At 39.9% G+C, this 69,147-nt stretch overlaps 3 protein-coding genes across 4 annotated transcripts; 2 read left to right on the top strand and 1 right to left on the bottom strand.

Annotated features, from left to right (window-relative positions):
- Positions 1–16,115: 16,115 nt before the first annotated feature.
- Positions 16,116–38,204, bottom strand: med23 (mediator complex subunit 23). Of its 2 annotated transcripts, XM_035908711.2 has the most exons (31): positions 38,022–38,204; positions 37,736–37,767; positions 36,695–36,782; positions 36,488–36,612; positions 36,176–36,287; positions 35,829–35,927; positions 35,632–35,733; positions 35,462–35,531; positions 35,152–35,264; positions 34,974–35,069; positions 34,105–34,122; positions 29,758–29,964; positions 28,669–28,812; positions 28,355–28,500; positions 27,942–28,187; positions 27,719–27,861; positions 26,904–27,078; positions 26,303–26,466; positions 26,035–26,159; positions 25,707–25,912; positions 25,145–25,325; positions 24,860–25,030; positions 22,898–23,114; positions 22,548–22,657; positions 22,334–22,460; positions 21,809–21,974; positions 21,585–21,657; positions 21,284–21,498; positions 21,085–21,205; positions 20,851–20,982; positions 16,116–17,297 (listed from the first exon to the last, which is right to left on the bottom strand). In XM_035908711.2, the coding sequence occupies exons 1-31, from the start codon at positions 38,070–38,072 to the stop codon at positions 17,070–17,072; spliced, it is 4,203 nt and encodes a 1,400-aa protein (XP_035764604.2). In that variant the 5' UTR covers positions 38,073–38,204; the 3' UTR covers positions 16,116–17,069. The 2 variants fall into 2 exon arrangements, with proteins under 2 accessions (XP_035764604.2, XP_087708088.1); XM_087851962.1 differs by lacking the exon at positions 34,105–34,122.
- Positions 38,205–39,267: 1,063 nt separating this feature from the next.
- Positions 39,268–43,356, top strand: il20ra (interleukin 20 receptor, alpha). Its single transcript, XM_035908726.2, has 7 exons — positions 39,268–39,382; positions 40,050–40,176; positions 40,379–40,587; positions 40,668–40,843; positions 41,222–41,366; positions 41,635–41,771; positions 42,059–43,356. The coding sequence occupies exons 1-7, from the start codon at positions 39,334–39,336 to the stop codon at positions 42,887–42,889; spliced, it is 1,674 nt and encodes a 557-aa protein (XP_035764619.2). The 5' UTR covers positions 39,268–39,333; the 3' UTR covers positions 42,890–43,356.
- A 5,106-nt stretch (positions 43,357–48,462) lies between these two features.
- Positions 48,463–66,971, top strand: ehd3 (EH-domain containing 3). The gene is made up of 8 exons (XM_006793081.3): positions 48,463–49,683; positions 54,854–55,030; positions 55,553–55,650; positions 60,593–60,734; positions 60,869–60,968; positions 61,644–61,814; positions 63,184–63,348; positions 64,564–66,971. Exons 1-8 carry the CDS (start codon positions 49,457–49,459, stop codon positions 65,089–65,091), a joined length of 1,608 nt encoding a protein of 535 aa, XP_006793144.1. The 5' UTR covers positions 48,463–49,456; the 3' UTR covers positions 65,092–66,971.
- The last annotated feature ends 2,176 nt before the right edge of the window (positions 66,972–69,147 follow it).

Here is a 69,147-nt window from a genome sequence, read left to right as displayed (position 1 = left end):
AAATGTCTGTAAGAGTTCTGTAAAACGGGGTCACCAGGGTGTTATCGGCGGAAACCCTCCGAGCTCTTTTACTTCACAGCTTCCCTCATAATGTGCGAATTTGCTGAATCACACAGAGTAATGCAGCACAACCGATTCCATGATTCAGTCGTCGGCCGACCTGTATGCGATATAGTACAGTGATGGCTGCACACTCGGTGTGATTCACCAGCACTCACAAAGCCAAGTGTGACTGTGAGGCTGAGGGTGGATGGAGGGCACGTTTCTATCACCATCCAGTGTGACTCAAATAATCAGTGTAGCAATCTTAAAGTTCCACTCTTGAAATCTTGTCTTCGGCTGTCACCCATTTACGGCCCTCTCAGAGTTTCACATCAGGGTGAATGTGAAAGCTTGTTCTTCTGCGGTCCCATCAAATAGGAGAGTAAAGGGCACTACTCTTCCTGACTTTCTGGGTTGTCAGTGCTAACGTTTCATAGTGTGACTTCACTGCTGCAAAATGTCAAGATGTCAGCTCATCACAAGGTCAATGATAGCATCTACTGCAAAGTGTTAGAAGTAGGGCTTCATACCTGCTGTGGCTCATCACAAACAGAAATCATTCATAGAACTTGCTCCTGCATATTCATGAACCCTGTGACCACCTGGGTTGTTCCTTCAGTTCATTTAACCTTGAAGAGCATAGCAAGAGTTTCTTCTGGCTTTCTGCACAATGTGAGCTCCAGCATGCACTTGTTCCATCTTTTCACAGTGTAAATAGAAAATAGGATTTAAAACCTTCCTTTTTAATCAAGCAAATAGTTAGGTTTGGATCATGTGACGCTCAGTCCTCCCTTAGTTATGCTGCAATAGGCCTAAGCTGCCAGGGGCTTCCAATCCGGTTGTTAAATGATGACGTATGAACCCTGCTTTTGGGTCCAAACTACTCTGCTTTTATTAAGGCTGTTATGTTTTTAAGATGTTTTAATGCTTTGTATCTTGTATTATTTAATCTGAACAAGCCCCCCATAAAAGGAGATGATCGCTGTCGATCTCGCTCAGTTTGTATTACCACACTTCGTCAGCAGCATGTTTTAAAGCTCAGTTCTTTTTTTTTAAAAAAACCTTATGATGTAACTACAGCCCAGCCCATGCAACAATATATTAATGACTAACCTTGATTGTGGATGGATTATCTCAGTTTGGTCCATTAACAGCATCTTGCCATGCGGTTGCTAATTTTTATTGAGTGGAAAAAAGTTAGCGTTCATCTTCCAGCTTCACTGTGCTAATGTGTTTATATCATACTAACCATAGCTGTGTAGCTAGCCACCACGTAGCACATCATTATATACCAGTTAGCCCAACTTCAGTAACCCTACAAACATTTCTGCTGTTTAGTTTTCTGTCTTCATTTATGTCACGAGTTATAGCAGAGCTGTACCTTTTAATTTTTCAGAAATCCCTCAATCAGAACATGGCATCTCATCTTTAGATGGAAACTAGCGAGCTAAATCCCTGCTAACCTCCATTTAACTTCATAAATTCTGTTTTCATGGATGCCTGCATGTTAAATGTAATTGTTACACCTGGTAGAGCCTCCACACTGATCATTTTATTGCAGATTGAAGAATTAAGACAGTTTTTAACTCTCAGTGATGCCGCAGAGTTCATTTGACATTGGGACCTGAAGCGACGTTTGGACGGCTAATGTGGTCAGACTTAACGACCAGATGATGCACTGAGTGTTTCTTCTTCACTCATCTTTTTTCAGTCACTATGGGTTTATACACATCCATGCATTTAATCATTAGCTCTTCTCTTCTAAAGTGTGTTTTAATCCTTTCTTTCTCTCATCACCCCCAACAGGCCATGGCAGATATCGACCCCTCCCTGAGCCTAGTTCTGGTTTCTTCCTGTTAAAAGGGAGTTTTTCCTTCCTGCTGTTGCCAAATGCTTGTTCAAATGGGGTTGTCTGATTGTTTAGGTTTTCTCTGTATTATTGCAGCGTCTTTATCTTAAAAAATATATAGAGCACCTTGAGGTGACTGCTGTTATTATTTGGCGCTATATAAATAAAATTGAATAGAGTAGAACTGGAATTGGATTAAATTAAAACAACTCTAAGGTAGATCTATCACTTTATCAAATCTTCTGCAGACTTAAACATGAAGATCACTTTACTGTTCATTGAGGATTACTGAGCTTTTCTCTGGCGTCTGAGGGAGTGTCATGAATTACAAATCACAGCTTTGGCATGAGACTTATGAGAAAGTATGAGTCACAAACTTGAGATACAGAGTTTAAAATATTTGTGGCTTTCACCAGGCAGATGTGGTCTAATAGGATTGTGCTGTGAGCACTCTGGGAAGTGCACGATCCAGCATTTCATTTTTTGGGAGTTTTTTTTTGTTGGACACTTTGATAATTAAGCCATTTTCAGATTGGGTTTGGTTGGGGTTCACAGTCCCGACCTATAAATGTTATTATTTTGAGCTTTTAAAAAAATAATTCAATAAAAAGAAATGTGGCCAGTGTCCATTAACTGTAATGTGCTGTTTCTGTGTTGTGTATACATGTTGTGTGCACACTCTCTGAAGCCCACAGGGTTGTTCTCTGCTTTTGCTCTGAAAGACAAAATATCCTTCTTCTTTTTTTCTTTCTATTTCAGTCTCGGGTCATGGCACCATCTGCCTTCCTGAACACATTCAGACAGCGTGTTTTTAAAACAAAGTGCATGTGCACTTTCAAGCCATCTTTCCATCATCATCTTGTGGATCCTGTTTAATTCTCCCCTCACTTCCTACCTCAATAAACAGCCTGGAAGTGCCAGATATACACACTCTGTGAAATACTGTAATAACAATGATAAAATCTGAACATAAAAAGCTGTGTCACTGAGGCTGTGGGCGGAAAGCGGGCAATTATCGCAGTATTAATTTTAAGAAAATGAGGTTCAGAGGGAGGAGGAGGAGGAGGAACAGAGAGCAATTATTTGTGGTGAAGAGCCTCAGCTGCAAGGTGACACAAACATGACTGGAATATGAGCATGCTAACCCTCCTGCACTTACCCACATATGGATCCACAGGATCTGTTAGAGACAGTGACACTGTATCTGTCAAACACCAGGACAAGTACAAATTGCAGGCCTGTCTTCGAACAGCAGCACATTTGTGTGCGATATGTTTGTAATACAACGATTAGAGCCTGACGGATGGTGGAAGTTCTGGATTATGTACTTACCGAACCCTCCAGCAGTTAGACACTAAGTGTGAAAGATCAGCTTTGGCTAAAGAAATACTGGCATGCATTTTCGTTACAGATATAATAGAACAAACCGATTTTCTTAAATTAATAAATATAAATACCTCATGGTATCCTGTGCTACTCTCGTTCTTTTGCTATTTAATCAATCTGCTATTTAATCTTCAATACAATGCATAAAACTATAAAATGCTTTCTTAGTGATGATTATTATTTTCTATGAGCCATTATGGGGTATTTTAAGTCTTTTTTAAATAATTAAAATTAAAAGGGTAAACAAGTGTGAATTGATTGCACATAAATGAAATATTTCAAACCTCTTTTGGTTTAATGCTGATGATTAGCGCTTACCTCAAGCACCTCAAATTATTAAAGATTTTCAAAAAGCAATCAAACATGAGTTCAAAATACAGAAACATGTTTAGTTATATATTCAACACATTGTTGGCGGTCCTTTTGAACGAATTACTGCTTCAGTACAGTGTGGTGTGGAGGCCCTGCTGTGTTATTGAAGCCAGAATTGCTTTGATAGCCTTCAGCTATTTTCTTCCTTTTAACAATACTCTATAGATTCTCCGTGGGATTCAGGTCATATGAGGTGGCTGGCCAGTCAAGCACAGTAATAACATGGTCAACAAATCATTTGGTAGTAATTTTGGCACTGTTCTCCTGGTAAAGGAAGTCAGCATCTCTATAAAGCTTTTCAGCAGATGGAAGCACGAAACGCTCTAAAATCTCCTGGTAGACGGATGCATTGACTTTGGACTTAATAAAACATGCCACCCCAAATCATCACAGACTGCAGAAACTTTACACTGGTTACAAAATATACTTTGATCTGAAAATAGGACTTGGTGCAGCTTGGTTCTCTTTCTCCTTAGCTCAGGTAAGACACCTCTGACACCGTCTGTGGTTCAGGAGTGGTTCGATATTGTGTGTGACAGGAATGTGACAGTTGTAGCCCCCAGAAACTACTCCCGGTGAAGCTTTAGAAGTTCTTGAATTTGCTTTTCTTGTCAATCCTCTCAAGGTTTTGGTCATTCCTGTTGTATTTTCATCTTTTTATACCAAACCAGCCAACTTTCCATTGATCTGCTTCGATACAGCTCTCTGTGCACAGCCAGCCTTTTAAGTAATGATTCTCTGTGGCTTACTCTCCATCTGGAGGGTGTTGATTGACAACTATCAAGCCAGCAGTCTTCCACATGATTGTGGCTGCATCTACTGAACTAGACTGAAAGATAAAACGTATCGCTACAAGGCAACAAAATGCAAATTCATTTTATTGTGGGTAATAAGTGGTTTTAGAAATAGCCCATCACTCTATATATGAATAGTAAATATCAATTAAAAATGTAAATATAAGTGAACTGAAAAAGATTTTACCTTGTTTTGATTCTCTAGCCCATTTTCTCTGTCTATATATAGAATTTCCTAAAGTACATAAGCAATGTTGGGCAATGCTAGAAGCTAAGCTAGAAGTGGCCAAGGGTAAGCAGAAACACTCATGGTTCTAGAGTCTGTCCAGGACTTAAGCAAAAATTCACAGGGGGCCCCACCACCCAAAGTTCAGCATCATTATATTATAAATAATAAATTGTGTAACTTTACCTTTTTTTGAAGAACCAAGAACAGCACAAGAAGAAGTAGCCTGCAGACCGGTTTGTACACTGCCTCCATCAACCACAGATGCTCTCTGCAGGTAGACATGCCGTCTGCAGACTGTCCCCGCGCTAACATGCTGAACCCCAATTTCCGCAAAAACACCCCGCCTACTTCGACAAAGTAAAACAGCAAATCTGACGAGCTGTTCCAACATGTTTCTTTGATTTACAACAGCTGTGTTTCCTTATATTAAGGGTAAGCTGTCTAAATGTGTAAATGTTAAACTCATTTGTGTTAGGACAGCTCAGGTTACGTATCATTCATTCATTAGATAGTTGTTTTATTTCACATTTTCATAATGTAAACTAAAAGGCTGATTTTTTTTATTTCTCATTTTGCAATAGTACAGTATTATTGTGATACTACAACATTGTGGAACAGGTATTTGTAACACTGTGAAACTGTTCACCCGCAAATGGCAGTTGAGATGAACTACTCTGTCAACCTACATGCTGCACAGCTTTGGAAACAATGGACTGTGCTTGTAAAACTGTAAAAACTCTTTCTACATTGCCTCAAAAGCCATTTTCTGTTCATTTGTGGTGATAAACACCTGCTGTCAGGTGGGTCAAATGCAAACACGTTTCCCAGATTGCAGTTGTGCTTTAAATTTTAGCAACAACACAAACAGTAATTCACCCGTTAGCCTCTGCGATGGTTTTTATATTCAGCTCAGTTGTGACTCACCTTCAGTCATGTTTTTCATATGTAGCCATATTTCATATCTGTGTTCTCAGCTCTGTTTGATTGATACTTTCTGGGTTTTCCCGTCACAGCACAGATGTGACTATAACTCATCACACGGGTGCGTGTAAACTTTAATCCCGAGGTCATCTTCTCAGATAATCGTGTCATTTCCTCTGTTTTTCCCTGACCAGGTTTCACTCAGGTTTAGCGATGACAGGTGTCACAGCTGGTGCGATGTTTTTCTTTTTTCTTTTCTTTTTTTCATCAAAGCATCTGAGCAGTGGGCTCATCATTCACCACAGATGGAGTGAATCAACACAAACACATGATGGCTATCTGCAGTACATCATACAGACACACGAGGATAAAAAAGCACACAACTGGGTCAGAGTGAACAAACAACATTCATTTTAATGAACTGAATTTTTTCATACAGCAGCAGGGAAAAGGCTTTTTGAGGCCTGTCATATGAATTTAGCGGTTAATAGAAAAAGGACTGTGCATACTGACAGGGTCAAAATGGCTGTGTGTTTTTCAATAAGCCTGAGAATAATTTTTAAAAAGATGTTAACGGTGGTAAGAGACACTTCAGACAATTGCATTTTATGTGTACCAAGACATGCCAGTGATGGTTATTTGCTTTCTGTGGATTAATTTTAAAAAATCTGTGATTTTAATTGGTTTCTGATTACATGCACATGACACTTTTAAAGCCGTTACATATATGGCCAGTCAGTTATTTATATTAATATTAGAGACAGATTTTATCTGATTTTATGCGCATCTACTGAAATGATTCTGTCTCTCTGATGAAATTAAGCCCAGTATTTACTCTTTTATAATCTCATATAGCGTACTGTAAGCATATGGTTGACATTTCTGGTTATGTCAGGGACACTCCGTTAAATTAAATTAAATTTCATTTTATTTATATACAGCATCAATTCACAACAACATACTTTTCACTGTAAAGTAAAGACTCTACAATAATATTGAGAAAGTTCCAACAATTAGATGACCCCCTCTGATTGAACACTTAATGACAGTGGCAAGAAAGAGCTGTTTTAACAGGAAGAAACTAGGCTTAGGGAAGGGTAACATCTTCCACTAATATGTGGAGGGGTGAGGGCAGACATAGACAGCGCAGAGCAAAGAGAGACCTAGGATAAAACATTAATCAGTCACTGATTCAGCCCGGCCTTTTTGGAAGTACACATTTGGGCAAATTAGATCAGTTATAGTCTTTTCTAAATAAATTAATCAAAATAAAGTTCCCATAAAGATATCTGTTAGAGTCTGGGTAATTAAATCTGACATAGGAACATACTAAAAGTCAACGATAAAAATTTCTACTTAATTTAATTTACTTGATTTTTTATTTTTAAGGCAGCAGTTTGTTGAAGCTAAACACAGACTTCTCATGGAATCAGATACAATCTACAAAAATAAAATAATACATTTGATTAAGTTGGTGTGTGACCATGTCTACAAAGTAAGTAAGTTTTATAGACGTTGTAATGTATAGGTGATGACAACCATGAAAGTCCGGGCTTCTAATAATAAAACATGTTGTGAAACAGATCATGTTGCATGAATCCAGTGGAAAAGTTCCTGCAGCCAGTGAAGGCAGCAGTATTTTATTGTGTCATTTGGACCTTACAGAGTTAAAAATGCGCGTGTGTGCACGTTTGGTCATTGCATCTTTGTGTGAGGTGATTAGAAAGAGGAAGGTGACAGAAAGGATTTATTGACGGTTCACTTTCACATAGAGTATCTGGCAGCCTTTTATGTCCCTCCGGCCTCAAGTAAAGATTGTTTTGACTCTGCGCTAATAACGACTCTAATTTACACCACAGAGAAATGTCACCAGCAAATTAATTTGTGAACACTGTGTGCTTGTTTGTGACTGACCAGGCATGACTGTGAGTGACCTGGCGTGAGGCGATGTGAGAATCAGCAGCAGATCTTACAAGACAAAGCAATATATGTGATATAACTCGTGGTTTTTGCTTATATTTTGAATTTTATTTGGTTTATTTCATGCAGGCATGACAAATTAGAGCAGAAATATTAATCTTTCCACTCTCCCTCAAAAGTCGCTGACTTACAAAAGCAGCTTTTATAAGCTCAGATGAGATCAAGACAGACAAATGTGCCCAAACCCACGAATAATCCAATCAGCTGACAAACTTCTGGAGCCACAGACGGCCAGAGTGTTTTTTCTTAAGTCTTGAACTTAAATTTCATATAAAAGATGAATGTAGTCTTTGTTATAACAATTAGTGCTGTCAGCGTTAATCTTGTTAAAATGACCTTAATGCCATAACCACATTAAATCTCCATTAGCAAGCTAACGCGATTGCCCCGTACCAGGGGCTGCATGGCGCTAACGCGTTAACGAGCAAACCGCGCTGACTCATTGGTGTCATGCAGCCCCACGCACTGCATGGCACTGCGGGCGATCCGCATTAAATCACTATTGGAGATTTGCCACGTTAATGCGGTGTGGCATTAACAGCATGGCGTTATTTTAACGAGATTAACAGTGACAGCACTACATCAGATAATGACATTAAAAGTGCTCCAGGAATACCATAAAAACAGCCGAGACATCCAATTCAGTTAAAAAAGCATCCTCAAATATGAGGAGGTAAAGCCTAATAAACTGCTAATGGCTACAGCTGCTTGTACTGGCTAAAATGTTAGTCGAGGAAATCACTCCACTAAATTCAAGCCCTAAAAATGTAAACATTCCAGTTAAAACATCTTCAGCTCAAAGACAAGTAAGAACAGAGACTGCGGCTGTTTTCTGTTCACTGTAAAGTTCAGCATTTTAGCATGAGAGTCTGAAGGTGCTAACTTGCTTTTGGATTGTGCCTCAAGTGGACATCTGAGGAAGTGCAGGTCAATGTTAGCTCAAAGGCTGCCACTTGGCCATAACCCTCAAAAGGCTTTTAAAAGGATTTTTTTTAATGACATTTTTAATGACATGTGGACAAAAGAGCCACACTTCTCTAAATGTTTGTTAGCCTTTTGTTAGCCTTTATTGTGAGACCACAGTGAGAAGAGAAGACAGTAAAGCTGGGAAAAAAACACCATGCAGTAAATGCCTTCAGGGCCCAGTCTTTCCAATTATCACAATTTCTTCAGCACAATGTTGCTGCTTCCTATTGTCCAAAAATGTTCAGTTTGTCCTTGGGAAGCTTTCACCTAGCAACAGTAGAAAACTGAGGAGGATGAAAGTGTTTGTCTGTTTCTTTAATCGGGAATGATGAAGATGAGAATACTGTTCACCTGCTTTACGCTTACACCGATTACCATCTGGTGTCCTCCGCAAATACACATGCTGCTGTGCAAGTGGGACTGCATCAAAGTGAATTTAAATGGTTTACAGTCACCGAAATTCGTCACTGGTACTTTTTTTTCCCAAAGTGAGCCCCCACTAAGTATTTAGCATTTGAAATACACTTTTTTTTCTGCTCAGCAGTGAGTGCCCAGAAATGTGAAGTGTGATGATTAAGGCACTGGTCATTGCGTCAGTTCAGTATAAAAATAAGCCTTAACAATGTTAGTGATTATCTGGTCTTCAATATTCATTCCTCAGATTTCTAACAGTTAAAAGGGCAGGGGTTTTTTTTTTCAGGGGCCATCTGTGCCTGTGCAAATGTTGGAAAACAGTACCTCTAATTATCTGGTGACACACTAGTGGCAATCAGCAATCAGCCGAGCAGTTTCAGCTTGCATATAGCTGGGAAGGTTTATGTCTCTGCTTTTTCTATATTCATTGTTTATCTGTTCAAGACCAATAAAATCGAACAGGTGAGGTTTTTTTTAAGGCAAACAAAACGTAATGGCCTCTAATAAGTATTTACTGTAAGTAATACAGCCCTGCAATTATAAAGTTATCTCGCTAAAGTCGAAACTGAGGCTCCACGCCTATTTTTCATAATCGCCCGCCCAAAAAATGACGTGATTTTTCATTTGAACCGGACGCTGCTCTCATTCTCCTCGCCCATATGTCATTGTCCTCCACGATAATCGTAATTACTGTGCGGTCAGGAATAATTGCTTCCTCTCTGGCATCATTACTTTCCCTACTGTGGGAACTCTAACCACACACTTTTCTTTTTCATTTTAAGATAAACAGCACATTGATTTCTACTCCGATCTGAGTCCTTCTCGTGCAACAGGTGTGATTTCTGACATTGTGCCAAAAAACAACAATCAACACCTTTCACTGCTGCTTCTGTCAGTCTACCACTCCTCTCTGTTCTTCTCACCCCTCGGCTCCCGTCTCCTCCTCTCCCCGAACTCTTTGCTCCTTGTCAGAAAAATACAATTTTCAGAGGAGATTCACGGCGACTGGGTTAAGAGATCATCACCCACTCGTGTGCGCCGTTCAGGTCAGAGAGGCAAGTAAGCGCCGAGCATACTCGCGTCCCCAGATACATCCGGTTACCATGGCAACTGTACGTGAGCGACTGGAGTGCTCTGCGTTTGTGTCTGCGCGTGTGTGTTTAGCTCAGAGCGTCCCATTAAAGAGTAATCGAACGCAAAGACTTGAGCGTTGACAATACAAGGTCGCGCGGACGGTTGTGTTTTCATGTTTCTGACTGAAGGGCAGGGAAACAAAAACAAGACTGTGATGAAACTTCTTTGTACAGGGAAATCTTTCATAACCCTTTAAGAGTCAAACCAAGTAGTTCAATGAGAAACAACAACCGAAACGTTTTAGCAAATGATGGCGCTAAAAAGGAAGGGGGAACTTCTTACAAGACAAAACTAGCTCCCATGCTTATTATAAATGTGACAAATATATCAACGTTTGGGAGGAGTGTGGACACATTTTGCAATTTGGTTCAGGAACAATAAGATACTTTGTGAAGTGTGTGGAGCAACTTTTAGCGGTAAAAACTTTTTAGTCAACTTAGTCAAACTGATTCCCAAAGTATGGGCAAAAGTATTGCAGGTGGGCTGCAGTAATAACAGAAATTCAACTTGAAATTAATTACATGTACAGTTACATATTTATATAAATGCATTTAATTAAGTGAATTAAAACTGGTAATAGCAGCTGGTTAGTTTGTGATAATACTCATCACTCTGACCTACCTTTGCTGCTCTTGTCTTGAAGTTTGTGTCCCAGCAGCTGGTCGGGGTCACACTTTGGCCTTAACACTTTGCATATAACTGGGTAGCATTAGCATTTTATAGCCGACAGCCTGCGTTGTGTATGTTTTTTGAATAAACATTTTAGGAAATCCATGACTTTCTCTTCTATTTTGATTAGACTGAAGAGTTAAGTTTGCACGGGCCTCATAGGATTAGTTTGATTGTTGGGGTTTCTCTCTAATACGGGCAACTGTTGTTGTGATTTTGCACTATATAAATAAACATTTAATGAACTGAAATTGAAATTTATTTAAAAAGATGCAGCACAATAATGTAGGCAGCAAATTTTGATGTTCACCTAGACCATTCACAATTTCACATAAACTAACATTAAATTAATAATCAGAATGTTGTGGTTGACATTTCACTGAAAGAAATGGATAAACTGTAGAAATGGAAAGGATAAATGATAAAACCACATTCATAAATGTCAAAATAGCTAGCTAAAGCATAGCTAGCACTAAGAAATAAAGAATTTAATTTATTTATTAAAAATTTTTTTTAAAAATGCCAAAATAAACTGTTTGTAAATTTGATAAATGTGTGGTTGAATGATTAGCTACAAAAAGGTTAGTTAAACACAGTGGAGAAATGGATGGAATTAATAGATAACAGGTGTTAAATGGAGGAGTAGCTAAAAGTAGATGATAAAGTGTTTCAATGGTAATTTAACAGTGAAGGCTAGGTGAAACAGTAACTGACCATAATTGAGAAATGGTAGACTAAAAGCAGTTCTGATCCAGTTTAAAAGGAACATTTAGAAATAAAAGATGTTTTTGAGGTAAGCGTTTGTGTCAGACCACGCTGTGAGTGTACGTTACATCCTTTAACACAGGATGTCTCTAACCAATGGGTGATGTGATGGTGGCTACATCCAGCATTATATACACTCTCTTACTATGTTCATTATTTTATTTTGGCATGCTGATCAGTGCTAAACACAAATATGTAGGCTGCAGCAAAGTCTATAGTATAATCGCTAGACAAATGTACATTTTTAGCTGATAATGACACAAAATAAATTCACCCATTGTTACAATTACCCCATGAGGGAACATGAATGTGTGTACTAAATATCAGGGCAATCAATACTACTGTGTCATGAGATGCAAACTGAGAGGGCCGCTAAGATCATTTGGCTTAATTTTCTGGAAAAACACTGATTCCATCGTAATTCACCCAGCAGTGAGATATAGGTGCCAAAAAGAGTCCTTAATTTGATTTTCATGTCATTTTATTTATTAATAACAATAATACTAAACTTCTAGCGTGAGAAGAGTCAGGAACGGTTAAAGGAATCAAACCGAGGTAATACGTGGATCCAGAATCGATACAGGATGACACATGAAGCTGTAGACTGGCCCAGCGCATAGGCGTTATATCCTGCCATGCTATATTTAAACCTTGGCTTCCCACGTAACACTACAAGAGCTGAGACACATATGTAATGACAGCTTTACTTGACTACACTGTGATATCACCCCGCCAACCCTCCCAAAGTACATCTACAGGCCTGTGTGTTGCCACATTGTGTTTAGGGCCAGAGTTTAATGGGTAAGCCACGGGCCCAGCAGCACATACGCTGACCTACATCTCAGCGAGGGCCTTATAGAGAGAGCACGGGATGACTCATACATACAGAAAGGAGAATGGGATTAAACACCCGGAGTGCATGGCACCAACGGTGATGTGATTAGGTCACAGCTGACCTGGTACACGCAAAACTTTCATAAAGAGGAACAATGACATCAAGCCGCATGTCTCCAAAAGCCAAATCCGTGTTGCTCAACACAAAGACATTCTTCTCTAAAGCCACAAGGAGGATGAATAAGACTTTGCGCTGTCACCACAATGGAAATCACAAGAGATGCTCAAGTCTCTAATGTAATTAACAAAGAGCTTGCACAATCTTCATGTAATTTAGTTACAGCTGACCTACTGACAATGTAATGTAATTGAGAGTGGATAATCAGGAGTGATTGATTATCGATCTGTGTAAACACTGGGTTTTTTTAATCAGAATTCAAATACTCTACGTGTGGGCAAAAGGACAGCCTTTAAAGTGAGCACGAAGGGCTCAGGGTGAGACTGCAGCCTGTGTCAAGACTTTCTAAGGTAAGCACTGGTGAGGAAGTGAATCAGCAAAGTGTGAGAGAAAACGGACCAGACTGACCTTTGTGCAGTTACTGGCACCTACCTGCTGACAACATCTTTATGGTTGATGGCGTTCAAGGTTAAAGTGCAACTTTACACCAGCGTTCATCTTTGGTGCGTGTGTGCTGACTATAAATACCACTTTTACAGTGACAGCAAGGTCAAAGATTTCATGGTGGGGGTAATGTGATGTAACAGATGCTGAACATTTAAAATCTATACATATTTCAAACAGAAGTGATGAGAGGGGCGATCAGCTCCAATCCTAAAATTTACCAGTATCACTGGCCTCATGCGAGTGATCATTTTCCAGCTAGCGTCAATTAAAAACTTCCTCACGCTTCACCCTGACACAAAGGACACTCACACACCTCTTCCCGATCAGTATATCCACAGATACTTTTAACACGTGCAACATTAGTGCCCCTCATGAGGAAATATATCTCCTAAGACTCCGAGTTCGAAGATACATTTGGATTTGGATCGTACATCCGGATGAAGGTAAAGCTCTGACTTATTATGAGCTGCCTTCAAGGAGTTTAGCATTAATGTTAAGGAGCAGTTTTACATTAATATGATTGCTGCAGAAATTTGACTCCACCCGCATGAATGAACATATTATGCATGAACATATTAAAATAATATGTGTACTGGGACATGTTAGGCTTAATGCATATTCTTGGGAGTTGTGTGTAAAGGGATCTCTTTGCAAAAATATTTCTTATTTATGGTAATTTGCTCACCTGTGTGTGTACTTCATGAGCAGAGGTTTAATTAATGCTGTGCTGTTCAAATATTATGCTCATTTTGCTATGATTTTTCTCAGCTGTGCAGACCTGTTCGGCTCTTCCCACGTCTCTGGAAACCTGCTAATTAGCGCTAAGTTCACACAAAAACAACACTACACTTCTTGGATGAGCTGTTTGTTTATTTGTACTGCCATAGTGATTATTAAAGAGCTGCATTAAAATGCTCCAAAAGGCACCAACGGCATAAACACAGTCGAGAAATCCAGTTCGGTGACTTGATTTAGTGGATGTAGTGATGAGAGGTCTGGTTCTTTTCAAAGAGCCAGCCCAAATGGCTCTTCAGTTCTAGGCCTTCTATTGTAGCCTAATGGTTTGTATGTTGATAAGCAACTTTTAAATCAGCGTTTTCATAAACATTTACCACCACTGTGGAGAACTTACATGGATTTTAAAGCCTGGCCGATAGTTTGAACCCTATTGTCCTCCACAATGGAAAATAGGACTGGCTACCATTCTACCCAGCTCGTCATTGACACTTACCTGTTGATAAGTGAGGTCATTAAATTCAATTCAATTCAATTCAATTTTATTTATATAGCGCCAAATCACAACAAATGTCGCCTCAAGGCGCTTCATAGATACAGAGAAAAGCCCAACAATCATATGACCCCCTATGAGCAAGCACTTTGGCGACAGTGGGAAGGAAAAACTCCCTTTTAACAGGAAGAAACCTCCGGCAGAACCAGGCTCAGGGAGGGGCGGCCATCTGCTGCGACCGGTTGGGGTGAGAGAAGGAAGACAGGATAAAAGACATGCTGTGGAAGAGAGACAGAGGTTAATAACAGATATGATTCAATACAGAGAGGTCTATTAACACATAGTGAGTGAGAAAGGTGACTGGAAAGGAAAAACTCAATGCATCATGGGAATCCCCCGGCAGCCTACATCTATTGCAGCATAACTAAGGGAGGATTCAGGGTCACCTGGTCCAGCCCTAACTATATGCTTTAGCAAAAAGGAAAGTTTGAAGCCTAATCTTAAAAGTAGAGATAGTGTCTGTCTCCCGAATCCAAACTGGAAGCTGGTTCCACAGAAGAGGGGCCTGAAAACTGAAGGCTCTCCCTCCCATTCTACTTTTAAATACTCTAGGAACAACAAGTAGGCCTGCAGAGCGGGAGCGAAGTGCTCTAATAGGGTAATATGGTACTACAAGGTCATTATAGTTTAAGGTGGTATACCTGCAGTTTTTGGCAAGACAGTGGATGCTACAGCAGAAGTACTCAAAACAAGACACTTTTCCAGGGTTAGTGGGTGGCAGCTGGAGGAGAGAGGGCCAGCTTTCCTCCAGCTGCACGGACAGGTGAGCAGTTCTTAGACATCTTTGCAGGCTCACAATGTTGTTGTGTACCTTTGCCTGTGCACTATACTCGCTGTTTTCAGAGTATCTCTCCCCTTCCTTCTTTCATACAATGTTATGATTCTTGTCTGTCTTTGCATATGATTGGCTGTATGGGGCGACCATCAAAATAAAGTCCCGCCTCTGCCAGCTGAGCAGGACCGTCTGAAGATTCAGCTCTTCTTGTTCACTACAAAGACTCAGCTTATAGAGTCGTCTCGTTTGCAAACGACACATAACTAACGTGAAGCTTTGCAGACAGTCTGTAAGTCATTTGTTGGGTTGTTTTGAAGCCAACCTCAAGTGGCCATTTGAGGAACTGCATTTGGTCCAAGTGTGCTTTTTTTGCTGCTGATGACCACGATTAACATCCTTCCAGATTGTGGGTCAAAGAGCATTATGACTTTCAACACACAAGTGCAGTAACACACTCCTTTAAGGTGCTTTTGTAATATGTTACACTTTACAGCACCAGTGTTACCTTTTTTATTTGAGTATATTACATTTGTTCTTGAGTGGAACGATGTTTACAGTTTATCCACGTGCCATATAACAGCAAATTTGGGATAATAATCAGAGATGAACACTGACATTAGAGAATAAGACTTCACTACTTCTGACCCAATTTTGCAGTTGGATACATTTCCATGATGATTTACATAAACACATGCTAAAACTACAATGTGACATAAAAGGAAATATCATTTGTTGGTAGTTTTCTGTGATATTTTGAATAAATGATGTAAACTAATGTTTAACTACTTCCTCTAAGCAGCTTTAGGAATCTAAACTACATGTTTCCATTGATCAGCTTTGCTGTAGTTCAGCTTCTCCAGTGGGAAGTAAAAATAGTTGGTAAAACTATGTAGTTACCCTCGCCACTGCCCAACAGCCAAAGGCACCAATTTAATTATAATTTGATTTACTGACCCAACAATATACCCCAAAGATTTGGAATGAAGTCTATGTCTAACCATTAGCTTTACTGCCAACTGTCAAATGGCAAAATTCCCAGATCCAGCTCTCTGCCAGAATACGAAGTGTTACTGGCTCAGAGTGCGACTTTCTACCAAACTTAATGGATACCTGTTTATGTGCTTTTTTCATATCCTCTGGCATAGAGAAAGGGAACAAATCAAATGGGGCAAGGTAAGGTAAGGTTCCTAATGTATGACTCCCTCCATCCTTCATTAATTCCATCTGTGAGGAAAGTGACTGATGTCGACTGTAAATGCTGGGCTCCCCCTGCTGGTTGTTACTATATTGCATCAGACAGAACCTGTATTGAGTGCTTTGGGTTGTGCAGACGCTCACCTACTAAACAGGTGTTTGTCCACAGAAAGAGTAAGGGGTGAGCTGACCTGTCAGAATCAGTCTGGTATTTCTAGTCTGCCCAGGAGCAAATGAAAAACATGAGAGGAGCAACAAAAAACACAATATTTTAGTTTGACTGAATAATTCTTAGAAAAACCTTAATATGCATGGTTATTATATTTACAGTAACATAGTGGATCCATGTGTAGGTGAAGTGGTTGACACATGAACACATGAAAGATCACTGGTTTGAGACCATGAGGATACAGTCTAAATAAAGAAATACACAGTTTTTGTTACAAAGACCCATTATTTTAAAAATTGCCTCCGTTTTTAATGAAGTAATAATGTACAACATAAAAAATGTCTACAAAAAAAATACGATAAAATTACACCACAAAAAACCTTCTGTTTTCCTGTGACCCATTTTGTCTGTTATGTTAAGGCTTAAATATTTTGTCAAACTCAGTCTATGGAGTTTCCTGAACAGAAAAACATAAGAAGAAAAAAAATTCTTTGTTTTAACTTTGACATAAGTTGAGATTTTGAAAATAATTTGCACAAAATTCTTGCAAGAGGCCTTGTTTATAAACACACGAGATACAAAATATCCAAATTAGCAGAAAACGAACAAAATGTAAGTTCATAGTTATGATCGCTACTGTGCGCTTGTGTTTGGCAAGGCCACCTACATAGGTGTGTGTGTGTGCTGTGAGGAGGAGGGGGAGGGTGAGGCGGCAGCGGTGGAGGATGAAAGTGTGGACGGAGGGGGCTGAGGGGTGGCGGAGGAGGAAGAGGCGGAGGAAGCGGAGGCAGCGCTGGCAGCTGAGGATGACGTCTCTATCTTGCTGCTGTGCGTGATGAAGCGCAGACGCAGCTTCATGGCAGGACGCAGAGTCATGATGATTTTCTCCACCTAGACAAAGCACAAAAAAGGTGGATGAATAAAGGATGAGAAGTGAATACACTGATGTAGACAGAGCCAAAAGCAGGAACTAAACAAGAAAGGCAATTAGGTTGTGTCAGAGAGGTGCTTTGTAATTACCAGTTAAGCATCACATCACTATTTATCACATTTGCTTCTTTAGAATTACTGCACCAAAAACACAGCATATTGTGTCCTGTGGTGGCTTGGAACAAATCTGCTCTTATAAAGTCGGGCACGCCTCTGGGATTGCACCTAAGCTCAAACTAAAAACTGCAAAAAAGTGATGAAAACCAGCCAAGAGATGAAGTCTCAGGATCGCCTCTCTACTTTTTGAAGATGATGAATTTCTTTAAGCGGTAGCCTCCAGGTCACGCTGGTGAGGTTTGCAGCTGAAAGTGAACACCTGAAAATGAAAATTAGTACCTCTGAGCCTGAGGCCGGGATTCTCAATTGGTCAAGAGTGGAGTGGCCACTCCTGATCAGGAGCAAGCTGTTGCTCCAAATGGAGGCGTTTAAGTATCTCTGGGATCTTGGTGTTTACAGAGAGAAGGTACTGGGTTTGAATCCATGACAGCCTTTCTGCATGGAACCTGCAAGGTTTCTCTCGAGGTAGCCTGGCTTAAACGGTGTTTCTAAATTACCCACAGGTGAATGCGAGTTCAAATGGTTGTCTGTCTGTTAGTCTGGTGACAGACTGATGACCTGTCCAGAGTGTATCCTCTCTTTCACACTGACACAGGATAGGCTCCAGGTCCCTTGCAACCCCTGGATGGATGGGTCTTGTTCACGAGAGAGGGGAACAGACTTGTGCAGTGTTGACATCCATGCAGAGGCTACCTGCTGTTGTGAAGCTGTACATCTACGGTCCTACCCTCACCTATGTCTGCGAGAACTGACCAAAAGAATAAGATTGCAGATATAAGCACCAGAAATGAACTCCATCCAAACGGTCTGTCTGAGCTCAGCCTTAGAGACTACGAGGGACTCAAAGTAGAGCTGCTACTCCTCCACATCAAGAGGAGGAAGGTTGAGGTTCGGGCATCTGATCAGGTGAGATATTTCTGGCATGTCCCACCAGAGGGAGGCTCCAAAGAAGACCCAGGACATGAAGGAGAGATTACATCTGACAAGTGGCTTGGAAACATTGCAAAAAGAGGGAGGTCTGGGCATCTGTGCTGAGATGGCTGCCCATGTGACTCAGATCCAAATAAGCAACAAAAAAATGAATGAGTGGATAAATGGAAATATTATAAAAAAAAAAAACAGCAACTGTGTTTTGAGGAGCAGCATGCACCCAGAATGTGTGTAAAAGCCACAGATTTCTTGTCAGTTGGTTTTCCCTGTTTTACATGATGATGGTTTCATCATCTTCTTACTGCAGATTTTACAGTATCTATTATTCAAAGGGTAGCACACTTTTTAATCTCTGTGCACATAATTACACAGTCCTACTGGCATATCATCATTTCTCCAAACAAAATGAATATTTAGAGACTTTCTGTTTGGATTTATTTGAATTTCTGCAGTAGTTCCGTCTTCTGGAAGCTTTCATCTGCAACATAATAGGTCAATTTTGTGCATAATCTAAGCTGCAGTAGTATCCGGTGGATACAAAAAAAGCAGAAAACAGGGTAACCCTTGCCTCAGTCAGGCCTCTTATTCAAACCTGCAGGGAAATTTCCGTTAGCAAGCGTGATATTTACAGACAAACAACGCTGTATGCACGCCTCTGCAGTGCAATTAAACACGGCAATGCTGATAACTGCACTGTATTTAGAGGGTAATATTTAGGGCTCATAAATAATATTAATATGGTTCTAGTGCAGTGGTGTCAAACATAAGGCCTCGGGGCCAGAATCCCCTGATGATGACGCTAATCCGGCTCACTGGACAACTTTAGAAAATGTGAAGGAGTGCAAAGATTTTTAACTTTCAACTGTATTTTTTTTATCATTTTCACAGCGATTCTTATTGATAAAGACTGTTTCCCCACACTGGCAATAACAGATAAACAATTAAATGACAGGAACTTTCCTGTTCCTGTATCCACTATTAGTGAGTTCACAATAAATCAAAGCTTCTGTTGCTCGCATGCAGTCGGTCCAAAATGCCACAGCTTGTATTAACCCGTGCTCGCCCATCCTGGCCTCCTTCTGCTGAATCCTTGTTTGTTTTAAGATTTTATTATTTACTTTTAAAACCTTTCCTGGATGACTGCTCGTGTACGTGTCTGAGCTGCTGACCGCCAGTGTTGGTCAAGTTACTTGAAAAAAGTAATCAGTAGCTAATTACTGATTACTTCCCCAAAAAAGTAATCCTGTTACTTTACTGATTACTTATTTTCAAAAGTAATTAATTACTTAGTTAGTTTTTAAAAACACGATTTAAAACCTGAATAGGTAATAAAGCAATAGATCTTTCAGCCCAATTCTACTTTTTCTGCATAATCCATCATACAAAATGTAATCAAATGGAAAAGTCCCTTTTTAAAACTTGTTTTATTAGTTTTAATCTTTTAACTTTATGCATCAAGTAAAAATTTAATTATATGCACCATTCTCTGACTTGAAGAAATTAGTTTAACATTTAAACCTATGTTCTGCACATTCCAGCACATAAAATAAAATATTTTTTGTGTGTTTACACTCAGTCTTTCAAATAAATGCAAGTAAAACACAGCAGAAAATAAATAACATCAAAGACTAGCGGTCCTGTTGCTCTATTTTCACCTGTAAAGCAGGAGTAGGGTGGGTGGAGGTTTGCCCTGGTGCAGGTGTGCCGCAGCGGTCAGTGGAAGAATCCGCGAGTTTTTCTGTGAATTTCCCATTATGTTGTAGCTACTCGGTGCTTGCTCGGAAGTTTAGAGGGTTTTTTTTCGCTGTAAAAAGAAGTTTTCTTCCCACGCACAACGGACACTAATGTTTTTGTCACTTTTTATGGAATCAAACTCAAAGTAAGGTCAGTACTTCCACGCTTTAAACGCTGCACGCTCATACTCTCTCCTGCACTCGATATATGATCCATTGCTGATCTGCACACAGCTGTTGTCACGAACGTTGCACTCGCTTACGTCACTGTCATGAAACATTCTTGCAAAAAAAAAAAATCACGGTTTTAGTAACGCAGTAACGCAGCGTTCTTATGGGAAAGTAACGGTAATCTAATGTTACAAGTAAAACGTTACTGCCCATCTCTGCTGACCGCATATGTTCGCTCAAGATCGCTGAGGTACATGGACCATTTTTTCAGTTATCATCTCTTAATTATGGAAAGATCTCCCTGCCCATATTTTAGGATGATCTCCTCATTTTTAAAAAACTCATCTGGCTTTTAACTCACAATGACAGTGGTGTGTTCTTACCTTCAATATATTATTATTTTTATTGTTGTTTTTTTATTGTTTCACTGATTGTGTGTGGTGTTTTGGTGCTTTGTACGGCACTTTGTCAAATTTGCATGTATAAAAAATGCCCTATAAATAAAACTGGATTGGATTGTTGTTGTGACACTGCTATGCTCCAAGAAGACGTTAAAAGCTCACCTGCTCCTTCACGCTGTCTCCAGTGTACATGTATTTAATGTGATACAGGAAATCGCAGATCGGGTCCATGTAGCTGAGATGCTGACAGTGTTTGTCAACTGCCTGCAGCATCTCATAGAAGGCAACACCAATCTGAAATAGCAACACAGAACAAAATGTACAAAAATCCACCAGGAGAAAGACAAAACTAAATGATATCTTTGATAGAAGATAAAGAGAACGTCTGAAGTGTACCTCCAACATGCAACGCGTCCTCTCTTGCTGGAAGCGCTGAAGGAACGGCCCCACCAGGTGATACACGTACAGCAGCTGGAACTCTGTCTTGACGATCGGCTTCAGAGTCTCTGACAGGAATCTACGCACAGACACATAAAGACATGAGGAGAGCAAAAGGAAACAGTCTTACAAGATAGAAACAAGGAGAGCGCCTCACTTGGGGATCAGAGACAGCTGTCCGATGGATGAGTGATGCCACACGGCGTGTGCTAATGCTAGCACGTAGCTGCAGTTCATTTCACTGTAGCTCTGGTGGCAGGCGGTGAAGTCCAGCAAGGCAAAGGGATAGCCTGTCCACTCTGTCTCCGACGTCAATGCCGGAGAGCTGATCACAGAAACGATGCGGTCGTGGAGAACGATCCAGTATGGTTCCTGAAGAGAAGATCACAGGTTGTCACGGCGGAAAAATCTGAACATCAGTTTATTGTGAAAGCTGAAAGTCAGAGTATTTTTCTTACTGGAAGTGCAGTGATCACAAGTCCAATGGCATTCATCCAGGCAGTGATGTTCTCTCTGGGGACCAGAGGCTGACTAAAAGGTGAAAGAAGATGATAGGTAATTTTAGGGATCATTTAAATAGTCTGCATACACTACAGAACACTATTAATTCCAAAAGGACGGCATTTAAGCCTAATGAGACCCATAAACTTTACAGTGATTGCACATGGCTTGCTTACTGCACCTTTTCAACACAACATTAAGCAAAGCGTTTCCCACATCTTTTCCTGGCACGGCCAAAGCCATCAGCTCCACACAGGTGACGTGCAGGGCGTGGGCCGCAGGGTTGGGGAACTCGTTGAACCTCCAGTCACAGTTGGGAAAAGGACCCGGTGACTTTCCCGCCATGGGTGAGGTAAAAGCTAAGGAGGATAAACAATCACCGGAGGAGAAAACAGCCTTCGTGGAAGCGCGGATGTTTTACTTGTTCCACTTTTAATTAACCGCATATTGTTTTCGTGGAGCACACGAACCCCATCCAACCGATTTTATCTTGTTTTTAATAACTCTTTTCTACTTTAACAACCCCAGAGGCTGCAATAAAATGAGCTTAGATGGATTAATAAATACAATCCCTCTTTAAAGCTATTAAGGGAGACAAGAACTCACAGCGGTAAGGTAAATATACTTTCCAGCAGCCCAAAAGACCAATGACTTTCCATGTTCAGACATTGGTCTTTTGTTGTTAGGAGTGATTAATGAAGGATATTGTCCACCAGGCGTCCAATCAGCTTGCAGTAGTAGGTGTCATCAGGGATCCACACGTTTTCTTCACGGGCGTTCATGCCAAACCGCAGATAGGTTTCGCTGAGACACCAGCCTGGAGTACGGTTGTCCTGCAAAATAAAACGTTACACTGATATCAATAATTGCGCATTAGCTATTCAGATACATGAATTAATGAATGTGTCTTCTCTGTTTACCTTCAGTGAAGACATGATGGCATGAACCAGTTTTCTCTTGAGGTTGGTTCTGTCTCTCAGGTGTCTCTCATAGTAGTGAAGGGTGTTGTACAGGTAGGTCACAGGGCGATCTGCAAAGAAACGCAGCAGTAAATACAAATCCCCAAATAATGGCAAAGTTCACCTTCCCTTTTTTTATCCCAAAAAGCTGATTGTGAATGACTGGAGAAGTTACTTAGATGAGTGATGAAACATTTCTCCCACTGAAGGAGCTGCCTGGGATTTCCTGTTTCAGGATGCGTTAAGACATCCTAGTGAATCCAACTCCCCTCATCTTGGACCCGCACAGTCCTCCTCGTAGCCCGACTCACCGTGGAACTTGTACAGCCCTCCCAGATGATCCAGCAGCGTCTCCAGAGACTTGGAGACAGGAAGGAGCTCCAGGAAGCGGTGGATGACAATGTCAAAAACAGGCAGAAAGCGCAGACACACATTCCCAAAGTAGATTGGCAGGTACTGAGGCTGGAGCTGCATGGGAGGGTTGACTTGGTCTGCGAGACCCTCAAAGTACAACTTCTCTGGGTATTTCTGGAAGAAAAACAGTCATTTTAAAACAGATTATTACAGATAATTTAATTTCTACATTTAACTTGACTTTTTGAGATGTCTCACAGTTGTGGACCTATCTACAGTGGGGCAAAAAAGTATTTAGTCAGCCACCGATTGTGCAAGTTCCCCCACTTAAAATGATGACAGAGGTCAGTAATTTGCACCAGAGGTACACTTCAACTGTGAGAGACAGAATGTGAAAAAAAAAAAAATCCATGAATTCACATGGTAGGATTTGTAAAGAATTTATTCGTAAATCAGGGTGGAAAATAAGTATTTGGTCAATAACAAAAATACAACTCAATACTTTGTAACATAACCTTTGTTGGCAATAACAGAGGTCAAACGTTTACTATAGGTCTTTACCAGGTTTGCACACACAGTAGCTGGTATTTTGGCCCATTCCTCCATGCAGATCTTCTCAAGAGCAGTGATGTTTTGGGGCTGTCGCCGAGCAACACGGACTTTCAACTCCCGCCACAGATTTTCTATGGGGTTGAGGTCTGGAGACTGGCTAGGCCACTCCAGGACTTTCAAATGCTTCTTACGGAGCCACTCCTTTGTTGCCCGGGCGGTGTGTTTTGGATCATTGTCATGTTGGAAGACCCAGCCTCGTTTCATCTTCAAAGTTCTCACTGATGGAAGGAGGTTTTGGCTCAAAATCTCACGATACTTGGCCCCATTCATTCTGTCCTTAACACGGATCAGTCGTCCTGTCCCCTTGGCAGAAAAACAGCCCCATAGCATGATGTTTCCACCCCCATGCTTCACAGTAGGTATGGTGTTCTTGGGATGCAACTCAGTATTCTTCTTCCTCCAAACACGACGAGTTGAGTTTATACCAAAAAGTTCTACTTTGGTTTCATCTGACCACATGACATTCTCCCAATCCTCTGCTGTATCATCCATGTGCTCTCTGGCAAACTTCAGACGAGCCTGGACATGCACTGGCTTCAGCAGCGGAACACGTCTGGCACTGCGGGATTTGATTCCCTGCCGTTGTAGTGTGTTACTGATGGTGACCTTTGTTACTTTGGTCCCAGCTCTCTGCAGGTCATTCACCAGGTCCCCCCGTGTGGTTCTGGGATCTTTGCTCACCGTTCTCATGATCATTTTGACCCCACGGGATGAGATCTTGCGTGGAGCCCCAGATCGAGGGAGATTATCAGTGGTCTTGTATGTCTTCCATTTTCTGATGATTGCTCCCACAGTTGATTTTTTCACACCAAGCTGCTTGCCTATTGTAGATTCACTCTTCCCAGTCTGGTGCAGGTCTACAATTCTTTTCCTGGTGTCCTTCGAAAGCTCTTTGGTCTTGGCCATGGCGGAGTTTGGAGTCTGACTGGTTGAGGCTGTGGACAGGTGTCTTTTATACAGATGATGAGGTCAAACAGGTGCCATTCATACAGGTAACGAGTGGGGGACAGAAAAGCTTCTTACAGAAGACGTTACAGGTCTGTGAGAGCCAGGGATTTTCCTTGTTTGAGGTGACCAAATACTTATTTTCCACCCTGATTTACGAATAAATTCTTTACAAATCCTACCATGTGAATTCATGGATTTTTTTTTCACATTCTGTCTCTCACAGTTGAAGTGTACCTCTGGTGCAAATTACTGACCTCTGTCATCATTTTAAGTGGGGGAACTTGCACAATCGGTGGCTGACTAAATACTTTTTTGCCCCACTGTAACTTTTAACGAAACATGTTCTGTCGCACGTATACCTTGTGGTAGTTCATGTGTTTGCTGTGCCAGTCGTTCTGCAGCCAGTGCTCGGGAGCATTCTCCTTGACAAAATCGTTGACTCGGTTTCTGAAGTCATTGGGCTTCAGCAGCAGCAGCTGGATTATGAAGTAGCAAACCTGAGCCTCGTTTCCCTCGTGGCTACGCATCGCCTGAAGGCAGAGACATGGATTCTTATCGCATTGCAGCATGGGCAAAGAAAAACTGTAGAATCAATGATGTCTTTGTTACAGTATATAATCCTGTAGTTCTCCGTCTGTCCTCACCAGGCACAGAATGAGTCGATCCAGCGTGACTATGTTGTATTTCCACACCATGTCATTGAGTATTTCAATGCACTTGTTAAGCTGCTGCCCGCCAGCTGACGTTGAGAACTCATAGACGAGGAAGTCGGCAAATGTGCGCACGTGAGCCACCAGTGCACGTGCTCCAATACGTTCCAAGACCCTGAGGGACCAAAAAAGAAATGGAAACCCCCCCCACAAAAAACAGCAGTTAGCTCATCCTCCCACAATAAGGCAGCTTTCTCCCTCGGGATCAATTAGTCACAGATGCTGTGTAGGACCCACCCCCGCAACCCCTTCCTGGTTAATTGATGTAAAATGTTAAATTTAAAATGCCTCAACAACAGTGATGACATGCATCATTAACACAGGGTTCATTAAAATACACTCAGCAGTGTCTTTAATAGTGAGTGTAACCTGGAAACATAAACAAGTAATATTCTCGCTGATCACAGCTTTGGATTATTTAATTAAGTATTTCTTTTTCCCCTGCTGCAGTCTACTTTTTATATACATGTGGAAGCTTAACTCATGTATAACAAACCTAAAGCCTATTTGGTTTATATGGTCCATCTCCAGCAGCATCTTCCACAGCAGACAGAGGAACAGTGGAGGTGAGCCCTGCATGGAGAAATGGGTGATGATGTCATTCTCATTGGCCATCGACTTCCACTTCCTGTACTCCTCCTCGACGTTCTTCTTTAGATTGAAGCGCGACTCCTGAGGAACGTTGTTCTGCTTGAAAAACGCCTGAAGCAAAAACAGAGGTCCAGGAGTCACTACAGCAAGATTCGGATGTTTTATTTGACAGAGAAAAACAACAATAAACCACAATTATTACTTGAATATTTTGCATAACATAATATCTGCACCTGTAGTGGTGCAGGGAAGCAGGATAGCGTGTGTGAGGCCCAGTTATGAGGCGTAAAACTCATGATTGTCTGCAGGATGTCCTTACACCAAGTGCCCTGGATGGAGTCAGACCCTGTGAAGAAATCTGCACATACAGAAAGCAGGTGACAAATAACACGAGACGGATTTCAGTCAAACACGATGATTAGAAGTGAAGCAAAAAGCGAAACAATGACTAAAAAAAAAACAACAACACTGCAAATGAGGCTTCAAAAACTGAGTGAGTACCGGTGACGTGTGTGGCTCTGGCCAGAGTGAGGATCAGGGCGCGATTCAGCTCCTCGGATTCGGCTGACAAAACTGTCTTTGGGTCATTGAGGAAGCGGGTGAACTGCGGCTGCACCTCTGAGCTCCCCAAAGCTGTGATCAGGCGCAGAGCTGTGCTCTCAACACTTCAGGACAAAGACAGAAAGAGGAATGATGACTCTTTTTCACTACATCATAATCCTGATGAACATTTTTTTGTGCTGAATTTGTTTCTCAGTTGAGTTGGACAACATGAGGACATGTTGTGTGGGACTTTTCTGTCTTCCACAGTTAGTTTACCTGAGTAAATAATTAGAATTAAGCAAATAACTATTTCAAACAGAAGCACTTAAAAGAATAACTTTCAAGTTTCAGATCATTTTCACTTCATGGTAAGAACATCACAAATTTTAAGTTCAAAGGCAATAAAGTGCAGTAAAAGAGCACACAACACTCAAGCTGCATTTTAATATTTGTTTTGATTTAATCTTTTGACTTCAAAAAGCAACAAAATGTGTAATTTTGCTTTAAATTTCTAATATTAGCAGGAGCTAGCTATATGCGACACATGCTTCTACATTACCACAGATGTAGCTGGTTCTGGTTGGTCTGTGGCACAGCAGCCAAGCTGTGCAGGTGACTCAGCAGCTGGACTCTGTAGTGTGGCTGGATGTGATGCATCCTGTAACTGAACATCTCCAGTAACGTGTGAAGGATTCCCCACGCGTGAGACTTGAACACGTTGGGCAACAACTGACCTGGACAGACAGAGTGTTTCTCATTATTTAAAACGTTTCTGCAGCCCCAAAGAGAATAAATAATAATGTAACTGTGTCCCAGTAAACTGTAACACTTGCAAATTTTACTAGCTCAATATATTGATAGTACTGAAAACCCCATAATGAAACAGTATCATGTAAATGAACCTGCTTCCTCAGTAAATGTCATTAAAATGTTCATGATACTATAAATATAGAGATTAATAACACTATTCTGAAGCCTGACACATTCAGACGGCTTTATGTCGGCTATTTGCAGAGCTGGGAAGTAATGAAGTACAAATACTTCATACTTTACTTAAGTAGAATTTTCATGTATCTGTACTTTACCTGAGCATTTATTTTTCAGGCAACTTTTATCTGTATATTCTTCTCTTTACATTTTTACAACGGTTCAACTTGGGAGTTGGAAGTTGGCCTAAAGGAGTGCAGGTGTCCATATGCTATGTTTGCAGTACTTCTAGCATCTAGCTATCTCTACAGAAGTATGATGTGACAATCCCAAACAACTATTAGGCGTTAAGAAGCAAAATTAGCTCCTCCTCAAATAAGATAATATTTCATACATCTACAATTCAACATAGTGCAAACTTTAAGTGAGTTTTAAAAATAGACTCACTGATGAATCCTTTGATGCCCAGGGACTCAATTTCCATGTAGACCAACAATCTGCTGTACGTCTCTACCAATGCAGGGGCAAGAGCAATGCTGGACTTGGCATGGGCCAATTTGATGACACGCGTGGCAATACTGTGGATCAGACTGGAAACCGGAGGGCAGGCGATCAGGGATTTGAAGTAGAAGAAATGAATTAAAACATTCTCTGTGTTTTACTTATTTACCTCATCTTTGCATGCACAGTGAGCGAATCCAGCAGATTCATGGGCAGCGGAGTGACCGATCCCGAAGCCATACAGTTGGTGCCGGGAAGGTTGATCCTCATGGATCCATTTCCATAGATGGTCTCAACCAGGACGCCCATTGGCAGAGTGAAGCACTCCGAGTTGGTGCTGTAGGCGTTACACAGCAGGGCGATCTTATAGTCGGACATGCCCAGGGTCTTGTTACGCAGCGACTGCTGAAGAAATCTAAACAAAGAAGGGGAAAAGCGGTGGACAGAGAGCCGCAGAGGACGTTTATCATTTTATGAATTCTGGAAGACATTAGCAATTAACCAGGTATGCCATGTATAGGGAAAATTATGACTTTTGAAGTATTTATTATCGCTAAATGCATATCTTTGTGAAAGACATACTCATGGTGCAGCTTCAGAGAGTGCGGTATGGGTATCTGCAGTTTGGAGTTGTCGTTCTGAGCTTTGCGGTTCAAATGGATCCAGATGCAGGTCATAGCGAACGAATGGGTCGACTGGGGTTTGTTAATGTCAGGAACTGGAATGCACTGAAGAGGAACAGAAAGCGATGGTGACACTCATACAACAAGCAATATTAGTCTACTGTACCACCCCAGTAAAATATTAGAATGATAAATATTTAAAACATAGATCTAATAAAAAACAAGACAAAAACAAGATAAAAATGGGACAGTACAAGTTGCAATAACTTGTACCTCTTTTTCTGGGTAAAGCAGGTCAAAAAGCTTCATGACAGGCAGGAAGTCAGCTAAGGCGTTCTTCTGAATGCTTCCTGATATGAACTGAAGCAGGACCCACATAAGATGATCTCTCCCTTTAATGAGACCTCTACCTGCAAGCTGATGAGAACAAATAAGGGAAAGGAGAAAATAAATCATTAAAACACGTATACACAGAATTTAATCTGCTTCATTTAATTTTTTCCTTGTTAGTAACATGTTGTTAAACATATTTAATAAATGTTATGACACGTGCTACAACTCACTCCACTGCATACATTTAGGCTATGTCCACACGTACCCGGGTATTTTTGAAAACGCAGATTTTTCTATGCCTTTGCACCTTTCGTCCACACGTAAACGGCGTTTTTGGTCACTGAAAACTGAGATTTTTAAAAACTCTGGCCAGGGTGGATATTTTTGAAAACTCCGTTTTTGCATTTACGTGTGGACGAGAAAAACGGAGAAAACGCAGAAAATGCAGCGTCAAAGGTGTGCGCATTTTTTGACGTCGCACTGTGCGTCACGTTATTGTTTCGGTGAAATGAATTTCTACAATACTATTACTGTTAATTGCACTCTCTGCAGTGTTTAAATGCTTACATGTACACAAACAGTTACTGTACCTCCACACATACGACTCGGTTCTGCTTCTATGCCCCAGCTTTGTTTACTTTTTCCCACCGAGGCTTCTAGACTTCTGATTGGCCAACATTTCTGCACGGTTAGGAATATATCACCACCTGTTGCTTTGGCATGTTCCTAGCAGCGTTTTCCTTCATTTCTGCCTTTACGTGTGGACGGGATTATTTTTTAAAACGAAAACGGAAAATCTCCGTTTTCAAAAATACCCGTGTACGTGCGGACGTAGCCTTAAACACGTCTCAAAAGCTTGAAAAAGGCAACTGAGCTTCTTAAAGTTTGGGAAGATGTTTCACCTCTCATCCAAGAGGCTTCCCCAGTTCACTGTAAACACATGTATTACACTCATGCCCTAACTGACTGTAAACATGCTGTAAATGTTTTTCTTTTTCTATCAGCGTGACTGCAGTCAACTCCTCATACCTTTTGGTGTAGCGACAGCACCATGTGAGGGAAACTTGCAAACTGAAACAACACAAAGAAGATGAGCTGGGAGGAGAGGTGCTGCCACAGCAGCTGACTAGTTCCTCCGATATCGGCGTCAAAGTGTTCCTCAGTCTCAGAGCGCTCCATGGCGTACACCACCAGGTCCACCAGCTGCTCTTCCAGCACCGGGCAACGCTGCTTATGCTGGGAGGGGAGGAGGGGAGGTGTGTTACAGGATAAAGAAAACGGTGAGAAGAAGGGAGGAAAAAAGCCAAAGGAGACAAAAAGAAGAGGGGTTAAGAAGAGAGGAAAGGAAGGTCGGATTGAAGGAAGAAAGACAGAGAGACAGACATAGGAGAGAATAAAAATAACATCTTTAATAAATTACTTCACATTCAAACATTTTTGTTGACAGTTATTCCAGATACTGTTAAAAAGATCACTGCGTGCAGGACAGCATCTCCTTCTTGTGTTGTCACAATGGACTGTAGCCATATTCCAGTATTTACCCATATCCCTTAATATTCTGGTAATCCTCAGCTTGTGTTACTATACAGAAAAGAAGATGTGTTTTGGTCTTCTGTGAAATCTTTTATAACTCTAATACATACAAAAGATTTAAAATAAGGGGTTTCATTCCATATGTGAAACAGTCACAAGGTTCACAAGCTCAGAAGTAGCTGTTATATCAGAAGATTCAGAAACCGATAGAAGCTAAAGCTAACTAGTTTGACAAATAAACCCTTAATTTTCCTTTTTAATATAATTATATTATATTCTGAGCAAACATATAGAAAGAATATTGGCCAGGACATCCATACTAGAATTTTTAACACTTCAAAATCTGTACTGGCTCCAGTATATCCAGTATAACCCATGCTCTATCATGGAGAATTAAAAAAATGCATCTATTTAAAAGACAGGTGGGGTAAAAAGAAAAAAAAGGAAAAGAAATGGAGGATTAGTGGTAATGAGAGGTTTTTTAATTTTTTTTATTTTTCCATCTAATAAGGGTTAATAATAATAATAATAATAATAATAATAATAATAATAATAATACAGGCTTCACTTACAATCCACACAGCCCCTGTTCTACTGTATGAGGTAGCTGATATTTCATGTCGCTGGGTCTGTTATTTAATTTAAAAAGAACTATGATTTCATAAAAAATGCTGCACACTTTCCTGACATATGGCCTTCACATTTGTTCCGTCTTCTACATGTAAAAAGGCAAAATTAGAGCAGAAGGAGTGAGGATCTCTGCAGCGCAGGCTTTGACATTCATGTCAGGCCTCTTAACAGAGCCCTTCTTACACTGAGACACGAGGGACTGAACAGCACAGCACGAACAAGTCAGGTACAGCACTAAAAGGCACAGCATAAAACAGCAAACCAGCCACTGCAACACATTCCCACATGCAGACTAACAGGTCTGGGAAGGGACAAAGGTGTGAGTGGGAGGAAGAAGAGTAGCTGTGAAAATGACCATCCGATTTTTCTTTGCTTTGGCCTTCGGCACAGCTTCTCTTCCACCGCAGCCAAACACACACATGCTCACAGAATGAGAGAGAAAAGGGCAACAAACAGATAGAAGAAAAAGAGTAAGAGAGAGATCCACAGGCATATCTGTTGTCTACAAATAAATCATGTACACAGATCACCCAGTGATATATTTAAAAACCAGCAATATAACCAGCAGCTAGTTTATACTGTAACTGATCAACAGCCTGACTAATGGGAACCAGCACAATGTAATGAAATTGCAATCTATCTGCCACCGGCAGACAGATTTGACTCTTCTTTGAATTGCACAGTGCCACAGTGTACGCATTTTCAGGAAGATAAACTCAGGTAGCATCTTATTTATTAACATAACGCCTGGGTGCCCAGAATTAAAATGTTCCACTGATCTGCTGACAATAACCACAAACTATGCAAATGCAATAAAGCACTGCGGTCCTCACAGGCCACCCCCTTATTTAATTATTTTGACCTGTAACAAAAATCCAGTCCATCTCAAACCTGAAAAGAACTTTTTGGTTTATGAGCCAGCTTTACGGTGGCTCAGAGAGGTCAAACGCATTGCAACTTAAGAAAACACGCCGCAGAAGCACACAAATCACAATGGAAACAGAAAAAATAAACAAACAAACATAAAAGAAATCACACACACAAATGGATACAACACAACAGAAGTGTTTTTTGGGGAGACAAAAACCAAAACATGCAAACGACTGCACTGAGACCTACTTACAAGAAGCTGAGGAGAAAAAGTTGCAGGTAATGTGTGTTTTAATAACGTGGTTTGTATAATACTGTAGATACATGTTTGCTATTAGCCGTTTACTGTTAGCTTGTCATTTCCACGGCTCTTCCGTCACATTATCGTGTCCCCCAAAGACACTTTCATTGTGTTTCTTCTTTTTTTGCAAAGTGTTGTGATATTTTGTTCTATTTCAGCTGTTTTTTGTGTGCTTTTACAGTATTTTTCTCTATTTTCATCCATCCGTCTATTTTCTTCCACTTATCCAACTCAGGGTCATGGGGTGAGAGACGCTACACCCAGGACAGGTCACAAACCATTCACATCTATGGACAGTTTATATACAGTAATTGACCTAACCTCACTAAGTCTGTGGGAGGAACCCCGACATAACCCACACAAACACGGGGAGAACAAGCAAGGCCTACATAGAACAGCGCCGGCATGATGGGGGTTCAAACCCAGGACCTTCTTGCTTTGAGGCAACTGTGCTAGCCATCGCACTAACCTGTTTTTTCCCCCTATTTCCACTGTTTTATTTAACCTAGCTTGTGTTTTGTGTGCTAAACCTGGTGTTTTCTAAAGTTGCAGTTTATTTGACCTTTCAGAGTCACCTTACAGCTTTTACTGGAAAGGATTAAGGTGACTGTAAGCAATACAAATTAGAGCCACTTTTGACTAATGCAACTGAATGAGTGGAAGGGACAAGCTGCATTAAAATCCAGTTTGCAGTAACATTATTTAAGAGCTACCAACTTAAAATGCAGACTGGACTATAATTAAACAAAGCATAGCCAGCCTGCCTTTTATTTATGTAAAAAGTAATAAAGTTGGAATGATAAATTAACCTGTGAGGTGCCTAATGTTTTGCTTGTCTACTTGTAGGTACAGCACAATGTTTCTGCGCTTGCTGTGGCACACACTAACCTTTCTGTCTGGGTCTGTAGTCTGCTGTAGTCACTGTCTGCCACATGGCTAGCTGTTGCTTGATTTGCAAGCTTGCTCTTGGCTAACAAATATAACAATAACAAATTGAATTAATCACCAAAGACAAGAGCACCGCTTAGTCAAAATAGTTCAGTGTTGCCCCCGGTCAGCACAACAGAAAGCAGCAGCAGGTCCGACACGGGAGGACCTTGCTAACAACAGGCAAGCACCAGACTACATCCATACATGCAGTGAAGCAGGACTTGAAATGTCAACAGCAGGGTTTAAAGTCAGAAATAATTAAGGTCGACTTGTTAGCTGGGACTAAATTTGCTCTTTTGCGGCTCAGAGGAGCTGCAGCTCTCTTAGTCTGGACTGTATCCGTATGATCAGTGTCAGTTAGCTCAGCTGACATTAGGATTGCTAACTAAAAATGTTAATCAACTGCGTGTGTTGGGCCACAATGAGGCAAAGTTGAGGAGTACTCATTAATAAGTAAATAGAATTATGCAGAAACATGCTAAGCACAAATCCAAGTACTAAGCATTACTGAGGAACTTGGAGCTTGAAAGCTTTCAGCTGACTGACAACCTCCAATGTAAGAGGCTTAGTGGTAATCATGGCTAATCACAGACTTATTTTTCATCTATTTATCATATGCATTAATTTAACTAAGCCTAAATAATTATAATCAATGTGCTTCTTTTTTTTGCCAAGATCATATATACTGAATATTAACAGAAAATATCAAGGAGGATACAAAAAAGATAAGGTAAGGTAGAGATAAGGTGTGCAGGTGTGATGCAAAGCAAACAGGCATTATTAAAAAATGTACACAGCGACCTGTTAATTGAACAAGTCATGTGCAGTTAATGACTCAAAGTCTCCCTGGCTTCCCATTAAACGAACTGCTTTTTCTGGTAATCGTTAATATCTCCCTAACAGTGCACCTGTCAAATATTTATTTAACCACACCAGTCTACCATTTATGGAGCCCTGCTGTGTCCATCTCAAGCTCTGTCATGTTTCTCTTTTGTTCCACTTCAAGTTTTCTTCATTTCTCCAGTTTCAGGTCGTCAGTGTGCCTAAAAAAAAGCTAAGCGTCCAATGAGCTGGTTAGTTGGGTCGGTCAGGCAACCAGGAAGAGGACATACCTGGGCAATGTTCAGAGTCTAGAGAGCGCATGGCAGAGAGACAGACAAATACAACACACAGCCAGAGGACAAAAGAGAGAGAAAAGGAAGAGAAACAAAGAAAGAGGATGAAACGAAGAGAGGAGGGGGGGCGGGGGAAGGAGAGACAGAAAAGAAAGTGGTGACTAAGGTAGCTAGGTTGTTTACTGTCTGTTCAGCACAGTTAGTTTCAACTCAGCCAATTCAGATATATAAACCAGATTCTGGGTTATTTACTCCCAGTCAAAATATAAAGAAAAATCCATATACAGCATTGATTATAGCTTTGTGTTAACAATCCAAGGAGCCCGGAAGAAAAGCGACTGGACTTCTTTAAGTTTCTTGAAGAAGCTTCGTCTTCAACAAACTTAAGCTCCTTATATTGCCATGACCGGGATAACTGAGAACCTACACAGAAATATTTGTGATAATGCCAAACTGTCTGGATTCAATGACAGCTTGACACACTGTGTGGATGTTTGTGCTAAATGAACTGGGCTGAGCTGAAACTGCATGAACCCAACAGGGCAAACTGACACCAGTGCATTATGGGCCAAGCTCACAGCGTTGCTTTACATTTGTTCTTATATAGGTGTGTCATAAGGACTACAAGGGAAACAAGGTAAAAGAGAGGTGTGAGGGGAGAAGGATATAAGGAGAGTGGCAAAGAAAAGTGAAGAACCCGTGCCGAAACGCAAAGAAAAGATCATGGAGGATAAGGGAAACAGCAAGAGCAGGAGCAGATAAAAGATAGTTAGATGAACATAACGGGGGCAGGAAATGTGGGGGCATTTGGAGGGCTTGATATGGAGGCAAAGGGACAAATACAAAAGAAGATGAGGTTGTTTTACCTGCTTGTTGAGCCCCAACATGTTGCACACCATCTCTCTTGAATAAGGCTGTTCTAGTACATAGCGTAGCAACCCTGTCTGTGGCTCAAAAAGGTCCTATATGATAACACACAAATCACAATCAAACTTCTGTACGTCTAAAGGTGTGCGTGGTATATAAGTCCAGCTAGTTTGTTACCTTGTCAAACGGCAGCATGCCTCTCAGAGGGAAGCGAAGAGTGCTGGGGTCTAATTTCCAGGAATTACAGATAGCACCGCTGTTATTCACCACTGGCAACAGACTGCATCGTCCTGTGAGGACACACGGACGCAACAAATGATTGTACATACCAGACTGACTACATGAGATAAATAACTACAAACTGTCTTTTTAGTTTTCATTCACTTTCTAGTGACTGTCCTATTAATAATAATAACACTTCAAATGATAAACGGCTTATTTAAATCTCCAGGAATCCATAAAAGGAGAAGCAACCAGTTCCTCTTACCACAGATAGAGTTGATCCGGGCTGTGGGTCTAAAACTGTCCACAAAGTCTGATATCAAACTGCCCAAAAGCTGAAAATGAGATGCACAGACATGATAAGGAATTCACAAATAAAAATTCAGACTATATAGTGTTACATATAATGTTACACATAGCTATACAAACACTCACCCAGTGTGAGAGCTGCCCCTCTGGATACAGTTTTCTAATTTCTGTGATAGCAAAGTAGGCTGGAAGGAGACAGGCGTTTCTGTCCAGGATATATTCTACCACCTGCAACATGCATAAATATAAGTAAACCTAAAAAGTATTCAAATAAACCATTAAAAATGACATATGATTCATTTTAAAGGTATGAAGATGGGTACCTCTCTGGCAGCCAAAAGCTGCTGGACTATAGCTGAGCTGACAGTGGTAGGAATAGTTTGAATTTTATCCAGCACAGCTTTCAACAGGTCCCGAACACCCTGACGCAACAAGTATAAAAGAATTCATGAACAAGTGTCTCACGTGGAAAGCTTAAAACGACTTTAAAATGTATGACACATTGTAGGATATTCTTCTAAAAGCCAGAGATCCCTGTTAAGCAGCAGTCAACAAAAATAAAACCACTGAAAATCAAAACAAAAAAGCACAAACAATCGAAGAATTGAAGAAACAAATTGGAAGAATCGATCCAGATGTGTCTGTGTGCTAGAAGTTTCGTGTCAGAGACCTTGTAGTCCACTCCCCCGATGATCTTGCGGATCAGCTTGAAAGTTAATGCCCACAACTGTGTCCTCTCCCACTCCAAACTGTCTGAGCTTATTAAGGCCACGCACACCATCCTAAAGATACGAAGATTAATGAGATAGACAAATAACATTAAACATAATAAATACAGTTAAAAACAACTCATTATTGGGATGTCATAAAACAGATAAATTAAATATAATAAATTAATATATGGAAATATTCTAAATCATTCTTTGAACCCATTTTACTTCTTTAGGCGTCAAATAATCTCACACTATATGTATGTGTGTACCTGGGTGGTAAAAGACTGGTCTCCACAGCCATTGCCAGACAGTCGTAGAGGAAGGAGATCCTCTTGGGGCTGTGCTGACTGTGTATAAAGCGCACAATCCATTGCACACACTGTTCATGAGACTCCTGCAGAAAGACATTGGAGCAACTGAGAAATCTCAGCCATGTAGGTGTGAGCAAGTGGGAGTGTATGTGTGTGTGTAAAAACCTGTGGTAGGGTTCCCCAGTACTGCCTGAAGGCTCCAAGACAACTGATCAGCTTAGTCCTCTCATCCTCTGGAGTGTCCATAAACATCCTAAAAACACACTTCTTAATTTTAGCATTTAATTTTGCTCCATACATTTTAATATACACACACCGGCCACTCTGTTAGCCACATCTTTTCAATACAGATATCTAATCAATCGATCACACAACATCACCTAACTGCCTTTAGGCATGTGGACATGGTCAAGAAGACATAGTTAAGTTCAAACTGAGCATCAGAATGGGGAAGAAAGGTCATTTAAGTGACTTTGAACATGGCACGGTTGTAGGTGCTAAACAGGTTGGTCTGATTATTTCAGAAACTGATGATCTGCTGGGAATTTCCCCACATATACATCTCTAGGGTTTTCAGAGAATAGCCCAGAAAAGAGAGAAAAGGCAGCAAGCAGTTCTCTGAGGGAAAATGCCTTGTTGAGGTCATAGGTCAATGGCCAGATTGCTTTGAGGTGCTGGGAGCAAAAAAGCAACTCAGATAAACACAACCCCCCTATTCAGAAGAGCCTCTCTGAACACAACATGTCAAACCCAGAGGCAGATGGACTACAGCAGCTGAGGAACATAATGGATGCCGGTAATGTAAGCTAAGAACAGTCAACTGAAGCAAAGCAGGATAACACAGCATGTCTTAAAATTCAAATTACATCAAACTAGTTTCTCGAACATGACAATGAGTTCAATGTACTCAAATGATCTCCACAGTCACCAGATCTCAATCCAGCAGAACACTTTTGGGGTGTGGTGAAACAGGAGATTCACATCATGGATGGAGCAGCCAACAAATCTGCAGCAACTGTGTGATGCTATCATGTCAATGTGGACCAGCACCTAACAAAGTGGCCTGTGAGTGTATGTATGGTCTCACTGCTGAAACATCCAGCAGCACTACCAGTGTGCAGTAACTTAACATTACACCTTTTAAAGGTAATAACAATGCAATTGCAAATATCGGGCGTTATTAACATGAATTCAGAGCAGCCTTACCCAGCAAAGGCCTCTTCTATCATCTCAGTTTTCTAAGAAAGGAAGGAGAAAAGAAAAATGCATTAACGTAAGTGAAGGCTTGTGATATTAACGGTGCACCCATAGCTGTTAATTCTCATATGTTAGCAGGCTGGGGACATAAAGTAAAAACACCATCTGGTTATATTTAGGACTGCTCATTTGCAATCCAAAGTAAGTTCAGTTAATAGAAAATACTACTACAGTTATCTGACATGCTAACTAATGTTAGCTCGGCTGCCACTCAGTAAACAAAGATGCAAGTTACCACAACATCTTCAAAGATGCTCTGAAGCTGCGTTTCCATCGAAAGCGCCATGTTTGCAACCAAAAGACAATTATTCAACGAACCATCCCAGAATTCAAACCCGTTACTCCTCTACGGGAGCACAGACGATAACCCCAACAAGCTAACTGCTAAAATGAAGCAGGATGAAAGCCGCCGCATGAGAAGCGCGATGGCAAAAACAATCCGGGCATGCAACGGACACACAAGCAGAACAGTTCCGCTCCATTGTTTCTTTGCTTAATTATTATTATTAGAAATTGTAATTCTCATACCTCAGTAATTTGCAAATAATAAAGTTACACATTAATAATATTTTTTCCCAAATATTTATCACAACGCTTGCATTTTTGAGTGTTTAAAATCTGTATTCAAAAATTCTGTCCCTTCACTAAGACAGGTCTGTGGCCACAAGATGTCACAATGGACGATGTTTGAGCACCTGCTGTTCTTCTCGATATTTGCTAATTGATTTTTCCATGTTTTGTTTATAGCTTTTGTGAGGTTCGTGGTGGAATAATTGTGGTGTGATGAAGAAGAGTAAGAGGAAATGTTTACACTTTAAACAAAACAGCTTTCTCTTTGCAAATGGGTTACCCAGGTTTAGCTCAGTAGGGTCAATATTAATTTTTAATATCTAATCTCATTTCACAGTGTATTTAGAGAGAGAGAGGATATTAGCTGGGGGGAAACGGACAAAGGAAATAACACAGAGCACCTTATTACTCAGGCTGCTATCCGGATAAACACCACAGGAACATCTTAAGGAAACTGTACCTGTTCCCACATAACAGCCTCCACAAGCCACACCACCGCAAAACTAAACACAGTTCACGGATTTATTTGGAAATGGGTCACGTATAATGTATTATTTCTTTCCACATATTGTTGTGGATCTAATTGTTTACTAAGTACTTGTACGTAAGCTTAGATTTTTGTAGCCTATTATCTCAATAGACGTCGACACGCCCACGCCCACGCGCGGCTCACAGGTGAACTGTTCACAAACGAGTAAGGTCACATTCCTTTCCCCATAAGGAACAAGGAAACCTGTCGGGTCGCAGGGATTCCTTTAACTGAATCCACGGGGTTTCATTGGTTGGCAGTTTCACGTAACCCTTCCGACTTCAGCTACATTCTTTCACTTTAAACCTTGAGTGCGTGGTTTTAATTTCCTTTAATCGAGAGAACTGCGGGCAGGTGTACTATGAGGAGGAACTGGGGGGAACCTGCAGAGGGGATTGGAAGTATTTGCCTTCTTGTTTTTGTGAAAACATGACGACTCCGTACAAAGATGTTGGCTATATTCACATTATTGATTTTTTATAGCCTGCACTCCACAGGTAGGTCTGCATTTAAATGCTAATATCTATTTTCTTTGTTGTTACTTTGTGGCTGCTGGGTTTCTTTGTTTCCACTGTTTCCATTTTGTCCAGTTAGTTTTATGGCGTTTATTCAGTTTAAGCGGACTGACTTTTATACTACAACGATGCAGCCAACGATGAGATCATTAAAGAAATTAACACATTGTAATTTAGTTCTTCCACATTAAGTACAGAAAGCTGCTGTTAGAGCTACAAACACGTGTGGTTTTGTTAACACAAAAACACACAAAATGTATTAGTCCATCTAGCTCTACTTTAAGTGTAAACTCACTTTACAGACTCAGGTTTTTCATCCTGAGATCAAAGCATAAAACACATTATTTGATCTGTGTGCAAACAGAAAATGTACTCTGGATAATCTTCCCATAGAGAATCTTTAATCAAACACTTTTATTGTGTTTGCCTACTTGAAATGATTTATAAGGAGCTAAGTGTACTGTGTGAGGTGGAACAAAGTCTGAAAGGCAGTGAATCATAGTGACAGCTCACACCTTACGGTCATATGTGGACAACTAGTTGAATAGAACCATTAAACACAGGGGAAGTTTAAAGGTCAGTCAGGACAACTAGAAGTTAGTGTATATTCTGATGACAGGCACCTCACCTCTTGTCTCTTTCCCCTCAGTCTCCCAGTCTGTTCCCAGCCCCATCAATGTCACCTACTCTTCTGTAAATCTGAGGAACGTGCTGCAGTGGTTTCCAGGAGAAAGCAATTACGCAGATGAAACACTCTACACAGTGCAATATGCCATGTGAGTAAATGTTTTAGTCCCAAAGGGATTTATTGGCAACAAAAAAAAAGTTCCAGCAAGGCTAAAAGAAATAAAATGCAACAAGATCTCAAAATCAGTCTGCCTTGTTTAAGTTAATTTTCTTTGACTGTGACTTTAAGCAAACTCTGCTCAACCTGTGCAAAAGTTCACCTCTGAATGTGTGGGTCTTTGTCTTTTCCAGCTACGGAGACAGAATTCAAGGTAAGAAGGGGAAACGGGTGAACTGGAAGGCAGTGCAGCACTGTACAGAAATAGTGCGGACGTGGTGTGATCTGACCAGTGAGATGTGGGATGAGAAACAGGGTTACTATGCCAAAGTTCGTGCTGTGGAGAGGGGAGCATCTTCCAAATGGGCTATCACATCCAGGAGATTTGAGCCAAAGATAGACAGTAAGTTAAAGAAACAAAAGCATTACATCATATTTAACATGTTTACACTTTAAACAATAGAGGTTTGTCCAACTTTGTAGCTACTTTGGGGCCCCCACTGCTTTCTGTGGAAATTGAAAACAACAGTGCCACCATCACTATGAAGGGACCGATGAGGTATCCATCAAACAACCACACCCCAGCGCTTTCCATGGCGACACTCTACCCCGAGATGACTTACAACCTCTCTGTTCGCAACACCCGTCAGAACCACACGGTAGGTATAAATCAAGTAGAAATATATATGACTACTGTAGCTTGACGCTGCATACTAAGAAAAGTTTTAAAATTCTAGGAAGAGGTGAAACAATCTCTATCTGATGTTGCCGCCCTGAATTGCTTTCATTTCAAAAACAGGATTGTCAGGCACAAATAAAAAGATTCATGCTAGACATTACATTGAAAACTTCCTTGTAAAGCACTGAGTCAACTACTACACCTTCATTTTTTTGTAGTTTTTTTAACTGCTTAGCTATGACGACAAACTAATCTACACCCACAAAGCATAAACTTTTTGTTTTTTGTGCAGCAATTTTTTACAAAATTCTTTCCCACTCTCTAGCACTGCCTAATCTGTGCACTTGTTGGTTTTTAGCACCATTTCCCAGTTGTTGGCAGCGTGTACAAATACCGCCTGATGAAGTACAACATGGAATACTGCTTTTCTGCACAGTCGAAATTCCCCTCGATGCCAATCCACTGCCAGTCCTCTGCATGGCTCTGCATAACCACACCTCAAGGTACAACTCCATTGCGTGACCGTGTCTGTAAATGAGAATATTCGGCTCCCTGTTTGAAATGTAGAAACAAATGTCAATAAACATGATATCAAAGCTGGAGAGTGATTAGTGTTTGTGCGGCAGGTGTATTGTACTTCCTTGTGTGAGCCAAATATGTCGGTCAAGGAAATGGTTCAGATTTTAGATTATTTTCTTTTCACATCAAAAGCCCTGGATGAATAAATATTTTCACTAACTTCACCCTCTTTTTATTTTTTTTCTTCTCTAGACCCTGTGATTGAGCAGCTGCAGAGTGTGATTGTGGGTATTGTTGTTCCAGTTTTGTGCATTGGTATGATCATTGCAGCGGCCTACCTTTTCCATCGCTACCTGTCTGGGAAAGACCAACACAGTCCAAATATACTGGTAATAGAAATGCATATAAACATACTGGCATTTCAATACCTAAACAGCACTTAACTTTAATTAATGTAGGTTTACCAGACTGGGCAATGCATGTTTTTTTTGTTGTTTGTTGTTGTTTTTTTTTAAATATGAATTTAACAATTCACCTTAGGGAACCACTGAAATAATTGCACTTGCAAACTGAAACTACTGCTTTGCATTTCACCTAAATGATATATCTTTGAGTAGTGTTTCAAAGGTAAATTATCAAACATTTCATACCTTTTTCCTTCCCTTCCAATTTCCAGAACCCACCTTCTTTTCACAAGTCTCCTATTTTGTTCCCTCCTGAGAGTTCCAACCTCATCCCAATCAGCCCCATTAGCCCTGAGCCACCAGGAAACTTATTCACAATGTCAGGCCTTGAACACCCCATCTACTCTCTACAAGTTGTGGATCCCCCACCCAGCTACTCGCCCCAGAGGCATGAGGCTCCCTTGGATGATTTGTCCGTTGAGTACGGGGGTATCAGCATGGCTCCTCAAATCATTGTTGAAGGAGAAGAGGAAGCAAGAGGAGGGAATCAAGATGATGGAGATCAGAGAGTTGAGAGCGTTAACTCTGGTGGAGCTTACGCTCCTCAGGCTAACACTTCTTGGACATGCAAACAAAACCCCATGCAAACACATGGCCAGTCATCTGCAGGTTTACAGTCTTTTCCAAGATCAGCTACATGTGGGCTCAATAAAAAGCAGGATGGACAGATTGAAAGTTTACTGGTAAGCATTCGGTTAAATCTGCAAACAATGGAGGAAGTAAAAAGGGGAGAAGAGCTGCATGGAGAGGTGATCTGGAGCACACATAGGGAGGGAGTGGCAAACAGAGGTGTGGAGGAAGGAAACAACTGTGAAAATGTGCCTTTAATCTCTGCTTATGCCCCACAGAACATTCCAAACATGTCTGCCTCCCACTCGGACCAATCTGACATCACGCTAGATGACTTTAGTGTCAATCATGAAAGAGGACTGCATGTACCTCTACTTTCAGAGAGAGGTAGAAGTGAAGAGGAGTATGTGACGAGAGCTAGGTTGAGGCTAGATAACGTTTCTGTCAGCCAAGCAAGTGGCGAAGAGGAATAGAAAGAGTTAGAACATGACAGGTGGAAACAGGGAGTGAAGTGGAGGAGGTTTTCAACAAATGGGACTTTGTTGGGATCCCCATGGATCAGTAGATGATATTCATCAGTAAAAAGCACTAACCCTGTTTTTGAAAAATAATCCAGGAAACATGGCCAGTATACAGTTTCTCAGCTCTATTCAAATGCATACAGTGTGTGATAAAAGCAGCGTTTAGTATTTAGTACTCACTTAATAATATTACCTTTATAGCTGAAAATCTACTGATATACACATGAAAGAAGAACTCATACTATGGTGAACTTTGAAGAATATGTATTTATCTTAATTACAAGATACACTGTATATTTTAATGTAATTTGTTTTGAATCTGTATTTATCCTCATGTAGCTGTCTGATAGTGACAGAAGATAATACAACATATGATCATAACCTAACATAACGAAGAAACTACACTTCATTCTGGACTGGTGTCTGACATATCTCTCTAAGATAATCAGATGTATTGTTTGTTTGGGTTTTTTTCTTCTTCTTTTTTTTTTAAAATAGAAAGTACAGCAAAATCCTATATAGAAAACTTTACCCGTGTGTTTTCTTTTAAGGGTATGATCGCAGTGTATTGTAGATGTTGCATGCATACGTGTACGTGTCCGTGTCCGTGTTTACTTGTAAAGGTTGAATTACAGTGGGTAGTTTTTTGTTTTTATCAGCTTGTCCATCATGCTGTTCCGAGAAAAGCATTCAACCTGCTTTTATTTAAATACTGTGGACTATACACCTTTTGCTGTTGTGTTTGTGAAACGAATCCCTCGTTTTCACTGCCAGTAACAGCAGTATCTGTTCTGTGACTGGAAATGATGATGTTAAGTGGAATGAGAAGTGTAACTACATGATCATGACAAGAGGCACTTTACTCTTTATTGCTTTATTTAATGTACAACATCTTTGATTAATAATGAGTTTTATGATCTGCAGTATGTGTCCACTACCTTTGGGTTAAAAAAACTGGTTCAATCTGTGAAATCTGATTATGCCATCATATTGTCTTTTGTCGCTTCTCTGAACCTTGTAAATGTATTCCCATCTGCAGTATTAAAACATTATGGTTTTACCTTGTTCTTCTCCATTTTTGCTGTTTCTGTTCTGAGCTGAACAGAACATATTTTACACTTTGTCCTTTAGAACTTGTCAGACTTGTTTGCTGCAGTGAGTCCTGCATTCCAACACCAACAACGCGCTTAAAATATCAGTTAAAATATGTGATCATTACAAAGTACACAAAAGGCTTTCACTGGCACTTCTGAACATTTGTGCATAAATTATACTTTGTTTTGACTTTTTTTGAAGGAAATCAGTGTGGTCTGTGTTAACGCCGTTCCTCTTTCTGTGCCCATGCTGTTCCTGCATGAAGTTGTAACTGCCCAAAATATGTTAATTTGTAACGTCTGACTCATACCATCTCTTTGTAGCTCGATGGGACTTTCTGAGAATAAATCATTTCTTCCTGTAGAAGCTCAACCTTCGTGTTACTAAAACAACACAGAGGGGAAACAGGTACATTTAGTTTCCGATACCCACTTCTAACGTCCATTCTGCACACTAATAACATCTAAAACAGGTTGTTTCGGGTTAATGCATTTACAGAACTCAGTTTGGTGCATGAACTCTGGTTAACCGTTCATTTAAAACCATGATATCCATGTTGTTTTATAGCTTTATATACTTTGTTGTCCAGTTAAACCCTTGTATTTTAAGAAGGCATTAGGACACTGTGTACAATGCAAATGTCATAAACCCATATTTTACTCACAATCGAACACAGCGAGCATATCAAATATTTAAACTGAGGCATTTTACGGTTTCATCAAAGCTATTAGCTTTTTTAAAATTAGATGGCAGCAACACATCGCAACGTTTGGATGGGGGGCAGCAAAAAGCTAGAAAGGTAAGTGGTACTAAAAAGAAATATTTGGAAGCGCATTTCATAACTAATTATGTTAATTGACAACAAGTCAGTCAACAAGTCAGAGGCAGAGATTCTCAAAAGGTGATCACCAAAAAACTACATCTAGAAATAATGGAATACTTTTAGAATGACGTTTCTCAGTGTGTAATTATGAAGACTTTATCTATAGTACATAATAAAGTACAATATTATCAATTTTTTTTTTTGAGAATCTGGAGAAGTCTCTGTGCACAAGGGAGAAGAACAAAAATCCATATTGGATGACTTTGATCTCTGGGCCCTGTGGTAGCACCACATTTTAAAAAAAGGCATGATACTGTCAAAGACTCAGGAACACTTCCAGAAATCAAAGGATGCTGAGATCAAGCACGCTGTTCTTCTGCTCTAAGCTGTTGTACTTAGCTTGTAATCCTCCTGTTAACAGCTTGTTTATATGCAGGAAACAGGTTTGTGCGAGCTTTTATTTCAGCCTGCATCTATGCAAATAGACAGAATTGGCACCAAAGTATCTGTTCTTAAATGCACATATGGTTAGACAAATGTTTCTATCTGGCCCACTCAAAGTTTGTGTACGTATGGATGTCTGTTCCCTAAATCCTCCTAGATACGTTAAACAGTCTGCAAGAAACTTACTAAATGTCTATAGAGTGTTTGGGAACTATTTTTAAACACTCATACCGATTATATTCATTATGTAGTAGCTGTTCTCAGAATAAACTGCCATATTACATGTAACTTACATGTACATTGTTGTCAGTAAATTTTGCAAAAACAGTTTTCAGTGCAGTGGCACTTTGGGGTCACGGGAATATGTGAAGAACTGTTCCCCAAAAAGTAATGCTAATAGTACCTGTAATTAATTACTTCAATGCAATGAATATGTAGCTTGCAAAGAAGGAGACATGTATGTATTTATTGTTCATTACTTATTATTCTTGGTGTTTATGAAAGCCATTTTTACCATCTGATTATATATAATTATTATATCATATAAAATGTAGATAAAAAGATTGATTTCATAAATTAACATAGATGTCGCTGTTTTAATACATCAGCCAAGCGAACAAGCACTGCAGGCCTTGCAAAAACAGCCTGGGATAAGTTTTAGTGTCATTAAAGCGCTTTTGCAAAATTATATTTATAAAGTTTGAATAAAGTACAGCAATTAGTTTAGCACTGCCATTGTGTTATTACACAGCATGACTTTCATTGTTTTTAGGAATAAAATAAAATAGAAATAAAAAACACAAAATTCGATATGTAATGTATTATTTTGATGTATAGTGTCATTATATAATTGTGTCATTCAGTGTATTCTGATTTTTTCTCCGCACTTCACTCTGATTACCCAGGTATAATTTCTTGACAATATGCTTTTCTTTAGATCTTTGAATATCTGTTTACCTCCCCTTGTGTGTTCTGTCACTGGATACTTGCTTTGTTCAACAGATTTTGGCACCCAGCCTAAATTAAAGGGTAGTCATTTGATTACTAAGTTTGTTTGTTAAGTTCTTTGGAGTCCTCGTATTCAAGTCACCTTCCTCCACCCACTGTGACAGTTTTTACGTGGTTTTTATTTTTGTTTTGTTTTTTACAATTCATTTTATCTTTTTGAGATTGCAGAGGTTTTAAGCTCTGTACACTTCACAAAAGACATAAATACAACTTGGCTTATTGTGTATCTCAGTGTTTTGCTGACACCTGTGTGTGCTTTATTTGCAGAAAGAAAAGAAATATTCAGTTGATGGAAAATGACAAACATACTGAGGAACAATAACTCAAAGTAAGACTGAACTTTGTAATTACAAGTTTACCCTGAAGTCACATTTTTTATTTATGGTAATGTGGTTTAGCGTTAGGATGCTTATAACTTGAATTTTGTTCCAGGTGTCACAATATGTGATGAATGTTCAAAATATGTAGCTTTGAAGAAGATAAAAGGATAATTGTTAAAAGAGTAAAGGATAAAGTAAGCAAGTGTACCTTGTGCCTTGTCTTTACACTTACCGCCCCTGATCATTCAAAACATTTATCATTCTATGTCCTGATTTGAGAAGTTGGTGAAACAAAATTAAGTTCTTTCATTCACTTGTGCACTTTGTTGTTGTTCCTGTATATAAGTGATAGGAACATCAGGAAGAAGGAACATGAGACGGTGAAGACAAGTGGCAAGGCAAGGGAACTGGACGAGTAGCTTAATTGGATCCCACAACATCCAATATCTCTGACATCCAAGATCTCTCTGTCCAGAAGAGCACATTCGTAGGAAAAGTAAAGATACTGCGCAGGACCCTCAAACTCCCAGGCCCGTTTTAAACCTATATATAAAACAACAACAACAACAACAACATATGAATATCGCATTTTTTTACACGACATCAAATACTTTTGTTTTACTTTTGTTTCTATTCCTAATACATGCTTAGCGCCTCTCCGAAGTGAAAGTAGAGACAATAGCGACATCTGCTGGTTAAACTGTAGATGACATAAGGTTGAAAACAAAACTGGGATAAGTACTTATTTAGAGAAGGACCCTTGTGAGACAGATAAATGATGTTTTACTTTATTAATACTGTAATTATTACTATATTTTAATTATATCGATTATTTTAAACCACACAAGCGGGTAAAAAGTCGTTCTTAAATATTATATAATGCATACAGACGCTATCATTCAAGATCCAAACTTCCAATTTTGCTTTGGGATATCAAATATCCTCATCTCAGCTGATACTTTTATCTACCTTTCATTTACCAGTCAGGTATGTCCCCACATGTTAATAAAATGTTGAATTATTTGCTTTACCTTTGCTACCCACCGTGATTTGAAAACCTTTATCGTGCCAATTCTTCTTCTCTGCCTAATTTATAGGCTGTGAAAGTTCCTTTTTTTACACGTTTAATTACTTTAAGAATGGGCCGTGATTAAATGTCTGATTCTGGATTGGAAGAATAAAGGCACGTATTTGAATGTATTCGGGTTAAATACAAAGCAGAGAATTTAAAATATTTGTAAGTGTATGAGTCAAGGTTATTGTAGTTAACTAAAATTCAACTAAACACTAAAACTACATGTGGAAAAACGTTGATCCCCCCCCTCCAAGAGTTTGTGTCCTTACTGGCATACTGATTTTCTTATATCTTGCCTCTGACATGTCCTTAAGCTTACACTGAATAAAATAACTAAACTAAAACGAAACATTTTCAAACAATGGAACCTAAACTGAAACTGGGAAATCCAATGTGGGAACTATCGGAAATTGAATTAAATTAAATTAACAACAAAATATCAAAATAATAATAACAATAAAATACCAACTAATTAGACAATACAAAACTATAATTACTCTGATACAAGTTACTCTGGTACAATAATTGAAAGAAAGAAAGAAAGAAAGAAAGAAAGAAAGAAAGAAAGAAAGAAAGAAAGAAAAGGTTAACGTGTACAAATATTTCAAGTTATTATATTAACCTTTAGGTGGCGCGATGTGTTTGAACTGTAGCTCCCCTGTCTCGTCTCATCCAACATGGCGTCGTCCAGGCCGGCTTCTCCAGCTCTCTCATCACTGGGCGGGTCCACGGTGGGTCGGGCTGCCAGCCGTTGGGCACTTCCGGCGGGCTCGGGTTTCCTCCGACTCGGCATTTAAATGGAGCTGCAGGACATCAGCTGCTGCTACTTTCAGCCCGTGCTGTTATAGAAAATAACCGGTAGTGCTAGCAAGACAGTCTGCTCTTATTTCTAACTCGAAAACGACAAAAAAAAAAAGAAATCTTTGTCCCTGAAGATTGTTTGCTCTGGTTGTCGTGTTGTTTTTTCCTTTTTGTTTTTGAGCAGAAGAGCGGGAGCGGCGGAACAATAACGGGGCTTGCACTCCTGACAGCCTGTCGGTGCGTCATTTTTGGGATTCCTTTGCTAGCCCTCGGACGAAATTGAATAGCGGTAATGTGATGTTGAGTCAGAGCAGAATGATTTAGGCTTTTCTCGGCAGCGTTTGTTTACTGAGGTAGACTGGGGGTAAACATAAACAGGCTCTGCAGCAGAGGTGGCCTGGACTGGACTGGGAGGACCGATGGACTTGAGATGATGAACCTGAATGATCAGGTTTAAATTCTGATTGATTTACGGAGCGATTTGATTTTAGGATTGTTTTTGTTTTGTTTGTTTTTACGTTGTACATATCACCACAGTGTAAAGCCTATACATAATCAAAATTGACTTAATATATCATCAAAAAACCCAAGTATCACCACCCATTTAGTGCAGTAGGATAGCGACTAACGTTAACCATTGGACACTAATAGTCCTGTATTGTGTGTGTTAAAATACATTTTCAGGACAAAGAAAATATCTCTATATTTATGCAGGTCTTATTAAAACATTTTCTTTAGTGTAAATTTGGTTTTGATCTTTTTTTCGTTATAGATCATTTAATAGTTTTGGAATATTTCACTTAAGCTACATTGAGGACACATTTAGTAGCCTTTCAGTTCAGTGACAAACAGAGTAAGCTGGCATAGATTTCTAGCTGATCAATAATTAGCATTTTTGATTATCATTACCTATCTGGAGCATAACTAAGTCTAACTATAAGTAACCAGCAGCGATGTTCAGCTGGCTTGGAACCGATGATAGGAGGAAGAAGGAGCCGGAAGTCTTTCAGACAGTCAGTGAAGGATTGAAGAAACTCTATAAAACCAAGCTCCTACCACTGGAGGAGAGCTACAAGTTTCATGAGTTCCACTCTCCGGCACTGGAGGATGCTGACTTTGACAACAAGCCCATGGTCTTACTGGTGGGACAGTATTCTACTGGCAAGACCAGCTTCATACGGTATGTTTGCTCACACACATGCAAAGAAAGCCTTAGAAACAAGCACAAACAAATAAGGGAGAGGCTACCAAAAAAGAAGGAACGATAGAGAGAGGGAGAACGTGACACACCCAAGCTGACTTTTCCAGCAGTTTGACAGCAAGCGTGAGGAAGAGGTGGTCATAATTATGCACACAAAGCAACCAAAAAAAAAAACCACAGAACAATGAGAAAAACATTGTGAGGAGGCACACCTCCTCAAGCTTTATTGGATTCATAAAGGGTTTATTTGGCATGACTCCTACACAGGCAGACTTGTTGCATTTGGAGTCATTACTGCATTGTTCTGGAGCTCTCCCTGATGAAGTCAGACTGAAAGATGAGCATTACTTCATGAGTATTGGTCAAATAAATGTGTTCACTTGAGGCAAAGTTCAGGAAATGTAGGTGTAAATTGTTTATTATTGGTTTTAATTATTGTGGATTAACAATAAGCAGCTATTTGTTGCTGATATAGTTTGTGAACTGATAGAGGTGGGCAGCGAGGCTTCCATGTAGGAACCCACTGTTAGGACTCATGCAGAGCTGATTTGCCCTGAGGTGCAGGAAGTCTTGACTCGCTCCTAACTTTTGCTTTTTACAGCATGGAGAAAAAAAGTATACAAACATGTGCTTTGAGTGTTTTTTTCCTTTTATTAAACCTTTTGAACTCTCTAATTGACCACATTTTCATGTCTTAGTAGACATTTTGTGTTATTATATTATGTAACACACAGTGTCCTAATATGGTTTTGACATTGTTGTTGTTGCAACTACACATAGGGAGATCGATACACTGATTTATCAACCATGTATTGGTATTGGCTCAGTTTTTAACCTGTTTCTCCCATCACTTTTATGCTGGTTTAACGTTTAAAGAGATAAAAGTCTTTAAAAAATCAGGAATTCTTTGATTCCCTGGAACCAAAGTGGAGAAACAAACACAAAAAACAAAACTGAGAAACAATTGACCAAATTGTTGTTTAAACATCGGTATCGGCCCAGAATTTCCTAGTCAGTGCAACCAGCACATATGTTGCTATTTGACTGGTATTACTGAACTGGATCATTGCTTTTGTGCTTCACCTTATAATGATGTGTTGCTGTTCTGTCAGAGCACATGACCTGGAGTATCAGTGAAATTAGTGTGTGACGGTGAGAAGTGTTAGCAGCTGGGTGTCGAGCCTCTTTTGAGCTGCAGTCCTACTGCTAACATCTCACCCCTTTGACATAGACACACAATTGTGCGTACACACACACTTGTGGAGAGTAGTAGGCAATTAGTGGGTTAAGCCTTTGAAAGCCAGAGAGTGGATGCTGTTAGTGACTTCCTTCTGTAAGATGGGACCATCTCTGCTCCAATCTCTGCCTTCTCTCTCTTCTTCCTCCTCTGCGTCTGATTCCTGCTCTCCTCTCTCCTTCCTCTGTCACCACTCACGACACCATCCCGGTCAGCAGCCTGACCCCCACGCCACTGACATTGTAGCAGTAGGATGCAGAATGTACAAACTGCTGAGTAACACTTGGATGGAGCTGCTGCTTCTCTTTCATTTCATGCCCCGTGGTCTCCCTCAGGGTTTGATGTGCTTGCATGGTCTGCCAACCTACAAACTACCAGCAGTGTTATTCCCTACTTTGCTAGAAGTTTATTTTCAGACTTGTATAGCCAGTGGATTTAAACGAGGCGTTACAGTGAATATGTTTACTAAAATAATATTTGTCTCGGCATGAATTAGAAAAATCGTAGAAGGATATCTGCCTGACAGAGACGGGAAATGGATTAAAGACAGGAGAAGCTGATGGAGGGTAATATAGTCTGACTGCCTTTGAAGTTATTCAGAGTTAAGCAGTCTCAACTTTCCCTCCGTTTGGGGCTGAATTTATTGATTTTTCCTTCTAGGTCTCACATTGTCTGTTTGGGGACTTTTCATAGAGCAAGCCAATGCCAGAATTTACAATTTCCTTCAATATAGAATATAATAAACTGTAAATCTGGGCCCTCCTCATGTGCCTAAATCTGTTCATTCACAGGTCACTTTCAATATACTTTGATCTTTAAAACTCAAGAGATGCATCATTGAGGTTAAGGATTTTCATAACTCCATCTTACAGTCAAATGAAAACTGATATGATGGGAGCAGATGTATATATCTGGAGTGCACATACATGGATTATATGTGTGATACGACACATATACTAGTGCATATGTATGTAGTTGTGCACATGCATTACACAACCTCTTTATAGACAGAAGAGCTCACTGTACAGACATGTGTGCACAGAGATGGCTCCACCAGGCACTACTGGCTCCTTTGACAAGCTCTGACAAGGTGGATGTATGTCTGTGGATATCAGGGCACCATCCTTACACCTTGTAGCAGTTAAAATGTGCACGCATCCCACACCCTTATAGCTATAAATCTCTTTGCCTAAATCTCCTTTTGTGGTCTCACATTGCATTTTTGGGAGTGTGAAACTCAACAGAAACACACCAGCCTTCATTTGAAACATGTGTGTTGTCACTGAATCCACAGCTGAGGATTTAACCTTTCACATCTGAAACATATCAAATGGAAGTCAGCTGCAATGCCATCAAGGCCAGTTTAGTTGTGCTGTGAGATAGTTGTGATATATTTTGCAGCAGAACACATTGACAAATTTATGCACACCACTCCATGCATCAAATTTAATGTTCCTGTTCCCAAGCCGTTTTCACTTCAGCAGTCTGTGATAATCATTGATTAAACAAGCCTGTGGCAAAGCTGTATATTAACTGTTTGACCTCTACAAAGAGGAAGCTCTTAACCAAATTCTTACTAACTGGCAAGAATTAGACCATGGGAATGTCAATAACACTATATTCAGTGGTTAAAAAGAGTGGCTGATTGTGCAGCAGAAGATTGATTCAATGTTAATTTCCGGTTTTGTCCACTTTCTTCTTTTCATTTCCAGTGAACCAGTTCTAAAAAATAATAGCGCTGGAGTAGAGATTCAGATTGAAATCTTGGCTTAAATTTTTAATGGAATCGGTTGACACTTTTGAGAAATATACGCCCTCTAACTGCAGTACCACTAATCTAAACAGTGTGAGAATATACTGTTCGAAAACATGGAAAAAAGGGAACTCTTTGAAAAGAGATCAGATCTCAATGGGGGGAAAATCATGCTGGATTTCTATAATGATATAGACTGGGTAATGTGTTTAAAAACAAAACAATGTCACAATGTTTGATGGAAATTAAAACGATCATCTTATGGATGTCTGAATTCATAGACATTCCGATAAAGTGTAAAAATGATTTGTCAGTCTCATTCATTTTGCCAAAATTTAATTGCAGCAACTTAAAATGGCACTCAGTAGTTTGCTTGGCCCCCAAGTGCTTATATGTATGCCTGACAATGTATGCTCTTGATGAGTTGATGGCTGGTGTCCTGGGATCTCCTGCTAGATCTGGAGCAGGGGATCGCTCAGCTCCTGGGCAGTTTGAGGTGGTACTTGGCAGCGCTGGGCTGAAACATAAGGTCCCACAGGTGTTCTATTGCATTTAGGTCAGGTGAGCATGGGGGTCAGTAAGTGGTATCAATTCCTTCATCCTCCAGGAACTGCATGCATACTCTTTGCACATGAGGCTGGACATTGTAGTGCACCACAAGGAATCCAGGGCCCACTGCATCAGTGTAGAGTCTCACAGAAGGCCCAAGGATTTCATCCTGATACCTAATGGCAGGCAGGGTGCTGTTGCCTAGGCTGTGGAGGTCTGTGTGTCCCTTTGTGGATATGCTTCACCAGACCATCTCTGACCTTCCACCAAACCAGTCATGCTCAATAATATTAAAGGCAGTATGAAATTCTCCATGGCCTCTCCAGACCGTTTCATGTCTTTCACACGTGGTTAATGTGAAACTGCTGTCATCTCTGAAAAAGCACAGGGCACCAGTGGTCGACCTGCCAATTTTGGTATTCTATGGCATCAGGCTCCGTAGTGGAGGGCAGTGAGCACAGAGCCCTCATGAAGTCTGTTGCTGGCTGTTTTGTAAGAGGCATTTACATCAGTGTGCATCATGTTGCTTCCACAAAGGAGCAGATAACATTCCTGCTGATGGGTTAAGGACTTTCTATGGTTCTGGAAAAATGTCAGTGGCCTTCATCTGAAAACAATTCCTGTTTCGGAGGTTTTCTTATTGATTCCCCTCTTTAGTGCATCAAAGCAGCTGAAATAGATTAGCAACTCTCTCTGCAAGCATATCAAAATACTAGAAGTTTAACTGACTTGATGCTCTGCTCTAATTAAAAAGTGTTCCTTTAATTTTTTTGATAACTCTTTGAAAAGCCTCAAAACCCGAGTTTGCCTTGTTGTTTTTGGACTATGTGTCTGCGGTTAAGCCATGATCGTATGGTAACAAGACTGACAGTCAGGCACACCACTTTTTGCTTTGTGGTCGCTTAAAACCAGCGAGGGGAAAAAAAACAGAAAAGAAGCAGAAATCTGTGCTTGGAAGTAACAGAAGCTTTAATATTTGTATGCATTTTCAAGGCTTTTAAATCCACTTTATTGACAGAATTCCTCCATCCTTACCTCACCCAATCAGAACACTCTTTTCCAAAAGCCCTTTATTGGTCCATGTGTTTACCAGTAAACTAAAGTTTGCTTCTTTTGGATCTGGTCAGTGGCAGCCATCCAGTCTGTGATCATCTAAAATTCCCCTACATCTTGGTTCCAGCAGCGTCTAATTCAAGGCAGACATGTTTTCTGGTTATTTCTCAGTTGCGTCTTACCATCCTGACCAACTTCATTTATCAGCAGAATCAGAATTTTAAAAAAAATCAGACAAAATGAAGCAGAACTTTGAAATTAGAGGCTACAGATGCAATATGTATTTGAGGTTTTATCTAAAGATTGATGCTGGATCAAACATTCTAATGCAAATGTATATATAACCTTTTTATAATACTTTATAATGCTGATCATAATCTTGTAATATCTTGTTGATCCTTTTTCACTATTGTTCTTTGTTCATCTTCGAGGAATTATGTCAGCATACTTTTTAGAAAGCCTTTTTGCACAGTTGACTTATTCTTACACGGTGATTGAAAACATCTCCTATCTCATCTTGTTTTGCTAAATGCTATTTCCTGTCATCTCACCCGCAGCTACCTGTTGGAGCAGGATTTTCCTGGCATGCGGATTGGCCCCGAACCCACCACAGATTCCTTCATCGCAGTGATGCACGGCGACACAGAAGGAGTCATCCCCGGCAATGCTTTGGTGGTTGACCCCAAGAAGCCCTTCAGAAAGCTGAATGCATTTGGAAATGCATTTCTCAACAGGTAGATGATTAGATGGCCACACTCACACTTTCAGATGATGGTCTTTATTGGTGTGTACAGTGAGTTAAGTATTCAAGCACAGAGGGAAAGACTGAGGGAGCACAAGTGAGAATCCACACCGCAGCTCTACATTCCTTTGTGATTGAATTTCCCCCCGCTCACTGGTCAGGGTTTTCTTTGTTAATGGCTGTGTGAGAGACAGCCAGCAGTCTCTGTAGAGCCATCCTTCTGCTTAAAAGTACACTGGCAGAAGTTCTTATGGTAGTGTCCTCAGTGTGAGGCTCAAGCAATGTTGAAAGGAGACAGGAAAAAATGTCTGTCAGTGGGGATTTAGAGGGTTCGCATTGAAGACGACCGCTTACCTGTTCATATTTATTCAGCTGGATAAAACTGGGGAGAGCAGCAGAGACGGAGGAGAGAGGGTAACTGAGATAGGGCCATGCTGATGGATGATTTTAAACTTGTGTCCTGGAACTTTCTCTCTATCTCTTGTCTGTTTTGTGTGTGTGTGTGTGTGTGTAGGTTTGTGTGTGCTCAGCTTCCTAACCCTGTACTGGAAAGCATCAGCGTGATCGACACGCCAGGGATTTTGTCTGGAGAAAAGCAGAGAATCAGTCGAGGTAAGAAACACATTTGTGATGCTCAAACTTCTATTCTCTTCTGTTTATGGTGTGTGTGTGTATATGTGCGCGCGCATGTGTGTTTATCCTCTGCATGCATTGAGCTGCAGCCCCCCCAGTCCCACTGAACTCTGAACTACAATGTCAGCATTTCCTTTGGACCCGTGTGTTTGTTTTAGCTTTTGCTATCAGGAGGATTATGCTTCATTCATTTCAAAGAACAGGAAGCTGTTACAAAAAGATGAGCTTTGAATTTGTTCTCCAACATGCACACATAAGTGCACACTGCCTGAATTTTAACACTTTCTACTTTGTGGTTTTCTTAAGTCTCGCATGGAAATGAAAAAGAAAAAAACAAAATTATGAGGTTCATTTGGATCAACTTTAATATAGTGTAAACAAAAAGTTGCAGATTTAAGAGGACTCGTGGGTAACCAAATGGTTGCACAGTATGCCATAAAATACATTTTAGGTTAAACTTTTTAAACATTTGATTGGATTTTGAGGATGCTTATGAATATTTATCATCTGTAGGTATTGTACAAGACATGCTAGATTGGGAATTTCAATCTTGAACTGTTTGCCAAGTAGGAAGGGCATGCAGCCAAAGAAGTGTAAAACTATCTAAGGTACCACTGTATGAGTCTTGCAGTGGTGAGAGTACAATGTGCTTTGATACCTTTTCTCTGGGGACAAGATTGACATAAACAAAACCCCAACCTTCTGACCTCTTTGTCAGACAAAGACATTATTATTCTAATCTAATCTACGCACACAGTAAAGCAGGTGTGTGTAATTTTGAGTTATTCCTGATAAAGGACGACAAGTGTTAAAGACTTCAGTAAATATTCATGGCTTTAAAACCATGGTCCTACATTTCATACTTGCAATATTGAAAGCTTCATAACTGTCCCACCAAAGATAGACGGAACAAAATTGTGACATGTCAGAAGTGTGTGATTACCATCTCAGAGTGTGTTCGCTTCTGCGATTTGTGTCTGCTAACCTCGCAATGAAAAGATGCGGCGGTCGGTACAACACTGGCGTTTGAGTGTGTATGTGTGTGAGTGGAAAGAAAAACATAAACAGAAAACAAAAATATGTGAAGATGAATACGAGGTTTCAACAGCTGTCCTCCAGCTGTTATCAGGATTGCGCCACGAAGGATGAAGCATAGGAAGAGATAACGGAGGAATCACAGTGCACTATAGCCCTGGATTCAAGCGCTGCTGTAACAGTGTAGTCCATAAATGAGAGAAAATCCAAAATAAATACAAACTTTTGTGCTCAGTTCTTGTTTTTTAAAGTCATTAAACATATACACTGCACATTCATTCCACTGTGGAAAAAGGGACAGTTCAAAGTAAACATTAAACGCCCCAAATTACCACCTTGTTCACGCCCATAATGTGCCCTTACAACAAAGAGTGAACTGGTAGTTGTCAGAGCTCCAGCTAAAATGCAAAAAGCTGATGACGTGAAGAGAAACTTTGCGTGGAAAGTTTTCAAGAATGTTCCCGAGTTGTCTCACAGGATGATGTGTGTCTGGCATGGCTGGCATTCCCAAAGCTAAATGGTGGCATCGCTATACCAACCGCTAACATTAACCATTCCAGTTCTTTTGTTAAAGTAAGTCTTAATTTATTCTGTCCTGCACCCACCCTCTTTGAGTTTCTTTCAAAGGCGAATGCTTTCTTTTCTTCCATCTTTTGTCTATTTTCCTGTTTCTCCCCCCGTTCGAGGAGAACAGGCACCCAAGTAAAGCCTGAACTAATTGACTTTTGGCATATCCAGTATTGTCTGTCATCAAAGCAAATCACTGATTATATGAATACTTGAAAAATAAAAGTAGTAATGGTGTTTTAATATAATAATTTTCTACGTTCCCACTCCAGAGAGTATTTATTGTGTTCTTGTGCATGAGCAGTACTGTGACATTTGGAGTCCTGTGATAAGATGACGTATCAGGAAGCTTATTCAGCTTTTGATTAAAAGCGAAAAAGTTCTGGTCACAGAGTTCAGGACATTACTTCATATCAGGGTTGGGTCTGCATGGATATTATCCATAACTTTAATGCTTGTCATGAGAGTTTTTGTTGTCTCCAGCTTTACTGTTGAGAAATGAAGTAAATCAGTGTTTCATCAACATTAACCAAATATGAAATTTATGTTTGGAAGTTGTTAAAAGGAACCAGACAAGCACCAGCTCTGTTTCACCTTGTTTTCCTTTTTGGCCCAAGTGTCTAAAAAACGTGGTGTTAAACCAAATAAACAGCACAGTGAGGTGAAACACGGATACTCTGTGGCCAACACAAAAGAACAAATACAAGTTAAACTTAACCTCTGCTGAGTGAGCACAGCTGTGTTTTCTCTGAGGACTCAGTGTGCAATTTTTTTGTTATTGTGTGTTCATTAACTTTTCATTTAGTTCCCCATCATCATCATCATCATCATCATGTTTCATTTACATGTTCTGTGTCACATTCTTTCTCTTAGTCACTTTTCTTTTACTGTGTTTCAGTGTTTTTAAGAGTGTTTGTGTTTGTGTTTGTGTGTGCTCAACTGTGTGTGCGTGTCTGTCTCCAGAGGAGGAGTTGTCAGGCTATAGCAGCCTCCACAGATGTCTTTATGGAGGTATTGTAGATAATAAATCTTGGCAACAACCAGCTGCAGAAGGCTTCAAATGATACCTTGACTCTGAAGAATTTGTGGGCTTTTACATATTCTTCACCAGTCATGTCACGTGGCTTTGGGAAAAGTTCACCTTGTTTCATAAAATTATTATTAATATTATCTGTGCAGTTAGCTGACTTAAAAATTATAATGGCAATTATTTTGGCCACTCACAAACTGTATATAAAAGATAGACATAGCCAGCAGGTCTGAAAAGAAAGAAAATGTTGAGTTGAATCTGCTTTCTCTGTAATGGTCAGCAGGGGGCGACTTCTCTGTTTACAAATAGAACACTTTTAAGTCTTTTGTTAATACAAAATTGTCAAAGGAGCCTAAAAAGAAAGCGAATGGACTTCTTTGACTAACTTTAAGTTCATTTAAAGAAGTCCAGTTGCTTTCTTCTCAAACTCCTTACACTACCATGACCTGGATGACTGAGAACCTACACAGACATATTTTATATGATGATTTTTATTTGTTTAAATTCTGGTCAGACAGTAAAAGTGGTGATGGGTTTCTCAAATCCACAGCTAATGTGTGAAGCTTCAAAACCAGGCTTTTTATGATTTGACACACACACACACACACACACACACACACACACACACACACACACACACACACACACACACACACACACACACACACACATGCAAACAAATAAAAAAAATTACTGCTGCCCCATGACAATAGCCACACTGGCTACACCCATCCTTTATGTACAGTCTGTGTCCTTCTTATGAATTCCTGTAATTTTGATAATCTCCTGGGCACCTTTGGTCTCCACATTTTAATAGTCCAAGAGCATAACTCTAGCATCACTGTCAGACCTCATGAGCATCTTACCTCCACTGTAGGCAGGTTATTTCACTTTGACTTTTCGCTTAGGAACACCGTGCCCTTCACAGTTGGATAACGGAGCTTAAAATTAAAGTGTTGCTTTAATCCCATAACACGTGAGAAGTGCACTGGGTGAAGAATATTCCAGTAGAATTTAAAAATATCAAGGTATCCATATCTCTCTTAACACCTCTTTCTCGTCTCGGCTCTATTCATACAGATGCAGTCCGAAACAAATGCTTTACATACTTGCTGCTGCTGCTGCTAAAGTTTTTCTCGTCCTACTGGGGAATGCATTTTAGCCAAGTGAGATTCATTTATTCCTTAAAATACCCATTTTTGTTAACAATTGAAGCATCATGTAAACATTAACACAAGAACTCAGATATTTGGACGTTTTGTTAAACACTCCACCGTGAAGTGTAAACTGTTCCACTACTGGGCAGCAAGTATGTGAAATGGGGGCTTCTTATCACAGCTATGTACAGAAGATCAAATGTTGTTATGTTCAGAGCAAACAGCCTCTGAATGTAGTTTTAAATATGTAAAGGCATATTTTACGTGCATAGCTTTACAAAGAAAATCCATCTGATAATCCCTGAATTAACCTAAAACTATTGCTTCTTCGTAGGATTTCTCCTGGGTGTTATCGCTCATAATTAAATACTGCAGCACTGGACTGACTCTGCGTCTGTTGTGTGTCCTTCAGTGTTGTTTGAACACTAGAGCTTACTAATCCTTCGATCTACCCTTTGTTCTTTGTTTCCCTCTCATATCCTGTGGAATTCCTTCAGGTAAGCTAGCGTTTCGTCCTTGACTGAGGTAGAAAGTCAAAGAAGTCAGTGGCGTTCACCTGCTTTTGGACTCATTCATTAATTCATGTTTACTTGTTTCACAGAGGAAGCATTATTCATAGCTTTCTTGCAGAATGCCACGAGTACAATGCACTTGTTTAGTGTAAACTATTCATTATTAATCTTATGACAGATGGAAGTAACAGTCTGTAGTTTGAGGGCTCTCCCCCTATTGTTCAACTTTAAAAAGCCACCTTGTTTGAACATTGGCAGCACTGTTTTCATCAGGAAACAGACATTCTTTTCTCTCAACATGTTACAATATGGGCATAAGTTTTAATGCCTCCTCTTTGACCTGCAGCCATTGGATTTGTCTTGGGACTATTTAGGCCATAATGATGTTCCTATCATAACTTGCTCTGCTGACTTTTACCTCTAAAGTTGCATGCATGTTCTCAGTCTGTAACTTCAGTTGTGTTGATCACCAGTATAACCAATAACTAAAGTGGTTTTGATGTGGGTACTGGATGTGGGTAAAGGATTGAGAGGTAAAAATATGTGTGTTCAATTATCTGCTTCACTCAGTGCCCCATCAAATTATCTGATATATTCTGATATCCCCTCCCTGCTTCTAGGCTATGACTTTGCAGCTGTCCTGGAGTGGTTTGCAGAGCGAGTGGACAGGATCATTTTACTGTTTGATGCTCACAAACTGGACATCTCTGATGAGTTCTCAGAGGTGATAAAGGCCCTAAAGAACCATGAGGACAAGATCAGGTACTGTGGGATTCTTAAATTCACACCTTTCTTTTTTTAAATACCATATCCTTGGTACCTGGGCATCTATGCAATATTAATGTGAGTAGCTTGTAATAAGAATCATCACCGCTCTCTTCTGTCTTTTTCTCCAGAGTTGTGCTTAACAAGGCCGACCAGATAGAGACTCAGCAGCTGATGAGAGTGTACGGTGCCCTGATGTGGTCACTGGGGAAAATAGTCAACACGCCTGAGGTACGCTAAGCTGAGGGTTTCTGTGATGGCATTCATACGGTTTTAAGCCTATAATTGATCCTTTCACCTATGTCAAAATATTATAATCACAGAATTGTAATGATTCTTTTTTTTAAAGATTGCTTTGAAGAAATATTTTTAGAGTGAAATAATGAAATTAGGCACTTGATTGTTAATATTTGCAACCACATAGATATCTGCACATAAATGTGTGAAATCTGTGGCTGAGGTACAAGATTGTAGACTTCCTTTTCTAGTCTGAGTCGAGTTGGTATAGATCAATACGGAGTCTAAAAGCCAAAATTAAATTTTTAAAACCACTGGCAATTGTACATGTATTTTTTATTGATCTGGATTCTTAAAATAAAGACCATCAGATGCAACTGGGAGCTTTGAACCAGATATTTGTCATCTGATATCCACATATGCTGGCTCCCACAGACAAAGTTTGCAGACTAGCCTGTGGGCTCACAGGTTGCAGAATTGTTAACTGGTTGTAGGAGTATTTAAAGACTTTATATTTAATGTTTTTTATGTAATATCTGAGGAGCTATGATCCATAACAGTGGCCATTTGAAGGACTGTTAATGGCATATTATGTAAAGAATGGTCCAGTTTGCCTCTGACTTTATTTACTTATTAATTTATGTTTTGTTCTGTCTCCCTTACTGACAGGTGATTCGCGTCTATATCGGTTCATTTTGGTCCCACCCGCTGTTGATTCCTGACAACAGGAAGCTGTTCGAGGCCGAGGAACAGGACTTATTTAAGGACATCCAGTCCTTACCGAGAAATGCAGCACTTAGAAAACTCAATGATCTGATAAAGAGGGCAAGACTAGCCAAGGTGAGGAGCACCTGTGACACAGGATGTTCGAAACAGTTGACGTCAAATAACGTCGATGTTACGCAACATTTCCTACATTTAGTGCTGAGCTGTTACACCATGCTGACATGTTTAAGTTGTCAGTATCACCGATTTATCTGTGTGCTTCCTATTTATTGTGCTCAGCTGTGTTGTTCAGCTGTTAACCTTGACAGAAAGAGATGTTTCGCAGAACTAATAGAGTTAGATAAATGACAATGAATTGTTTCCCATTTCCTCAATGGACAGGAAGTTAGGTAGGCGACAGTCTGCTGCCTGTTGTAGTTCGAGGAAACACAGCAGAGGAAACGCACAAGTGCACACAGTCAAACACGCACAGGTTTATCACACTGAGAGTCGAGCACAGTTTTCCTGTTAGACAGCTGATGGGTGTTGGTGTGTTTTGTGATGAGTTTCAAGGACATGAGGTAGACCCAGATGCGTGTATCGCCACAGTGACTGAACAAATTTGTGGATTTCTTTTTTTTTTTTTTTTTTTGCACGTTTAGTTTCTGCTGAATATTGTTTAAACACTTTTTCCAGGAAAAACCTTTTTGTAATGAAAAGTGGACTCCAAATGTGAATTAGAATTTGTTAATTATTAAAAGAAATACCCACAAAGGTAACAGTGAAGTGGATGACTAATCCGGTTTATGGAATATTAAGTGTCCTCAAGCTTAATGTTGTCACAGTGGCTTGTGTTACATTTTACCCACTTGTCAGAAGCTCAAATAGAATTCAATCATTACAAGGAGAACCTGAGACAATAAAACACATAATCTTTATTTTAAAGTAATCTGATTATCTACTTTGTATGAGCTCATAGATTTATTAGAGTTCTTCCGTTGTGTGTCTGGTTAAATATCACAGATAAAGATGTTTTTCTTTTCCTTGCACGCATTTTTGCATCTGTTTTTCTTTGTGTCTCTTGTGGGCCTTGGAAGAACAAACAAAAAAAACAAGTCAATCTCATGACATTTAATAGGTGACTTTTTTCCCACTCATAAAAAGTTAACAATTAACTTCCTCTGCTGCACTTGATCCTGTTTTTACCTACTCCAAGCTCAGTTTTTCCACAGTTTTTTTTGTTATATAGCTCTTTGCTTCTGCATACTTAGATGTTGCTTTATAGCCAAATGTGGAATATTATAAGAGACACGATTTTGAAGTGGAAACATTTGAATCATTTTAACTGAAGTTAATAAAGAATTTAGTCTCTTAGTACCTGCTCATCAATTAATAAACATCAATTAGCACCTATAACAAGAATAACGAATAAAAGCTTAATGAATTCAAACACAGTTGCTTATACTTTCCATGTGAAGTCATCGATAACTCTCTTAATCTGCAGGTCCACGCTTATATCATCAGCTCACTTAAAAAAGAGATGCCCGCTGTGTTTGGGAAGGAGAACAAGAAGAAAGAGCTCATCGCCAGCCTTGGAGATATCTACAAACGCATCGAAAGAGAACATCAGATATCACCTGGAGATTTTCCTAATCTGAAAAAGATGCAGGTAAACAGTGAAGCAAAGGATTAAGGTTTAGTAAATGAGGTTTTGACATGATTGGAATGAATGCAAGGGCTTCACTGATTTTAAGTTACACGAGTAGCGTTAGTTAATTGCAATTTTAGCTGATGTCTTGTTTTTTTAAAAATCTAACAAGGGAGTGAAATAGAGAGAGTAGTAACAGTCAGTCTAATTAAATTCCAAAGAGAAAAAGAGTTTTACCGTTTCCTGAGCTAACCACTGAAGTACAACACACTCAGCAGGGACTTTAACTGATGATAATTGGTCTTTATTAACTCATTGTTGTTATTATTATTGTCATGTAAGATTGATCTTAATCCTTACTGCACAGAGAACTGTCAGCCTCTGATGTTATGAGCCATATTGTACATTTCAATAAGCTTCTCATAACGTTGTATACCACTCTGTATTTTGTGTTTCTCTATTTTCTTTTTTCGATCTTTGGAACAATACTCGATTTTCCTTTATGTACTTTAAGATATTTTGTGGCTACAAATGGGATGAAACAGAGTTCCATTGAAAGTAGAGTGCTAACTGAGTACTTTAACTCATGTACATCACTTGTGCAGCTATCAAGCAGTATGTTGGTAGATTGATCACCAGCTCCTCCTGAAGTATCCTTGGGCAAGATATTACATCCATCAGAGTATTTTTGAATGCAATCAATCAGTTTGTCAATCCAATCTTTGTTTTGAACATAGAAATAACAAGTATCAATGCACTAAAAATAAATAAACACAAAATCATTGAAATCCATCAAATTCACATGGAAAAAAAATAAAATGTTGACCAATTTATGTTTGAAAAGGAGAAGGAGGAAGTAAGGGCTTATTAAATTCTTCCCATTATGTTATATAAAAGTGTAGAAAACAAAAAGGTATAGATTAATCTGTGTGAGTGAGGCTTGTAGTAGAAAGCACTTTGAGTGCTATAGTGATATAAGTACCAGGCTATTTACTTGAACTGTGTAATGCTTACCTAATTGTACTTGCAAATATTACTAAAGTGAAGCTTTTATTGTAGCATATTTTATTGTTACTTCAGTGACTTAAGTAATTTTATAGAATACTTCTTGAACATTTGATTGACTACATCAGCATTCTTTACAGATGTGATTTTAAAATGATCTTTATCTGTGCTGAGGGTATCGTTTATATATAGATTATAACCTAACTTGAGACAAACTTGTGTTTTTTCCAGGACCAACTCCAAGCTCAGGATCTCAACAAATTCCAGCCTCTGAAACCTAAACTCTTGGAGGCGGTCGATGACATGTTAGCCAATGACATCGCCAGCTTAATGGTCCTGGTCCGACAAGAGGAAACCCAGCGGCCCAACGCAGTAGTGAAGGGCGGTGCGTTTGACGGCACGTTGGACGGCCCATTCGGTCACGGGTACGGCGAAGGAGCCGGCGAAGGCATCGACGAAGCGGAGTGGGTCGTCGCTCGTGACAAACCTGCTTACGACGAGATTTTCTACACGTTATCTCCTGTCAATGGGAAGGTGACCGGAGCCAACGCCAAGAAGGAGATGGTGAAGTCAAAACTGCCCAATACAGTGCTGGGCAAGATCTGGAAGCTGGCAGATATCGATAAGGACGGCATGCTCGACGATGAGGAGTTTGCTTTAGCCAATCATCTGATAAAGGTGAAACTTGAGGGACATGAACTACCATCAGAGCTGCCTGGACACCTGGTGCCTCCTTCCAAGAGGAAAATAGTTGAATAAATGTAATTCAGATTACCCGTAATGACCTGCTCAGTCCTAGAACCCATAGGTAGCCCCCTCCCCCTTCCCCAGAGAAAATGTTCTTTAATAGTAAAGGAGTCATCCTGTAGCAACAACAAGAACAAAGACAAAACAATTTAACACAAGTAGAGCTCATTTCAAGTCTTCTTCCTGTTCTGTTGCTGTCATCGTCTGATCTGTAGTCTTAATTTCCTAATTTAAGCTGCCAATGCATTCAAATGTATCTTCACGCGACTGAGACTGTTAGCATACTGGCTGCAAGCTTTGAGTAACAAAAAAATAAAAAACAAAGTGAGTTAACCTCTTCATTAGGATTAAACCAGATAGGATTCATTTTATAAAATTAAATAGCTTTTATTAGCGTTTCAAGAATGCAAATCATGGCTCTCAGCTTTACAAAATTAAAGCAGAATACCTGTTGGAGTAGGACGGGTGTTAGACATGTGCAAAAGAAGAAACACTGGAATATAAAGACATATATGTACGTTCAACTAAACTACTGGAAAAAGGAGAAATATTGCAACAATGTGAAGACAAAAATAAAAAAGTCTTTTTCTGTTGAAACTTTACCTTTGGTCAAACTGATTTATTATTATGATGATTATTAGTATTCAGTTTACTCTAAGAAGTAAACCCAAATTAAATTATGTGTTTTTAAATGTAAACCGGAAGATTTTACATTCCTTGTACTTTGAGATAATGCGCACATACAGACAACAGAATGAAAATGACATCCTAAAGAGGAACAGGCCTGCGTTTCGTATTAAATGTGACGTGCTGCTCGACCTTTTGCTTCGGACGAAGGAACCTGTATGATTCTCATTAACACGTGCTGATACTGAGATTATAATAACAGAACATATTATGGGTGTTGTTTGGAAACTAGCGCGACAGCATGCTCTGAATAACCGCTTTGGTCGGACTTTGAATTTTGAATGGAAACGCATCTATTGTTCTGTGTGGACACATCCTGGTTATTGTATGTATGTACAATGGTATCTGACCACATGTTATCAGTGTTATTATTTGTAGTATATACAGTATATATTCATAAGAGAAACATTATTAAAACTACTGAGGGTGGAGTATGTTAGTGGGTTATCAACTGAAAACTGATCAGTTATTCTTCACCTTCCTAAATAATGTAGTATAACCAAAAGTAATAGTCTGAAAGCACCGTTTGTTTTTATTGTGATGACACTAATTGACACATTTAACATTGTTCTATGTGTTTTTGCTGGAAACTTTCCATGTCACACATTGAAATTGTATACATGTAATAAATGTAATTCTTCTTTGCCATGTTTCCGGTCCATCACTCTATTGACACACCAGTGCCTGTGTGTGTGAGTGTGTCTCCATAAATATAGCATGTTAGGACCATGTTCATGTTTGTTAACAGAGGTTTTATTGGGTGTATCATTAGATAACCCAACTCAAATAAGTAAAACTGGATTCCCACATGGCAACAAAAATCTTAAGCATGTCTTCATCGAAATGTTTCCAGCTCATGGCCGTTTTCTGACCCTTGTGCTTTACTGTGAATCAAATGCACATAAGAAGACTTACTGCATTCCATTAACTCGAGTTGGGAAATCGCACAGGCGTTATCCCGTTACGGCTCAAGTTTCGGAGGTGTGCAAGATTGGACTGTGGGGAAAAAAAAGACTTGGATGTGGATTCTCGTCAAATTCACAAGTTGTTTTCGGACCCTGTGTAAACACATTAAGTGGAAACACTAGCGTTACGGTATTTTGGCTGTTTTTATGCTGGTGATGCAGTACTTAAGTCTGTCCTTCACTGCTTTTCTGTCAATGTAAACAGGCCGACAGTGTAATAAAACTCATGTGTAACAACTATCTAAGTGTTGACTCTGTTTTCAAAAAGGCAATCATGTGCAGTATATATTTTGCACCCAACCACCCAAGAAACTGAGGAAAAGATTTGTAAAAATGGCTATAAATTATTTTAGTGCAATTATAGCTGCAACACTGGAAGCTAGAAGACTCTGACATCATTTCTCTGATTTGCAAGTCCTCAGATTAATTCTAGTAAACTGAACTGTGACCAAACACATGTAGATTTTTTGAGGAATTTTCATTTCAGAGGAAAAGTAGATCCTCTTTCAGGTCTAAGGTTCTGTGTATCAGAACATAAAGAAATAAAAAATCATCTGGTCCTTAGGTATGGAAATGATTTAAATACAACTCAGAGGAACAACAACGCATTAGACTGTCGAAATGCAGAAGGAGGGTGTAAAAAAACAATGATTAATTAGCTCGTAAAACCACCTTTAACAGCGACAACTTAAAGTCATCGTTTTCTATATGACTTTCTCAGTCTCTCACATTGCTGTCAGGGAATTTTAGACCTTTTTATACAGTTTGCAGACATTTGTTTATGCACAGGTTTCTTATAGTTGATGACAGGACCATTGCAACATCTTTATTCGTTTCTCCTTCGGCCGTTCTGTTGTAAATTTGATGCCGTGCTTGGGATCACTGTTCTGTAGTTAAGATCCAGTTTGGACCAGTAACATGTGATCTGTTTACTGGCCAACAGATGACATACTTTGGTCTACAGAGGAGTTCATGGCTGACTCGGTAAATGCAAGGCACCCAAATCCTGTTGCTGCAAAAAAGGCCCCAAATCATCACACTTCCACCACCGTGGTTGACAGGTGGTGTGAGGTGTTTGCGCTGACATGCTGTGTTTGGTTATCTCCAAACGTGGCGCTGTTCATTATAGCAAAACAATGTCACTTTGGTCTGGAAGTCGTGTGGTTTGTTCAGACGCAGCTTTGCAAAGCTACGCCGTGCTGCCATGATGTTTTTAGAGAGAAGAAGCGTTCTCCTGCTAACTCTTCCAAATAAGTCCTACATGTTCGGTGTGTTTCTAATTGTACTGTCATGAACTTTAACAGGTAACATGCTAACCGAGGCCTGTAGAGTCTGGGAAGAAGCTCTTGGGTTTTTTGCAGTTTCTTTGAGTCTTGCACAATCAGTCTTGGGGTGAAATGGGTGGGACATTTACTCCTAGGACTATTAGCATCTGTCTTGAATATTCTCGACTTGTAAATAATCTTCCTCACTGTTGAATGATAGGTTTGAAATTCTTTGGAAATGGCCTTATAACCCATCCCAGATTGATGAACACTTGCTCTTGTAAGATCATTGCTGATGTCTACCCTCCTTGGCATTGACTTAACACACGCCTGAATGCTTCAGTTCATCAAACTGTCAAAACTTCTGCTTTAATCGACGTGCTCACAATTGCTGATGATGCATTTTTGAGCAGCACCTGGGTGCTCTTATCCTTTTCTAAAGCATTAACAGGGTCAGTATTTGTTGAATAAATAATATGGCCTGATAAATATAACCTTTAGGATGGTTTGCTTTCTTTTTCACATATGTTTTTCCAGAAACTTGAAAGGCTGATCTACGAAATGCATTCAAGGAATTCTATGAATGTACAAAAAGCATGTTTTTTAAGCCCCCAGCCAATAAAAAATAGGGTGGAAGAAACTGTACAGTATGGAAACTGTCTTTCTTTTCTCCAGGGGCTTGTTCTTATCTCGGATTCAGTTCAGGGAGGTTTTCCCTTCTATGTAACACCAAACACATGCTTAACTGGTGATAATGTCTTCTCTGACGAAATTCTTAAAAAGATTTTGTGCGGCACATGAGGGCACATTTCCAGATTGCTTTGCAAGTGTATCTGACGTGGACCACAGCGTGAGACGAGCTCCAAGTGACAGGAAACCAAGCATGGGACCACAGACATTACTCTATTATCTAGAGACTTCCATGTGTATGTATGTATGCAGTTTATGTTTGACAGGAAGCCAAAACATCCCTCTGTATTATGACTTAAATTTCTCCTAAAATATACCACACATACACACCCACACACACATGCACACGTGCGCACACACGCACGCACATATACATATACCACATAAAGTGAAGATGCAGCTCTCTTTTCTCGCACACAGGAAGTTCTGTTTTTGTCCCCCATTTCCTGTCTGTTGCACCT

The sequence above is a fragment of the Neolamprologus brichardi genome, chromosome 15 (genome assembly GCF_056152115.1).
Source record: "Neolamprologus brichardi isolate AB-2024 chromosome 15, ASM5615211v1, whole genome shotgun sequence".
Classification (NCBI taxonomy): domain Eukaryota; kingdom Metazoa; phylum Chordata; class Actinopteri; order Cichliformes; family Cichlidae; genus Neolamprologus; species Neolamprologus brichardi.
The sequence above is the reverse complement of the archived record's forward strand: the minus strand, read 5'-3'. Positions and strand labels throughout refer to the sequence as shown.

Coding starts and splice junctions, on each gene's coding strand:
- med23 (XM_035908711.2), bottom strand. CDS start 38,072: ATGGCGCTTTCGATGGAAACGCAGCTTCAGAGCATCTTTGAAGATGTT. Junction 37,768..38,021: donor GCATCTTTGAAGATGTTGTG/GTAACTTGCATC, acceptor TTCCTTTCTTAG/AAAACTGAGATGATAGAAGA. Junction 36,783..37,735: donor ATAGAAGAGGCCTTTGCTGG/GTAAGGCTGCTC, acceptor GTGTGTTTTTAG/GATGTTTATGGACACTCCAG.
- il20ra (XM_035908726.2), top strand. CDS start 39,334: ATGTTGGCTATATTCACATTATTGATTTTTTATAGCCTGCACTCCACA. Junction 40,588..40,667: donor ATTTGAGCCAAAGATAGACA/GTAAGTTAAAGA, acceptor CCAACTTTGTAG/CTACTTTGGGGCCCCCACTG. Junction 40,844..41,221: donor ACACCCGTCAGAACCACACG/GTAGGTATAAAT, acceptor GTTGGTTTTTAG/CACCATTTCCCAGTTGTTGG.
- ehd3 (XM_006793081.3), top strand. CDS start 49,457: ATGTTCAGCTGGCTTGGAACCGATGATAGGAGGAAGAAGGAGCCGGAA. Junction 60,969..61,643: donor AAATAGTCAACACGCCTGAG/GTACGCTAAGCT, acceptor CCTTACTGACAG/GTGATTCGCGTCTATATCGG. Junction 61,815..63,183: donor AGAGGGCAAGACTAGCCAAG/GTGAGGAGCACC, acceptor CTTAATCTGCAG/GTCCACGCTTATATCATCAG.